At 34.9% G+C, this 72,089-nt stretch overlaps 2 protein-coding genes and 1 pseudogene across 2 annotated transcripts; 2 read left to right on the plus strand and 1 right to left on the minus strand.

The window, feature by feature from the left end:
• Positions 1-15,249: 15,249 nt before the first annotated feature.
• Positions 15,250-16,275, minus strand: LOC104646127 (endoribonuclease Dicer homolog 2-like; annotated as a pseudogene).
• A 13,333-nt stretch (positions 16,276-29,608) lies between these two features.
• Positions 29,609-33,156, plus strand: LOC138340764 (uncharacterized). The gene is made up of 3 exons (XM_069292901.1): positions 29,609-30,344; positions 32,487-32,539; positions 33,064-33,156. The coding sequence occupies exons 1-3, from the start codon at positions 29,609-29,611 to the stop codon at positions 33,154-33,156; spliced, it is 882 nt and encodes a 293-aa protein (XP_069149002.1).
• A 106-nt stretch (positions 33,157-33,262) lies between these two features.
• Positions 33,263-40,784, plus strand: LOC138340765 (uncharacterized). Its single transcript, XM_069292904.1, has 12 exons — positions 33,263-33,993; positions 34,177-34,252; positions 34,301-34,693; positions 34,807-34,860; positions 35,485-35,584; positions 35,702-35,923; positions 36,253-36,735; positions 37,072-37,139; positions 37,275-37,708; positions 37,884-38,017; positions 40,006-40,058; positions 40,347-40,784. The coding sequence occupies exons 1-12, from the start codon at positions 33,263-33,265 to the stop codon at positions 40,782-40,784; spliced, it is 3,186 nt and encodes a 1,061-aa protein (XP_069149005.1).
• Positions 40,785-72,089: the final 31,305 nt, after the last annotated feature.

Raw genomic sequence — 72,089 nt, forward strand, 5'->3', positions numbered from 1 at the left:
TGTGCTGGCCAAGTATGTATTGGGATTGATTATATCCTCGTCGACAAGACGTTTGTCAATGAACTTGTACTTATTGAATTTTGATGTGATTATGTTTTATTTAGTAAAAAAAAATTCATGAGTTCTAATTTTGATAAATATATGTATTGGTTTGTCATCAAATACTAATAATTAATTCTCTTTTCAATGTTGCACTAGGTAAAGTTGATTAAACCTTGGATTCCAAAAATGCTTGGAGAAAATCCAAAAGAATCACATTCAATTTCAAGAATAGTTAAGAAAAATCAGTTTTTGAGATTAAAGAATCTCTTAGATGAGCCAATGGTAAAAAAATCAATTATATACGGAGGATCATCTGATGAAGATAATTGGTGAGTAATTTTAATTTTTATAGTTTTTATATTAAAGAATTAAAGGTTAATCGAAATTAACATTTTTATCTCTAATGTAATGATCATAACATCTGAGTGCACTTTATCTTCATCAAAATATCACTTTTATGAATATATATTGAATATATTGTTGTAGTTTTACATTTAAGTGTAGATATAAGGAAAAAAACACATTGTTCTCATAAAATGATCTTTGGGAAATGTAGTGCATTGTTTGATCAATGAAAAGTATTTTCTAAAAATATATGCTTATAAATACTATTTAATCATATAGAGCTATCAATTAGATAATGTTTAAAGTCAAATTTGGGTCATTTAAAATTTTTTAAAAATTTATTTAGTGTTTGATTTTTAATAGTTGTCTCTCAAGACAAATAGCTTTATTACACTATATATGTTTATTAATTTTATGAGTCAAAATAATAAAAATAATATTTTTAGTCAAATGTCTTTAAGAATTTCTGCAAATAATGCATTACAATATTTTAGGAATTTAATTTTTAAAAACAAAACTTAAAGACCAACTTAATTTTGCAAATAACGCATTACAATATTTCATGACTTGAATTTTTAAAAACAAAACTTCAAGACCAACTTATTCAAAGGGAAAAATTAAAGACCCATATATTTGATGAAAAATTACGCAATTACATAGTCAATTATGTATTAATATTGATAATATAAGTATTAATGAGATGAATTAATATAATGCATAATAATATACTATAAATAAGTGAGGAAAGCAATTTCTCCTCTTGTTATAAGAAAATATATTCCTTGAGAAAAGTTTCTTCAATAACCAAAATCAAACCCCACAATCAGTTTTTTTTTTTTAACTATTGTCTTCATTCAAAACAACACATATTTAGTATAAACTATTATCTTGTGTTATTTTAAAAGTTGCCAACAATATTGCATTTAATATTTTGAATGATTTATATGTGTAAATGCCGGTACATTGAGCCCACAGTATTACTGGATCCTCCTTTGCAATCTACAATCATGACTGATGAAATTTTTGGCCCATTGCTCCCTATCATAACAGTAAGATATACACTATAATATTATTTTTCGAAGGCATAAAAACATTCATAATTCAAGGTTCAAAATACTAAACGAAAAAATTGAAGAATATATTTTTAATTTCGTTTATAAATTTTCACAAATAATCCCTTTTCTAACTAAAATCATGAATTGTGAAATCGTGTTTTCTTTTTGTCTTTCCCTTGCACATCACTTCGTTTACTCTTTTTTCTAACAACTTAAACTTCTTTGTCATTTCGATTATCTTTATAATATAATTTTATTTAAGCCTTATAGTAACCTTCAATATATTGCACCTCTATTACAAGTCCAATATATATTTTTATAAGTTTATTCTGATTTGTCAAAAATAATATTGACGTTGAATTATAATGTATAATGATGGTATATCAACTTATTTTATAACATCAACTTATTAGTTGAACGATATTTTATTTATATATATATATATATATATATTTTAAAATGTAGAGGATTAGGTATTGGTCATAAAAAATTTAATAACTAGAATGTACACCACATTTTATTTTTGACAAAAAGGGCAATACTTATTGTAATTAAGGTTAATTTTGTTTGTTTTTTTGTCATTAGTTGGATAAAATTGAGGACAGTATTGAATTTATCAATGCAATGCCTAAGCCACTTACTATATATTCCTTTATCAAAAATGAAGAGTTCGAAAGAAAGATTACAAAAGGAACCTCTTCAGGAAGTTTGGTGTCTAATGATACAATCATTCAGGTAAGTTTTTCCCTTTAATTCACTTTTATTTTTTCACATTTATGAAGTAATGTGAGTTTGCTACATAGAGAGACTTAAGGTTAGTTAATGTATTGGGTTATGTACTATTTAAGTATTTATTTAGTCTCAATTTGTTTTAATTATTAGGATCTTGAACAATTTTTACCATGACTTTGTTCTTAACTATCAAACACCATTACTAACCATATTTTGTTGTCACAATCTCTATCTCCATTGTCAATAATCACCACCATCGTCTTTACCCATCACCACCAACCATTTTGCCATTGCAATTAGTCAATCACCATAACTGTCAATCACTACTATTAGTCGCTATTATATTTACCACCTTTATTATTATAGTAATATTTAGTGTCATTACCACTCTCACCATCAACCACTTCTATGACTACGGTCATTTCCAATTACTAACCACTTTTGCCTTTATAATTAGCACTATTAACTATCATCAATGTCCTTGTCAATCATCACACATTCTTCAATCAAGGCCAATACTACTATCAATATCATCATCAATCACAACACATTCTTCAGCCATTGCAACTACTAAAATTGATCAACTTCACCATCATTGTAACTGGCACAACCAACTACCACTATTGCGACGTCACTACAACCAAACACCTCCACCATCGCAACTATAATGACCATAATTGTTAAATGCCACTAGCACCAACCATCACCACAACACATCATCTCTATCATCGCTTACAAACACAAATAGTTTTTATAATTAAATAATAATTTTGTATATTAATTTTATATTTTTTGTAAGATTCAACTTCAATAATATATTTATTATATGTAAACGTAAATAAACTATGCATATTTTGATGTTGAAAAAAACAATATTGATCATGAAATATTAAAATCTAAAGACAACACTTTAAAGATTCAAATATGTATTCAGAGTCAAATATTAGTTTTTTATTTTTTTTATCACATAAAAGTCCTCCAACTTTTAAGTTTATTACACAAAAGTCATCTTTCCATTTTTGTCACGTATATAAGAGGTCATCCAACTTTAACCAAATTAGCTAAAAAGTAAATTATTTCAATTTTATAATTTTAATCAAATATATAACATGACACTCAAAAATAAGTAAATTACATTAAGAATATGTAATTCTAGAACCCCCTCTCAATAATATTGCTCTTTATAACACCAATTTTCATTATGATTTAATGATCAAACTAATCATCAAAATGACTTGCTACACATACAAATGCAGTATGCAGCTGATACACTTCCATTTGGAGGAGTAGGACAAAGTGGCTTTGGAAGATACCATGGAAAATTTTCGTTTGATACATTTAGCCATGAAAAAGCAATAGCAAGAAGGAGCTTTCTTACAGACATTTGGTTTAGATATTCTCCTTGGAGTGATCATACACTACAACTCTTTAGATCTGCTTTTATATTTGATTATCTTAGTGTAGTTCTTATTACACTAGGACTAAAATGGGCTTGATGTTTACAAATTATATTTGCAATTATTTTTATTTGTAATTTAATTATTTGTTTGGTATGTAATTTACAATTGAAGTGTGGATGTTCATTTCCATTCAAAACTTATTGAGGAATAAATGTTTTTATTGTGATTTTCCATTACTCTTACAACTCTTCTTTGTCATAATCTGTAACGACTTGTTAGTCGTTTCGAGTAGTAGAATCATTTGTGATAAAACTGACTGGGTCGACGGATCACGCGACGAACCGTCATGGACTCCGTCATCCCACACTTGTTTAATTTTCCTGTGGGTTATGGTATCAACTCCCTGAACATCGCGACGGAATTGCACCACGAACCGTCTTAGATACGACGGACCGTCACAAAACTCTTTAATGAATTCGACTCTCTGAACTTTGTAACGGACCTGCAGGACGGGCCGTCGCAGGTACGACGGGCCATCACAAGTGGCGTAACCTCGACTGGGTCAGATTTCTGCTAAGAAGTTTTAAGGGGTGTTTTCGACTATTCATGACAAAGTGTATGAAATTAATGGGGTAAGTTTAATAATTTAATTACTTGGGGGTTAAAGGAGGTAACGTTTAAAATGAATAATGGGTTACTTTTATCATCTTTGATACTTGATTATATGATAATTAGGGTAAAAGAAAAAGAATCTGTAAAAGAAAAATAAAAAGAACAAAAAGAGGGGAGAACGAGCGAGAGAAGAGAGAAACGAAGAGGAAAAGCAAAAAGGCTTTGGGAAGTAGCTTGCTTGATCACAATTCTTCGGTGGAGCTAGGTTATGGTTTATGCTATGTCATAGTAAACTCCAAATAGCGATTGATATGTATTGGGTAGTATTGTATAGTCTTCTATATGCTTGATTGTGTGTTTGTATGTTGTGATTGTGGAATCCTAAATCTTATCCCTCTCTATTAAGATGATGTATTGACATATAACAGGCTTGATGAACTAAAGTAATGAGATTAGTGGATCGGATTGTCACGTTCCGATACATACAAATAGGGGATCGGGTGTCACGTTCCGACACATAGAAATAGGAGATCGGGTGTCACGTTCCGACACATAGAAATAGGGGATCGGGTGTCACGTTCCGACACGTAGTATTAGGGGATCGGAGTATCACGTTCAGACACGATAATAATAAAGAGAATGAATCTTGAATCATGTTAATATACTCAATTCGAAGAACCTTTTTCCCAAATGAGTATGGTATGGAGTCTTGAGTCCTCATGGGTGTGTTTGGTGTTGTTGCCAATGATTCTTGTACTTGTTGTTGTCACCAGTTAAGAGTGGTAGTTGATTTTATATTATTATTCGATATATACTGCTTTCTATTTTGAGTTGGCCAATGATACCTACTCAGTACGTGTTCCTTGTACTGACCCCTACTTGTATTTTCATCTTTGTTATTTTGTGGAGTGCAGCAACTACGCCATCGACTTCGACTCGCCCTCAACTCTAGCCAGTCTCCAGCATATCAGAATTCAGGGTGAGCTACTGTTCCTAGCTCGTGCTGGATTCTCTCCTTCACGTCTTGATGTCTTGAAGTTCGAACATGGACCATCTGCTTACTTATTTTAATTTTCTTAAATACTCGTAGAATTAGAAACTTGAGAATAGATATTCTTGGTGTGATGACTTCCAGATTTTGGGAATGATAGTTGATAAACTTTAGAAGCTTATTTACTGGCTATATTAATAAGATTTTTAGTCTTCCGCATTATATTTTGTTCATTATGGTTGAATTGTTGGTGAATGTTGGGGTTTAGATTTGTTGGTTCGCTCATATAGGAGGATAAGTGTTGGTGCCACTGGCTATATTAATAAAATTCTATTCTTTCTTCCTTTCGTGCTATTACTTGGATCCAATTGGTATCTAGGTGATACAAATTGGTATCTGACATCCTTACTTTATTTCGCAGATGACTAGAACTAGAGCAACAACTGTGCCATCACCAACACCGGCAAGACAGGGTGCATGTGAGCCAGCCACAGAGGCTGCAGCTCGAGGAAGAACAGTGGCAAGAGGCCGTGGTAGAAGTCGCGGAAGGACGTCCTCTAGAGGTAGAGGATAAACATCTGGTCCAGCTAGTACTAGGGCGGTAACTCCTTCACCAACTGATGAAGTAGTAAGAGAGGGTGAGGAAGGGGAAAATGAGCAATTGCAAGATGAGGAACTACCAGCCAAACCTACCCCACAGATGATTAACCAGGTTCTTGCTTATCTTAGCGGTTTATCTGATCAAGGCCAGACACCTCCATTGTTTTCTGCACCAGCACCTCAGGTTCCGGGAGTACAACATGCAGCTGCTGTGGCTCCCCGCATGGATACCTCATTGGGAGTAGGCACGTTTCCTCGATTGACTACAGGGCCTATAATGACGAGTGATCAATATGAACTTTTCACTAAGTTCTTGAAATTGAAACCTCCAGTCTTTAAGGGTGCTGAATCTGAGGATGCCTATGATTTTCTGGTTGATTGTCATGAACTGCAACATAAGATGGACATAGTGGAACGATTCGGTGTTTAGTTTGTGACCTATCAGTTTCAGGGAAATGCAAAAATGTGGTGGCGGTCGTATGTTAAGTGTCAACCTACACAGGCACCACCTATGATGAGGGCATCATTCTCTAGACTATTTATGGAGAAGTATATACCCCAGACTTTGAGGGATAGGAGGAGAGATGAGTTCCTAAGCCTAGGGCAAGACAGGATGTCGGTTACTGCTTATGAGGCTAAGTTTCGTGCACTATCCAGCTATGCCGCCCAGCTTTGCTTCAGTTCACAAGAGCGGATTCGCCGATTTGTGAAAGGATTGAGGTCAGATTTGCAGATCCTAGCCTTACAGGTAGCTGCTGCAGCAAAATCCTTTCAGGAACTGGTAGATTTTGTGATAGAGGTGGAGGGAGTGAAGCCAGACGACTTCACCATGGCATCGACATCTAAGAAGTTTCGTAAAGGAGGTGAATTTAGTGGTTCTTACTCCTGAGGGAAGAGTTTAGGAGGTTACCCAGCCCGACCTATTCAGTCTTCACTGCAGGCTGTAGCCGGGGGTCCACCGCAGAACGGTCAGCATTTCACTGAGTTTGGAGGTTATCCCCAGACTTCGTCGTTCTCACAGAGGCCTATGCTTGACTCCAGAGAGTGTTATGGATGTGGAGAGACTGGACATATTAGGAGGTTTTGTCCAAAATATAGTTATAAACCCCCAATAATTAGGGGTAGAGGTGGTCATGGGAGAGGCCGCCATTCTGGAGGACGCGTTGGTCAAGGTTATGGTGGTCACCAAATCAGCCGAGGTGGCGGACAAGTTGGAACCGCTGCAGCACAACATGGTAGGGGCAACGGGCAGACAAGTGATAGGGCCCATTGTTATGCTTTCCCCGGGAGGTCTGAAGCAGAGACATCTGATGCTGTTATCACAGGTAGTCTTTTGGTTTGTAATTGCATGACTTCCGTATTATTTGATCCTGCATCCACATATATGTATCTTCCTCATTTGCTACTGGTCTTGATTTACATTGTGATTTGCTTGACATGCCTATTCGTGTCTCTTCTCCTGTGGGTGAGTCTGTGATAGTTGAGAAGGTGTATAGGTCTTGTCTTGTGACTTTTATGGGGAGCAATACTCATGTAGACTTGATTATCCTAGAAATGATTGATTTCGATGTAATTCTGGGTATGACTTGGCTTTCTCCAAATTTTGCAATCTTAGATTGTAATGCTAAAACTGTTACATTGGCCAAGCCTGGGACAGATCCGCTAGTGTGGGAGGGTGACTATACTTCCACCCCAGTTCGTATCATCTCCTTTCTTTGTGCTAAGAGAATATATTTACAATGATAACTAACCTTACTCAACTCTTTCAAATATGATCACACATTCGTTTCATAAGTATATCATTTCAACCTTAATACCAGATCTAACATCAAATTAATACATGACATGCCAATGATTCACAAAAGAAACTATGCACGAGTCATCACATAAACGAGACCGAATGGAGTGAAGCGATAAGAATCAAAATGAGACCAAGTACACACAATATAGATCCAAGAAGTGAAGATATTTCCTAAAAGTCACTATATCCTCTCGAAGATAGGTATAGACGTCTCCGTACCGATCATCAGGACTCTATTTAGACTCGACTTGTACACACGTGAGACCTATGAACCTGGAGCTCTGATACCATTTTGCCACGACACAAAAATGGACGTGATGACACTCGTCTTATCCCACCAAGACAAGTCAGCCTAAAACTCAACCATTACAATAACTGCGAAAATAAAATATAAGTAACTTAATTAAAACCCCAAAACCTGGTAGTCACGTGTACAAGCCTCTAATGTATTACAATTGATTCAAAAGAAAAATCAAGTCTCAAATGAACTTGCTTCTAGAATAGAACAAGATCATAATTAAGGAGAAGAAAGTTTGCTGCGATCGAAACAACTACCTGACAAATATCCAAGAAGCCTCGGAAAAGAAAAGAATGACAAGTAGAACAAAAATCCAGACTCATAACCTACAAAAATTTGTAGAAGCAAGGGGTGAGTACCAAAGCACACAGTACTCAGCAAGTAAACGTCTAAACACAGGCTAAAGGGATGAATATGGGTAAAGAACAAAATATCAAAACGAAAAAAAAATTGTGAATGTTCAATTCATTGTCTACCTGAAAGTTGCAATATGAAATCTTCAATTCATCGCCAATATTCTTTCTAATTATTTAGGCCATTAGTACGTGATCAATAGAGTAGGTGTTGCCAAACATTATTAACCAATATTTAATAATTAAAATATTGAATTCTATTTAATAAAATATATATACGACACAATAATTTCCTGCAAACCCAATATCATATTCCATTGTTAACATCAAGACAACAGGTTTGTTTTCTCTCCTAAGCCTACAATTTTTAAATTATCAGGTTTGTACAATTCTTACCTGACAGTTGTTTTTCCTACGCCGAGCAGCTGGTGGATTTTTTCGTCCATCCTTTCTTTCTTTTCTTTTCTAGATTAACTATATGTCAAAAGTAATAAACCATAATAACTTATTTTTAGTATGGATCAAATAGTATTTAATAAACTAAATAAATATATTATTTAATATATATCTATTAATTAAATAATCTTAGTTATCGAACGATTCAAATTTGTCAAATTAATTTCACCGACTAATCAAAATTTACTCTAGGACGACAATCAAGAGGAGTAAAACAATAATAATTTTTCAAAAAAATTACCAAAATACTTATGGGTCGTCACAACTTACCTCATTAGGGTGTTCCACGTTGTCACAAATCAAAGTATATTCTAATCATAACATGGCGTTTAGGACCACGAGAGACTCTGCACACGTCACTTAGCATACATCATACAAGATAATAGAAACAAAGATTTCAAGAAAACAATTTCATATCAGATGTTTGACATAAGTTTCAATAAGCTATCTACTACATCAATAAAAGTGATTGAGAGGTAACTCATACATCACATACAAAGTCTCACTACTAAAAAAACAGTGAATATAGACCTACAAATACAGACTACTGAAAGTTTATATTCCTTGAAATACCGACTAAATATAGACTTCCCAGCTAAGGTCGGAAAAGACTGGTCACTTTTCAAAACCAACCTCTGAAAGTCGATATTTACCGACCATTAATTAGAAGTCAGTTTAAATTTTAAGTCGGAAAATTTATTATATAATATACTGACTTTTCGATGTCAGTGTCATTTAATTTAAATTGATTACCTTTTATTTATCATATATTTAATGTGATACCGACCTCATGAGGTCGATACCTTTTTTCTTTAATCTAATTACTTTTAATAAAAGCAACATTCATAAGTCAATTTTTTAATAATATTCCTATTAATCATAATTTTGCTATTGTGCATAACACTCAATTTTTATTTTACGCCTGCAATTAATTGTATTAAAAGTGTAACAACCGTGTATACTTTTATTAAAAAAAAGTTAGAATCGTGGAATAGACAAAAAACATCAATAATTCATATTTAGGGTATGAAACTATGTTGATATTAATTAGGAGATAATATATATTTGTAGAGTAATGTACAGATTCTATCCGTCCTTCATCAAATCATGAACTTAATATCTCATGCAATGATGTAGAAGTGAAGAGCCAACATATAATCAATTTGAGTATGAAATGCGAGATGATACTTGTAGAAATGTCATAACAAAATTTTATTTTCTGACATTTCGAGGTCACTTTTATTATAAATTTAAATGTTATAAAGATATTTAACTATTTAATTTAAATATTAAATTATATTATTTTATTCAAACTGTTGATCACTTTTGCACCTCTTTAGAATAATTTTTAATTAAAATATTTAATTTAATTTATTTTCTTGAAATTATTTAAAATATTATTTTTTCATTTAATATTTATTTTGGGATTCAATGAATTTTGACTATCAAAGTTGAATTATTTTTTTGTCTTTTACTTGATAAAAATATTTAATAAATAAAACTAACTAATCTAATTAATAATATTATTTAAATTGTTACACAATCTAATTAAATAGGAGTATTATTTTAATTATCACACAAATTACAACAACCTATACTCAATGTCTTGGAATTGCTAGATTTTTCATGTTTCTAAAATTGTTCTTTATTCAATATTATGATATTCGTTTCAACTTCATGAAATTATGAAACATTAATGTGATGTTCATGAATATGTCAAGCCCTTAATATAGTTTATTTCACTATATAATTATATATGTACTTATCCCATTAATTTTAGATTTGCTACTTCTTTTAATTTTCATATGTTAGAAAACTTTTCATGTACTCTATTAAGTTTTATATAATACACATAACATTTTCTAAAAAAAAAGTATAGGGTACAGTTTCAATTGATTTGCACAGTAATTTAGATAAGTGTACTACTATTGAAATTATATCATACAATTGAAAGCTTGAGATTCTTATAGCTGATTACATATTTGAGGCAACAATGTCAAAGAACCATTTTATGGTAGTTTACCTATCAGTTGATGTTGATTAATTAGTTAAAATTGTTGTGTCTTTATGTTGTTAAGTTTAATTTATCTTACACTTTAATATATGTAAGTGCATCTAAATGTTATATATGAGATTATATACTTTAGAGGTTTAATAAAAAATTTGAAGTTATTATTTAATTCAGTGTTGCAATGCATGAAAAACTTTGATTTTAATAGCTTGTCATGTTACATTCGATATATATACTATTTAACTAATTATTTATGTTAAATTTTTAAATAAATGACTCACAAGTATAAATTAGACAAAAAATAATCTTCCCTTTCAAATTCAACAACTCATATTATTTTCTTTGAAAAAATTATTTAACGTGAAATAAATGTGCGTTGCACGTATTCGAGAACTAGTATATTATGATAAGTAGGAAGCTTCTAAGTGCAAAATCTAATTATCATTTTGTCCCTATGTTAAATCAAAATGTCATAAAATATTTAATTTGTTATACAATATTAAATATTATGTTAAATTTGTTAGTGATTTTTTAAATCCAAATTAGATGTTTTGAAAATTTATTTTGATTCAACGTGAAGTACAATGTATGAGGCATCCTTTGGTCCCATTTACATCACAACAAAAACGTTGATGTTGGAGGGATGAAGAGACAAAACTAACCTTCATCTACATAAGTTAAAAGGAGTATTTATTTTACTTTATTTTTTCTTTTATTTGATATTATTATTATGTGGGTATTGCACGAAGCACTAGTTACTTGGTGAAAGTGAACAATACATATTACAAATTTTTTCTTTATATATTTCTAAAAGTCTAGCATATCACTAGCTTTAAGGTTGACAAATATTCTTTATATATTATGCATTCACTTAGAGGTGATGGAATTGGAGTATATTGACAAAGTAACAACCTCCGCACATTTTTTTTAAAAAAAAATCAAATCAAATTATTTAATATTTTTTTTAAAGAAATAATATACTCATTAATATAACAGATTACAGACACGAAGCACGTACTAAGAAACTAATTTATCTATTTTATATTATCTTAAAAGTATGAACTCCTAACTTTAATGTTAAATTACTATAATATTTCTAACTTAGGTTGTGACTTTTTCGATAAGCTGTGACTTTTTCTAAAGGGTTATGCCTTTTCCAAAGAGTTGTGATTTTTTCAATAAGTTGCGACTTTTTTAAAGGTTGTGACTTTTTCGATGAGTTTTGACTTTTTCAATAAGTCGTGATTTTTTTCAAAGGGTTATGACTTTTTCAAAAATTTATGACTTTTCCAAAGGGTTGTGACTTCTCGAAAAGGTCATGACTTTTCAGATAAGACACAAAAATAACATGTTCATACTACCCTTTGTCGACTATAAATAGATGGGCTTCCCCTCATCTTTTAACTGTGATTTTTTAAAATATTTTGTAATGTTCTTAGTCTTGCATTTTATATTTTTTTTGTGTTATTTATTATTGTTCATTGAGTTCAATATTATGCAGAATATGAGGTACCACTAGCGATGAAGTAAATCGCTCTATTCTGAGAAGGTATATTCCATAACTCTGAGTACTTGAAGAAAATAGTTTTGATGATAAGTAATTATTATTTTGCTCAATATAAACATTATTATGAAATGTTCTAATGTATGAAGTTAACATGATGTAGTCTAATTTCATTTTTTTTAATAACTTTTCTTGTGAGGTAGACATATGCTTATGAATATATTTTCCTAAAATTTAGAAAATTGTCACGGTTTATATGTTGATGCTAAAGACAAAAGAATGACTTAACTTATCAGTGATAGTTATGTGATTTAGATAGTAAGGAAGTTTGCTTTAAAGTAGGTATTATTATATAAGCATTGCCCTTTTGTTTTACTTATCTACTATTTCTTAATATTTGAGTATTTTAGACGAAGAAAAATTCGTATGACTTGTAATGAGGCCAGTTGACGTTTGTATTAGATTAATTTTTATTATTTGTTTAGTATAGCTAACTTTTATTAGAAAATTAATTTCATTAATGTATATGTGTATATATATATATATATATATATATATATATATATATATATATATATATATATATATATATATATATATTAACTGCTTCTTTCCAATAACTTGACTCAGACGAAGACATAACTGCTTTAAATGTTTGATGCTCATTTTCAAGCAATAGTGCTACAAAATCTGGTCCGAAATAAGCAGATTTTTGTTGGCGAGTACTATGCCTAGGTTCCTCACTAGTTATAATATTTTTCATTGATTCTTCTCGTGGTCATGTAGGTCTTTCACTTGTTGACTCACTTTCTATTTTATACGAATAAATATTTTCAAAAAACTCTATATTATCTAATTTAATTATCGTATTAATATGAATCTCAGGATAATCAGATTTGTGAACTAAAAACCGACAGGCTTTACTGTTCACAACATACCCAATAAAGACACAATCTACTGTTTTGGGTCCAATTTTAACCCTCTTCGGTAAAGGAACCTCTACCTTGGCTAAACACCCCCACACTTTGAAATATTTTAAGTTGGGTTTCCTTCCTTTCCACAACTCATATGGATTTGATTGTGTTTTTCGATGGGGTACTCTATTGAGTATTTTATTACCTGTAAGGATGGCTTCCCCCCAAACGTTTCGCGGCGAACCATAATTGATCATTACGGCATTCATCATTTCCTTTAATGTTCTGTTCTTCCGTTCTGCCAAACCATTTGACAGTGGTGTATAAAGTGCAGTAGTTTGATGAATAATACCATATTTCAAATATATATCTGCAAAAGGATATTCATATTCTCCACCCCTATCACTCCGAGTCATTTTTATCTTTAGATCAATCGGTTTTCCACTTCATTTTTATATTGCTTAAATGCATCAATTTATTCATTCTTACTATTAAGCAAATATACATAACAAAACCAAGTGCAGTCATCAATAAAAGTTATAAAATACTTTTTCCCACCACGAGAGGGTGTTGACTTCATATCGCATATATATGTGTTAATTAAGTCTAATGTTTTAGAATTTCTTTCAACAGACTTATAAGGATGTTTAACAAACTTACTTTCCACACAAATTTCGCATTTCAATTTATCATATTTAAAATCAGGCAATACTTCTTGATTAACCAATTTTCGCAAGACTTTGTAATTTACATGTCTAAAGAGGCATGGCATAAATCATTTAACTCAATAAGTAAACAGAAGCAAAATTTTTAGTAATACTGTCAGCAACCATTATATTCAGTTTGAAAAGACCCTCATTGAGGTAGCCCTTTCCTATGAACATTTCATTCTTACTTATTACAGCTTTATCACTAACTAGGACACACTTAAATCCATTCTTAACGAGTAGTGCAGCATAAAATAAATTCTTCCTAATAGTAGGGACATGCAGAACATTGTTCAAAGTCAACACCTTGCCGGATGACATTTTCAACATTACTTTCCCAGTTCCTGCAATCCTTGTTGTTACTGTGTTTCCCATGAACAAATCTTCATCGTACTCAGCAGGAGTGTACATTGCAAAGGCTTCTTTCGCAGAGCAAATATGTCTTGTGGCACATGAGTCGAGAAACCACTCCTTGATATTTCCAACTAAGTTACACTCCGAGGTCATTGCACACAAGTCATCTGCATCTTCCATTTTCTCCATGATGTTTGCTTGACTATTGCCTTTGCCTTTAAACTCTCCTATTTTTCTTTCGACCATCGATGAGGGACAAATGCCTTTTCCTTAAATCATAAGAGGACTTTTCAAGTTTCCAACTCTTTAAGTTCTCGACTTTTCAATTTCTTCTATTTCTCTCTATTTCCCATTTTCTGGCTACATACCTAACAAAAACTACTTCCAAAATGTGTTTGGATATGTTATTGGGTTCGTTGTTTGTGCGATATTTGTTGATTCTAGATCCAAAAAGTCGATATTCATAGACATCAGATTTATCTGGGACTCTACTAGATGAGTCAAATTTCAATTAGGCCTTCTTGAAAACTACTCCTAGCTTACACTATATAAAGGGTAACATATCCCTTAGGGAGGGATCTTGAAAATTTCATAAATTCATGGAATATTTACAAAGATATCAAGATGTGGGTGGACTCTTCTTAATAACCAAATACTTAAAAAAAAGATCCATAGAAACCCGTTTACATGGATATCGAATAAAATTCATTGAAGTTGCAAATTATCAGTTAAAAGAATCAAGAGATGGATATAATTGTACCCAAACTATTATTAATTAATAAAATATGCTTGTTTCATCATATTTATTTTGTGGTCGGAGTTTATTTTCCATAAATAAGATTTAGTGCAAAAAATTTTTGTCTCCTTGAACCTAACAAATATTTATAATTTATTTTGGGGTTTGATTAGTTTGATCGGAGTTGATAAATTGGTAAAATTCGTTAGAAATTAAAAAAAAATGAATATTCATTGATCAAATCATTCATTCCATAGTATGATAGATCTTTTCTACAAATTAATTAATCAGACGAGAATAGAGATAGAGCAAGTACCTTTGGGGTCATCTCTTACCTTCTATGTAGTATTTATCTCCCCAATGCTTGGACATGCACACACAAGAAGAGGCCTTATGTTTAAAAATGTATTAAGAGTATCCGAAACCACAATTGGGAAAGTAGTTTCACTCCCCCATCCCAACGTAGACACAATATCCAATTTCTCAAAATTCTCAACTGTATAACATATCTGCCTTTGCAGATCTGGCGAGGCATGAAGAATGTGCTTATGTAGGCTAGCCTTAACTTTATATTAAGTATATCAATCATTATTTACAAAAGTAGACCAAAAACAAAGTAATTAGTCTTGTTACCAGCCTCAAATATTTGAAATAGAGATATGTTGTAACAACATAATCTAGCTTTACATCTCCAAGAAATTTCAAGTTCTAATAGCATCGTGGAATCTCATGTAGCATGGAAGATCCGTGAGTTAGCGTTTGAACAAGCAACGAAGGGTCGTGAAACTTTTAGTGTAGCAGTGATTTCTAAGTACCGTACATTGACTAGCTTCATAGCATTCACGATGAAGTGCCTTAAGATAGGTGCATCAATAAAATCAATATCCATCTCGATCCATTTGATAAATGAGAAAGCTGCTACGTTGCCCGTCCGATCTGAGGTAGGCACTTGTTAGTGCCTCAACCACATCAGCTACTATCTTGTTTATAATCTCCTATACTTTACCCTACAACACATTTCTACTGAAGGCATAAAGAAATTTTTGAGGATTATCACTAGGAATTGTCCACACTTTGAGATAGAATGGTTCATTATGGATAAATTTCATAATTTAACGAGCACATCCAAGCTTGAACAATGCAACATTGATAATCATTTTATTTTTCTTAATGTTGAGAAGACCCTCATGATAATTTTCATAAGTCTTAAACGATTGTATACAAATACCATATATGAGAAAAGAGTCGTCAAGATTCTCAAGTGATTCCAAATGAATATTCTGGAGACATTTCGTTGTTGTCATTACTTCCAAAATCTTAGCGGTTGGGATACAAAGTTTTACTTTGTGGTGATTCAAAAGCATTATTTTAAAGTTTATTTGGCATGGATGCTTTCCCTATAAGGTCTAAAGGTTCTAGAACGGTAGATAGTTATAGCTGAACGCAAGAATCTTATGAATTCTAGGTATACACATATGGTAGTGAATGTGGTTGAGGAACTAATAGGTGCCTACCTCAGCTCGTGTGGGGAATTAGCGACTTTACCATTTACGAATTGGATTGGGTTGCACATTGATTTTGTTGATTCTCAGAAGCTAGTTAATGTCTAGTACTTTGAAACCATGCTACTTACAACTTCCATGATCCGTCATGGCTTGTTGAAACTCTTACTCACGGATCATATTCCATAATGATAACAACCCTAGGAATTCTAGGAGATGCAGTGCTAGATTATGTTGGTGCAACACATATCTATTTCTAATATTCGAACTGACTCCATGCCTAATTAATGATTTGAAGTAAGCTTCTATAAACAAACAATAATATGCTCAATCTGCACTTAAGGCTTGCATGCACAAGCACCCTCTTCATGACTCGCGAAATCTGCAAAGACAGATACGTTGTCTTATTGAGGATTTTTTAGAAATTGGATCATGTGTCCAAGTTCGGACGGGAATCTGAAACGTGCTTGGAGATGTTGTTGGGTCCTCTGTTGGTGCGATACCTTAATACCTTTCTTGGAACCATTGATTACACCTCAAACAATAAACTCCAACCAATAAGAGAGTTAAGTGAACTATGTGCCCAGAAAGGTTATTAAAAAAGTAATCAGTTTCTTCATGAGATAGAGACTCGAAATTTGTAGATATCAAAATTGTGTGGGACTCTACCAGATGAGTCTAACTTCATTTATAATTCTTGAATACTAATCCTAATTCTTGAAGACTAATCCTAACTCACACTATATAAAGGGTACTATATCCCTTAGAGAGGGATCTAAAAAATATCATAAATTCATGGAAAATTTACAAAGAGGGCGGATTCTTTTTGACCAAAAAAACTTCATGAAAGTCCACAAATCCTCTTTACATAAGATCAAACAAAATCCATTTTAGGTGCAAATTAAACTGTTAATTAGTAAAATATTGTTCTTTCTTCATATTTATTTCTTAGTTGGAGTTTATTTTCAATACATAAAATTTGTTTCAAAGAAATTGTCTCCTAGAACCCTAACTAAAATTTATAATTTATTTGGGGTTTTATTAGTTTGATCCGAGTTGAAGAATTGGTTAGAATCCATTCAACATTGTAGAAAGAACTGAATGTTCATTGATCAAATCCTTTAAAAAGAACTGAATGTTCATTGATCAAATCCTTTAATGAATAGTCAAATAGATCGTTTGACGAAATTAATTAACAAGAAGAGAGTAAAGATAGATCAAGTGTCTTTAGGGTCATCTCATACCTTCTAAGTAGTATTTATCGCCAAATAGATAGATATACACACACAAGATTTACTAAAGTTTAACTTTAAATTGTTTCTTGTGAGTTGTCATGAGATGTTACAAAATGTGGAGTTGGTGGAGTCCGACAGAGTGGATTACACTACTTTTCACATGTGGGGCCTATCTAGGAAGTGGTGGCAGTCGATACTAGAACGATATGTTCATTCACTGTAACTCCGTTTAATAACTTGAATAAATGGTATTTCAGATCGATTTTTGGAAAGATTTCATGCCTTGTCTCACCATGCTTTGGTGATTTTACCAGATGAGACTAAGAATTTTTCAATTCATGAGAAGTTGGACTTATTATATCCGTTGAAGAAGCTTATCAAACAACATTTTCTGGAGCTTCTTCTCAAAGAGCAATCAAGGTGGTCATGCAGCTTATGCGCCACATGGAATTTAGGGATTTGGCAAAGAAGAAGTCTTGCATTTGTTGTTACTTTAGTAGTACCTCATCTGGAGGGGGATCTTTAAGGAGGGGTATTCATCCTTGGTTCAGTATACATGTTCATGCAGTTATGTAAGTGACTGAGGGAGGTAATATTGGACAAAGTTTCTACAACTTGGGTCAAGGCTTATCAGGGTTGCTATTAAAGGTTTTTCAGGTTACGGTGACCATTCAATGTTTTTGGATTTTTGTTAGTACATGGTGGTTCATAGTCCTACTATAAGTGTGGTGAGTCAGGAAAAATCAATAGATATTCCTCCAAACTTGGAGCAGGAGGCCGACATCAATAATGTTTCAATAATCTTTTGTAACGTTGTTGATTCATTTCTGTTTTTATAAAATAAAGTTTGGAAAGTTCTGTCTTTAAAACTGAGTAAAATATTCAAATTCAACTTGGAAAAAATGTATAATTTCATTGCAAAACAGTAATATTATAAAAAGAAATGTTATTTAAAGAATGTGAATATAACTTATATACCATGACTTTTATGAGAAAATAACAATGAACAAGAAAATACATATTTCTTTTTACCTCATTCGCCTTAAATGGTCTTGATTCATTCAATTCATATTTGATCAAATTAATATTTTATGAATCTAACAACTACTCATTAATGCACGGTAAGAAAAAAATTTGATCATAATTTACCAAGTGATTTAGATCCTCTAAAATAACACTCAAAACATCTCTTTAAAAATGGATATAGTTGAAGAAGATATGGTGTTGGCATGTTCAGCGTGACGTCATGGATTAGAAAATCAGAAATGATAGCTGCAGAATTCTCACATTCCATTACCAATTGACGTTAATGTATTCTAAAATTTTCGTAAGTAGAATGTCAGGTTTAAGTATGAAAAATTAAAAGGGCGTTGTAAGTGTCTAGATAAGACAAATTTTACTGATGAAGAAGATGATGAGAGTGCATTCATAAAGTTGTGACATATAAACTTACAAAGACTTATAGAGATTATTGGACAAACTAAGGGATACTCCATATTTTTCATTGTCACGACCCAAATCCGGGCCGCGACTGGCACCCACACTTACCCTCCTATGTGAGCGAACCAACCAATCTAACCTTAACATTTCAATGTAATAACAACGGAAAGTAATGTGGAAGACTTAAGCTCATAAGTAAAATCAATAATCAACTTCTATAACTCAAAAAAAAAACTTATCATTATCCCCAGAATCTGGAAGTCATCACCACAAGAACATCTACAATCAATGACTAAACTAAGAGTATTCTAAGAAGCTAAAATACATAAGAAGATAGTCCATGCCGGAAGTTCAAGGCATCAAGACATGAAGGAGAAGATCCAGTCCAAGCTAGAAGCGTTAGCTCACCCTGAAGATCCGGTGTGACGAAGACTGGCTTGAGTTACTGTTGAGTCGAAGATGACGGCACGTTTGCTGCACTCCACAAATAATCAAGAAGAAAACATAAAAGTAGGGATCAGTACAAAACATGGGTACTGAGTAGATATCATCGGCCAACTCAAAATAGGGAACAGTATATATCAAGTATTATCGTAAATGAACTATAAAACTCAACATGTAACAACAAGTACTATAATCATCAATAAGTACCATCAAGTTCATCCAAGAGGACTCAAGCCCCAATACCATACTCATTTGGGAATCATGTTCGTTAGATTGAGTATATTAACATCTTTCAAGATTCATTATCTTTATTTCTCTTGTGTCGGTACGTGACACTCCGCTCCCTCATATTCATTATTCCCCTTGTGTCGGTACGTGACACTCCGATCCCTCATATTCATTATTCCTCTTATGTCGGTACGTGACACTCCGATCCCCTAAATCAACGTGTTGGTTCGTGACACCCGATCCCCTAAATCTACGTGTCGGTTTGTGACACCCGATCCCCTAATTCTACGTGTCGGTTCGTGACACCCGATCCTCTAATTCTACGTGTCGGTTCGTGACACCCGATCCTCTAAATCTACGTGTCGGTTCGTGACACCCGATCCCCTAATTCTACGTGTCGGTTCGTGATACCCGATCCCCTAATTCTACGTGTCGGTTCGTGACACCCTATCCCCTAATTCTACGTGTTGGTTCGTGACACCCGATCCCCTACATGTGTCGGTACGTGACACTCCGATCCACTAATATCATTCTGTAAATCATCAAGCCTTCTCTATACCAAGGCATCTTCAATCCCATTACTTTAATTCATCAAGCCTTCTTCTATACCAAGGCATCATCAATCCCATTACTTTAATTCATCAAGCCTTCTTCTATACCAAGGCATCATCATTAATAATGTATATTAAAGTTTCTTTTCAAGATTTGGGATTCAATATTTTCATCATGCTTATCTTATCACAATCACATAATCATATTCATGCAAACATACAATTAAGCATATAGTAGGGTTTACAATACTACCAATACATATCATTCTCTATTAAGAGTTTACTATGAAAGCATGAAAACCATAACCTACCTCCACCGAAGATTAGAAATCAAGCGAGCAAGTTCCCAAAGCTTTGTTCTTCTTCTCGTTTCTCCTCTTTCTCGTTCGTTTCTCTTTCTTTTTCTGTCTCTCTTTGTTCTTTCTATTTTTCTTATTCAACCCTCTTTCTTTTACCCTAATTAGTATATAATTAAGAATAAAAGGTGGCAATAATACTCCACTAATTAACTTAGGGTTACCTCTTTTAACCCCCAAGAATTTGAGTTATTAATAAAAACTCACGAAATCTATAATTAAGGAAAGAATAGTCCAAAAACGTCCCATAAAACTTCACCAGAAATCCGACTCTGCCTGGGATTTGCGCAACCTGTGATAGGCCGTCGTGTCTGCGACGGTCCGTCCTGCATGTCGTCGCAGAGTTCAGAGACCCAAATTTCCATCAAGGGTCTGTGACAGTCCGTCACACCTGTGACGGTCCGTCCTTCCATTTCATCACAAAGTTCAGAGAGTTGATTTTCCGTACCCAATTTCAGATTTTCTAAGTGTTTTGAAACGTTGGATCACGACGGTCCGTCACATCTGTGACGGTCCGTCCTGCCATTCCGTCACAAAGTTTAGAGAGTTGATTTTCCGTACCCAATTTCAGATTTTCTAAGTGTTTTGGGACGAGAAACCCTCGACGGTCCGTCGTGCCCATGACGTTCCGTCGTGGGGTCCGTCGCTTCTGCCAGTTTTTCCGGAATTGAAGTCTGTTGCTCAAAACGACTAAACGGGTCGTTACATTAGATACCAATTTACCCATCGTTCATCCCCGAACGATCAAAAGAAGGAAAACAAGGGCGAAAAAGGAGTACCTGAATCTCTAAACAGATGTGGGTATTTTTCTCGCGTATCCGCCTCCTTCTCCCAAGTGGCTTCTTCAACCGGTCGATTCTTCCATTGCACCTTGATGGATGCAATCTCTCTTGACCTCAACTTGCGAACTTCTCTATCTAAAATAGCAACAGGCTCCTCCTCATAAGACAAGTTCTCATCAAGCAAAACTGAATCCCAACGGATAATGTAATTTCCATCCCCAAGATATCTTTTCAACATCGACACATGGAATACCGGATGTACTCCGGACAGCCCTGGGGGCAAGGCTAACTCATAAGCCACCTCCCCTACTCGCTTGAGTACTTCAAATGGTCCAATGTACCTTGGGCTTAGTTTACCCCTTTTTCCAAACCGCATCACCCCTTTCATTGGTGAAACTTTCAACAAGACTTGTTCCCTCCATGAACTCTAAGTCTCTAACCTTTCGATCTGCATATTCTTTTTTTCTACTTTGCGCCGCTAGAAGCTTTTCTTGAATAGACTTCACTTTCTCTATCGAATCCCTCAAAAGGTCAGTACCCCAAGGCCTAACCTCAAATGCATCAAACCAACCAATGGGAGACCTACATCTCCCACCATACAATGCTTCAAATGGGGCCATATCAATACTTGAGTGATAGCTATTATTGTATGAAAACTCCGCTAAGGGTAAGAAGCTATCCCAATGGCCACCAAATTCTATCACACACGCACGAAGCATATCCTCCAGCACTTGAATCGTCCTTTCAGACTGACCATCGGTCTGAGGATGGAATGCAGTACTAAGGTCCAACCTAGTACCCAATTCCGCATGCAATGTTTTCCAAAACTTAGAAGTAAACTGCGTACCTCTATCTGATATGATGGATAGTGGAACCCCATGCAATCGCACCACTTCCGAGATGTAAAGTTTGGCTAACTTTTCTGCATTGTAAGTCACCTTGACCGGAATGAAATGAGCAGATTTAGTTAACCTATCAACAATCACCCAAATGGAGTAATACTTACCCATTGTCTTCGGAAGACCAACCACAAAATCCATTGCAATTCTTTCCCACTTCCATTCCGGAATGGGAATTCTCTGAAGTGTTCCTCCGGGCCTTTGGTGTTCATACTTTACTTGTTGACAGTTTGGACATTTGGCAATAAAATCCACAATGTCCCGCTTCATTCTACTCCACTAAGAGTGTTGTTTTAGGTCACGATACATCTTGGTTGCACCCGGATGTATAGAATACCTTGAACTATGAGCCTCTGTCAGAATTGTGTTGATCAAATCATCGACGCAGGGTACACATACCCTTCCCTTGATTCTCAAAACACCTTCCTCATCGATTTGTGCGCTTAGCCTCTCCTCACAATACTTTATCTTGAATTCTTCTTAGTTTTTCATCATCAAAATGTTTTCCCTTAATTTTGTCAAGAAAAGAAAATCTTGACTCCATACAAGCCAACAATCCTCCCTTCTCATTTACTTCTAATCTCATCAAGTCGTTAGCTAGAGTCTGAACCTCTCTAGCTAATGGGCGTCTAGAGGCTTGCAAGTGAGCTAGACTTCCCATGCTTCCCGCTTTTCTACTTAAAGCATCCGCCACAACATTCGCCTTTCTCGGATGATACAAGATAGTGATATCGTAGTCCTTTAGTAGCTCCATCCATCTCCTCTGTCTCAAGTTCAAATCTTTCTGAGTAAAGACATACTGAAGGCTACGATGATCCGTGTAGACCTCACACTTAACCCCATATAAATAGTGTCTCCATTGCTTTAATGCAAACACTACCGCAGCCAATTCCAAATCGTGGGTTGGATAGTTACGTTTGTGCACTTTTAATTGCCTCGAAGCATAAGAAATCACACTCTTCTCTTGCATTAGTACTGCACCCAAACCCGAATAGGATGCATCACAATACACAATGAAGTTCTTACCCTCTACTGGCAAGGTAAGGATAGGTGCGGTAGTCAACAAAGTTTTGAGCTTCTGAAAGCTTTCCTCACATTCGTCCGACCATACAAATGGAACATTCTGCTTAGTCAAGTTCGTCAATTGGGAAGCAATAGAAGAGAATCCCTTGACAAATCGGCGGTAGTAGCTAGCTAACCCAAAAAAGCTCCTTATTTCTGACACATTAATAGGTCTTACCCAATTCTTCACTGTCTCAATCTTAGAAGGATCCACCATCACTCCATTCTTAGAAACCACGTGCCCCAAGAAGGACACTGCATCTAGCCAAAACTTACACTTAGAGAACTTGGCATAAAGCTTTTTCTCCCTCAACATTTCCAATACCATTCTCAAATGCTCTTCACGTTCCTTCTTGCTCTTTGAGTATACTAGTATATCATCAATAAACACGATCACGAAGAGGTCCAAATATGGTTTAAAAATCCCGTTCATCAAGCTCATGAACGCAGCAGGGGCATTCGTTAGACCAAAAGACATCACTACAAATTCGTAATGCCCACACCTCGTTCGAAAAGCAGTCTTTGGCACATCCGTTGCCCGTATTTTCAATTGATGATAACCGGATCGCAAATCAATCTTAGAGAAGACACAAGCACCTTGTAACTGATCGAAAAAGTCATCAATGCGGGGAAGAGGGTACTTGTTCTTAATAGTTACTTTATTCAGTTGTCTGTAGTCTATGCACATCCGAAAACTCCCATCCTTCTTCTATACAAACAAAACCGGAGCACCTCAAGGAGATGCACTTGGTCTAATGAAGCCTTTGTTCAATAACTCTTGAAGTTGTGCTTTTAACTCTCTTAACTCCGTGGGAGCCATTCTATAAGGGGGTTTAGAAATGGGGCGAGTACCGGGTTCAAGATCAATACAGAAGTCAATATCCCTATCCGGTGGCATACCAGGAAGATCTTCAGGGAACACATCTAAAAACTCACGAACCACCGAAACCGACTCAATCGAAGGTACCTGGGTAGTGTCATCCTTGAGATGTGCCAAGAAAGCTAAACACCCTTTACTAATCATTTTCTTAGCACGAAGAAAGGAGACGATGCGGACCGGATTGGAAGTGTAGTCACCCTCCCACACTAACGGGTCTGTCCCAGGCTTGGCTAACGTCACCGTTTTAGCATTACAATCCAAGATTGCAAATTGCGGAGAAAGCCAAGTCATACCCAGAATTACATCAAAATCATCCATTTCTCAGATAACCAAATCTACATAAGTGTTGCTCCCCACAAAGTTCACCAAACAAGACATATACACCTTTTCAACTACCACAGACTCACCCACCGGAGTAGAAACACGAATAGGCATATCAAGTAATTCACAATGTAAATTTAGACCATTAGCAAATGAGGAAGATACATAAGAAAATGTGGATCCAGGATCAAACAATACAGAAGCCATGTAATCACAAACCAGAAGATTACCTGTGATGACAGCATCAGATGCCTCCGCTTCAGACCGCCCAGGGAAAGCGTAACAATGGGCCCTATCGTTTGTCTGTCCGTTGACCCTACCATGTTGTGATGTAGTGGCTCCAGTTTGCCCATCACCTCGGCCGTTTTGGTGACCACCATTACCTCGACCACCACGGCCTCCAGAATGACGGCCTCTACCATGAACACCTCTACCTCTAGCCATTGGGGGTCTATAACTCTGTTTTGGACAATTTCTCCTAATATGTCCAGTCTCCCCACATCCATAACATTCTCTGGAGTCACTAATAGGCCCCTCGGAGAAGTGTTGACCGGTCTGAGGTGGACCCCCAACTACAGTCTGTACTGAAGACTGAATGGGTCGAACTGAGTAACCTCCGGAACCTTGTCCTCTAGAGTAAGAACCCTTAAACTCACCTCCCTTTCGAAACCTCTTTGATGTCGATGTCGTGGTGAAGTCGTCTGGCTTCAGTCCTTCCACTTCTATCACAAAGTGTACCACTTCTTGGAAGGATTTAGCCGTTGCCGCTACCTGTAAGGCCGAAATCCGCAATTCTGACCTCAACCCCTTCACAAAGCGGCGAATCCTCTCTTGAGAACTGAAACAGAGTTGAGTGGCATATCTGGATAGTGCACGGAACTTAGCCTCATAAGCATTAACCGACATCCTACCTTGCTCTAGGCTCAAGAACTCATCCCTTTTCCTATCCCTCAAGGTTCGAGGGATATACTTCTCCATAAACAAGCTAGAGAATGAGGCCCAAGTCATAGGTGGTGCCTCTATTGGTTGACACTCAATATGTGACCGCCACCACATTTTGGCGTTCCCTTGAAACTGATAACTCACGAACTCAACACCAAACCGTTCGACTATACCCATCTTGTGTAGTAGCTCATGACAGTCAACCAGAAAATCGTAAGCATCCTCAGATTCCGCACCCTTGAAGACGTGAGGTTTCAATTTCAAGAACTTACTGAAAAGTTCATGCTGATCACTTGTCATTATAGGCCCAGTAGTCAGACGTGGAAACGTGCCTATTTCCAATGGAACATCCATGTGGGGAGCCATAGTAGCCGCATGTTGTACCTCCGGAGCCTGAGGTGCTGGTGCAGCGAACACTGGGGGTTTCTGGCCCTGATCAGATAACCCGCTAATATAAGCCAAAACCTGATTGGTCATCTCTGGAGTAGGTTGGGGTGGTAATTCCTCAGTTTGCACTTGTTCAGTTTCTCCATCCTCCCCTTCTCTCATTACTTCCTCAGTCGGTGGAGGAGTCACTGCCCTAGTATCAGATGGGCTAGGTGCTCGTCCTCTTTCCCTAGAGGACGTCCTCCCACGACCTCTACCACGGCCTCTTGCCGTTGTTCTTCCTCGAGCCACAGCCCCAGTGGCTGGCTCAATAGTTTCTTGTCTGGCCGGTGTTGTTGTTGGCGTAGTCGTTGCTCTAGTTCTAACCATCTACGAAAGAGAGTGAAAATGGTCAGATACCAATTTGTATCGCCTAGATACCAATTGGACTCAAGTAGTAGCACGAAAGAAGGAATGAAAGAGTGAAATTTTCTTAAAGTCTTATAGCCTCTCAAGGAAAATTAAAGGCGTCCCCCTACCGTTCCTTAAGACCCTACTAGACCTATTCTTGTGTGATGAGACCAACGAACCTAATGCTCTGATACCAAGTTTGTCACGACCCAAATCCGGGCCGCGACTGGCACCTACACTTACCCTTCTATGTGAGCGAACCAACCAATCTAACCTTAACATTTCAATGTAATAACAACGGAAAGTAATGCGGAAGACTTAAGCTCATAAGTAAAATCAATAATCAACTTCTATAACTCAAAAAAAACTTATCATTATCCCCAGAATCTGGAAGTCATCACCACAAGAACATCTACAATCAAATGACTAAACTAAGAGTATTCTAAGAAGCTAAAATACATAAGAAGCTAGTCCATGTCAGAAGTTCAAGGCATCAAGACATGAAGGAGAAGATCCAGTCCAAGCTAGAAGCGTTAGCTCACCCTGAAGATCCGGTGTGACGAAGACTTGCTTGAGTTACTGTTGAGTCGAAGATGACGGCACGTTTGCTGCACTCCACAAATAATCAAGAAGAAAACATAAAAGTAGGGGTCAGTACAAAACATGGGTACTGAGTAGATATCATCGGCCAACTCAAAATAGGGAACAATATATATCAAGTATTATCGTAAATGAACTATAAAACTCAACATGTAACAACAACAAGTACTATAATCATCAATAAGTACCATCAAGTTCATCCAAGAGGACTCAAGCCCCAATACCATACTCATTTGGGAATCATGTTCGTTACATTGAGTATATTAACATCTTTCAAGATTCATTATCTTTATTTCTCCTGTGTCGGTACGTGACACTCCGCTCCCTCATATTCATTATTCCCCTTGTGTCGGTACGTGACACTCCGATCCCTCATATTCATTATTCCTCTTGTGTCGGTACGTGACACTCCGATCCCCTAAATCTACGTGTTGGTTCGTGACACCCGATCCCCTAAATCTACGTGTCGGTTCGTGACACCCGATCCCCTAATTCTACGTGTCGGTTCGTGACACCCGATACCCTAATTCTACATGTCGGTTCGTGACACCCGATCTCCTAAATCTACGTGTCGGTTCGTGACACCCGATCCCCTAATTCTACGTGTCGGTTCGTGACACCCGATCCCCTAATTCTACGTGTCGGTTCGTGACACCTGATCCCCTAATTCTACGTGTCGGTTCGTGACACCCGATCCCCTACATGTGTCGGTACGTGACACTCCGATCCACTAATATCATTCTGTAAATCATCAAGCCTTCTCTATACTAAAGCATCCTCAATCCCATTACTTTAATTCATCAAGCCTTCTTCTATACCAAGGCATCATCAATCCCATTACTTTAATTCATCAAGCCTTCTTCTATACCAAGGCATCATCATTAATAATGTATATTAAAGTTTCTTTTCAAAATTTGGGATTCAATATTTTCATCATGCTTATCTTATCACAATCACATAATCATATTCATGCAAACAAACAATTAAGCATATAGTAGGGTTTACAATACTACCAATACATATCATTCTCTATTAAGAGTTACTATGAAAGCATGAAAACCATAACCTACCTCCACCGAAGATTAGAAATAAAGCGAGCAAGTTCCCAAAGCTTTGTTCTTCTTCTCGTTTCTCCTCTTTCTCGTTCGTTTCTCTTTCTTTTTCTGTCTCTCTTTGTTCTTTCTATTTTTCTTATTCAACCCTCTTTCTTTTACCCTAATTAGTATATAATTAAGAATAAAAGGTGGCAATAATACTCCACTAATTAACTTAGGGTTACCTCTTTTAACCCCCAAGAATTTGAGTTATTAATAAAAACTCACGAAATCTATAATTAAGGAAAGAATAGTCCAAAAACGTCCCATAAAACTTCACCAGAAATCCGACTCTGCCTGGGATTTGCGCAACCTGTGACAGGCCGTCGTGCCTGCGACGGTCCGTCCTGCATGTCGTCGTAGAGTTCAGAGACCCAAATTTCCATCAAGGGTCTGTGACAGTCCGTCACACCTGTGACGGTCCGTCCTGCCATTTCGTCACAAAGTTCAGAGAGTTGATTTTCCGTACCCAATTTCAGATTTTCTAAGTGTTTTGAAACGTTGGATCACGACGGTCCATCCTGCCATTCCGTCACAAAGTTTAGAGAGTTGATTTTCCGTACCCAATTTCAGATTTTCTAAGTGTTTTGGGACAAGAAACCCTCGACGGTTCGTCGTGCCCATGACGTTCCGTCGTGGGGTCCGTCGCTTCTGCCAGTTTTTCCGGAATTGAAGTCTGTTGCTCAAAACGACTAAACGGGTCGTTACATTCATAAATCTCTCTTTATTTCTTTTTAAATATTTTTTTACTTATGATGTTTTAAGAAATATGAATTTTCACTAATGTTTTGTTTGATCCACATTTATGATGGTTTTTACAAAATCAAAATTATCTACGAGATACAAAATATATTCAAAAATGTATTTCTTGAGTTAATACTATAGTTGAGTTAATTCTAACTATGTTAATTAAGTCTAATGCAAAGATATAACAACAATACGTTTCAAAAGTGAATACATATCCATTCCAATAAACAAACAAGAGGTTTCTGTAAAAGTGAAGTAATGGTTTTTAATGCCATTAATCTTGACATTCCGTTTCTTAAAATGAAAAAGAAAAATTAACTCTTTTATTTAAAACTCCTCTTGAAATATCTATATAAGAATGACATTTGTAAGCATAAAAAATACAACGGCAACCACAAAGAAAAACAAAAAAGAATTCCCCTCCTTTCATCATATTCTTTGGATATTTTTGGGCATTTGGTTTTGGGAAACCTCCAAACTCTTAGCCACGAGTGCACGTGTTTGAGAGCAATTGTGGAACCTTTGGGAGCAACCGGCTATAACGAGTTGCATAAGAGTCAAGCCGAAATCACTTTCGAACTACCAGTATTTGTGATAAGTTCTTTACTACTTTATAATTCCAATCTAATATCAATATTGTAGTATTTTTCCTCACAATTTGAAAATGATTTGACTAACATATAATATTGATAAATAGCTATTTCTTTAAACGAAACTTTTAATGATTTGTCAAAACATGAGCCTTTGGATGGAAATAATTTTAAACAATGGTCACAAAAACTTTAAGTATTCTTTGAACAATTAGAAGTTGATTATGTTTTATTTAAAGAACCTTCTATGAATGGTTCTAATATTAATACTGATCCTAGCAATGCTATAACTGTTGACGATGTTGTTAAAAAGAAGTTTGAAAAGGATAACAAAATTCTTAGAGGAAATTTGCTAAATCATATGGCTAACCCTTTGTTTGATTTATTTTTAAACTATAAATATGCCAAAGAAATATGGGATAGTTTGGAAAAGAAATATGATGTTGATGATGCAGGAAAGAAAAAATATGTTGTCTGTCAGTGGATTAAATTCCAAATGGTTGATAATAAGCCAATAATGGAACAAGTTCCCGAATATGAGAACTTGACTGGTGATGTTGTCAACGAGGACATGAAGATATGTGAGATATTTCAGGCTAATGTTCTTCTTGAAAAATTTGCACCATCTTGTAGTGATTATAGAAATCAATTAAAACATAAGAAAAAGAATTTAACCCTTCGAGAACTTATCAGTCACATGAGGACTGAAGAGGCGAACCGTCTCAAAGATAAGATGGAAGAACTTTCTATTAATTCTTCTAAATCTAATCTTGTTGAATCTTATGTTACTGTTGTGAAAGACAGGTTAAAAGGCAAACAGAAGGAAGTCTCGAAAAAGGAACTTATGAAGAAGAAAAATCAATTAAACAAGCTGGAGAGTCAAATTCAAAAATTTGAGGGATCTTGTTTTGTTTGTGGAAAAATTGGTCACAGAGATGCAAGGTGCTATCAAAGAAAAGGGAAAGACTGTAACGACCCGCTAGGTCGTTTTGAGAACTAGGACTAGTTCAACTCCTTTTGGAAAATTTAAAGGGGTATTTTAAAACTATTTGAAGACTAAGAGTATTTAGTTGATAAAATTTTTAGTGAAGAGTTTTAAAAAGTAATATAGATAATAGATTAGTGGGGTTTCATGGTTAATAAACTCTTGTTTAGAAAATAAAAAGGGGTGGAGGCAGAAACTTACCGTAAGTGACGAACGAGAGGAGAAACAATAACTTCTACTAACGAAAACAAGAAACTTCTCATCCCTTTTCAATTCTACCAAGGTATGTTGTTAGAGTAATTTGGTTTGTTGTTATTATTATATTATTACATGGATAGTTAATATCAAAGTGGGAAGAACAATGGTATCAATTATAAATAAAAGAAAAAAATGGCAGATCCTTCTAAAAATTTCCTCGTTGTTTAGTATCAACCCATGATGTATTTAGTTCCATTAATGACCGGCTTTCTGATGGTGTACATTGATTTAAGGGTTTATTTTTATCTTATTTTATCATTTTATTTCTTGTTATTATTATTCTAATTGATGGAAAAAAATAAAAAAAATAAAAAATAAAGGGATTTGGAATTGAAAAGTTTAGATGGCAGCACGTATGGAGTTTTGAGTCATTATATTGGCAGGAGACAAAAGTGACTGTCAATCATGAGCCAATCATTTGCAATCCTTCCAATCATTGACAATCATTGGAAATCATGTGTCAATAATTGGCCTTGGCATAATATTCTTTAACATTGGCATGTTAAAAAATAAATGACCTCATGATGGTCATGTTGCACTGCTTCTGTTTGTCTGCAGTCATTATTTTGTGACCTGCTTAAGCTAAATATCAAATTTAGATTTAAATTTAATATATTGAGATTGGGAATTAATTATTAGATGTTATTTTATATGATCTAACATTGAATTTTAGTCCATTTGAAGAGGTTAAAGTTAAGTTCTTCGCTTGAAATTTAGCAAGTATGAAAAATTTGGCATACCTATATATATCAAGATTTGGCGTTTGGTTTAAAATATGAGTGAGTTTTAGCGTCTATGATAGACATATATTAATTTGAATGTCTACAAAAATTGCTTACTTACGAATATTACAAAATTGATAGATTGGGAACGTTCGGAAACCTTGCAAAAAGGAAAGGAAAAATCTTAAACGATTCGTGGCACAAGTTCGGCATCTAAGATATGTTGACACTTTTTAGACTTGTTGAAGGACGTTTTCCTAATTAAAGACTAAAAATGAAAATAGATTAAGGGGTAAGGGTAAAAGATGGGGGTCTTGTATCAATGGTGTAACGGGCATTAGTACGAGTACTGGTGTTATTAAACGGAAAGTTACTACTATAGAATGTGGATTGTAATTTGAGAATTTGCCAAAGCATATGGGCATGGGATGATATATTATTGACTTGAAATTTTTGTTTGATTGTGTTTTATTATTTTTTTTACACCCGTATAGTTTTGATAATGGAGGTGGTTGTATATTATGTCGATATTGATTGAGTGAGATGCATAATCATCCCCTTATTTTGAAATAATATTCTATACATGTATTGACATGAGATTGAGTATAAGATGGGCACGTGGAGATCGTCCGTGCTGGGGATGGTAAGATGTTAAGATTTTAATTTGGGCACGTGTAGACCGTCCGTAAGGAAATTGTTGGATATTATGATGGTGCGTTGAGATCGTCCGCACAGACACGTGGAGATCGTCCGTGTTGGTATATGGACCTCTCGAGTACCCCATGGGTCATGAACTCTCGATGTATTTCCGAGGAGTATCATGTATATACGGTTGAGTGAGTACTGGTTATTCTGAGATATATCATTATATGGTATCATATTGCATTGCATTTCATCCCATCATTCATTCTTGATGATTATATGTTTCGTTTAGTGTTTGGAAAATACATAATGTTGATTTCCTTTATTGATGAAACTTATATTGTAAGTGTAATACATATATATATATATATACATGTATAATCTAAGAATTTATTTTCTTATATAACTCCCGTCACTACTTCTTCATTGTCAGTTTATGATACATACTGGGTACATGTGGTTTCGTACTCATACTACACTTGTTGCACTCTTTGTGGTGCAGATTTGATTCCGAGTAGGAGCACATCTCGTAGAGCAAATTGAGTCCGAGCTTGGAGTTCTTGGAATTGTGGTGAGCTGCTTGGCTGTTCCGTGGCCCACACCTCCCTCTATCTTTTATTCATTCTGTTATTAGTGTTCAGAAAGTATATTCCTTATGTAAGATTTGTCATCTAGTTTCAGGCTTGCATCGAATTTTAGAAGCTCTTGTACTTAAGACACCAATTCTTGAGGTGATATGTTTTAGCTTCCGCATTTCGTACTTTTAAAAAACTCAATGTTGGAGATTCATGCTAAGTGTTAGTCTTTTACTCATTTGTTGGTTTAGTTGGGTTAGCTTACCTATTGGTTGGGAACATAGGTTCCATCACGACTTGCAAATTTGGGTCGTGACAAATTTTGTATCACAACCCTAGGTTCATCGGTCGCAATAGTGCAAGAGAAATGTCTAGTAGAGTCTTGCGGATCGGTATGAAGACGTCCATACCTATCTTCGAGAGGGTATAGGACATTTAGGAAATATTTTGTTCTGTTATTCACTATCGTGCACACTTGACATTGTAGAAATTCTAATCTTGATATCTCATTCTCTCTCAGATGGAAAGGAATCGTACATCATCAAGTGGTGGTCAGGATCCTATTCCTGCGCCTGCTTCTGGGAACACTATCCGAGGTAGAGGTAGGGGATGAGCTCGAGGTCGGGGTAAGGGCCGTGTTGCAACACCTATGGATTGTCAAGTACTAGTAGCTACCCAGGGTCGTGATAGGACCGTACCTCCTGATGCAGAGGTTATTCATGGATATGTGCAAGATCGTGTCAAGGGGGATGGGCCAGCTCAAGCTCTACCCAATACTATTGTCCCGCCAAGTCTTTCAAGATACCTTGGCTCGTATGTTAGAAATCCTTGAGGGGATGGACCAGGCAGGAGCTTTGTCCGTAACTTCTGATGGCTCACAGACCCGTGTTGGAGGTCAAACTCAAGATTTGATAGTTGCTCCAGAGTCTCAGACTCCTAGGACTCAGCCAGCTGCCGTTGTAGCTACTCGTTTCGATATCATGGAGTTTCCTGATATGACATCACATTTGGTGAACAGGCCTTCTATGACTATTGATGAGCAAAAGATGTTTGGGAGGTTCAGAATAATGAATCCTCCTACTTATACTGGTGACTTAGGTGAGGATGCATATGAAGTTATAGTTAGTTGTTATGACAGGTTGCATAATCTTGGATTCTTGGAGTCCCATGGAGTTGACTACACAACGTTTCAGATGACTGGCTCTGCTAAGCAGTGGTGGAGGGATTATATTAGTAGTAGGCCAGCTGGATCCCATCCATTATCCTGGACTGAGTTTACTCAGGTATTTCTATCCAAGTTTGTTCTACGAAGTGAGAGGGAGCGCAAGAGGGCTGGGTTTGAGGGTTTGCAGCAAAATGGTATGTCAATTATAGAGTATGAGGGTAAATTTCATGCCTTGGCTAGGCATGCTTCGATGATACTTCCCACAGAGGCTGAGAGGGTGAGAAGGTTTGTTAAAGGGCAGATTATTCTGATCTGCCTAGGAGTTTCTCAAGTTGCCGCTTCTGGTGTTCCATTCTAGAAAGTGGTAGATGCTGCAAAGGAGTTGGAGATGATTCGGCGTGAGGGATTTGAGCAGCGAGAGGGCAAGAGGACTCGTTATTCAGGTGATTATGGTGGTGCTCCGCCCAGGAGTCGGGGTTACTTGGGTAGAGGTTATCACCCTCAGTCTAGCAGACCCATTCATGCTGCTATACCAGCATCTGAGGCTGGTTACGCTGAGCATAACTCTTCGAGCTCGGTACATACTTCGTAGGGTTCATCTGCTAGACCTGTAGTTTGTGGAGGGCATTCTAGTCATTCAGGTTCCTCTCATCAGCCTGCGTCTCGTAGGGGCTATTTTGAGTGTGGTGATATGGGACACTTTGTGAGAGACTGCCCTAGGACAAGACGTGGTGGCTTACCTCAGGGTTCTCAGGGTTCGACTTCCAGGGCTGCACAACCTCCAGCTAGGTGTTGTGCAAAGAATGGTAGAGGTGGTTCTCATTCAGGTAGAGGTGGTTCTCCTTTTGGTCGAGGTGGTGTTCGTGGAGGTTCACAATCTGATGGAGGTCGTTCTCACTGCTATGCTTTTCCAGGTAGGCAAGAGGTTGAGGCTTCAGATTCTGTTATAACAGGTATTATTCCGGTTTGTCATCGATCAGCTACTGTACTATTCGATCCAGGCTCTACTTATTCTTATGTGTCCACATATTTTTCTCCTAGTCTAGATATATTATGTGAGTCTCTTGATTTGTCGATACGTGTCTCTACTCCTGTCAGGGATTCTGTGGTTGTAGATCGGGTGTATCGATTATGTACTGTTACCTTGATGTGGTATGACACTCATGCACATTTAAAAGTCTTATATATGATAGATTTTGATGTGATTCTCAGTATGGATTGGTTATATTATTACCACGCAATTTTAAATTGTCATGCCAAGACCATTACTTTAGCTATGCCTGGAATTCCTTTAGTAGAATGGAGAGGTTCACTTAGTCACCCTTCTAAGGGTGTGATATCATTCCTTAAGGCTCATCAGTTAGTACAGAGAGGATGTTTGGCTTACTTGGCCCACATTCGAGATACTAGTATTTAGACTCCTATGCTTGAGTCTATTCGAGTAGTGAGTGAATTTTCAGAAGTATTTCCGAACGATTTGCCAGGTCTTCCACTAGATCGTGATATTGATTTTTGTATTGATGTGGAGCCAGGCACTCGGCCTATTTCCATTCCTCCTTATCGTATGGCACCGACTGAATTGAAAGAGTTGAAGGAGTAATTACAGGATTTGTTGAGCAAAGGTTTTATTAGGCCGAGTGTATCTCCTTGGGGTGCTCCAATGTTATTTGTGAACAAAAAAGATGGATCTACGCGTATGTGTATTGAGTATCGGCAGTTGAACAAGGTAACCATCAGAAATAAGTATCTGATACCTCGTATTGAGATCAGTTACAGGGTGCTTCACTTTTCTCCAAAATTGACTTGAGATCTGGCTATCATCAGCTGAAGGTTCAGGTGGAGGATATCCCTAAGACCGCTTTTCGAACACGTTATGGTCACTACGAGTTTTTGGTGATGTCTTTCGGATTGACAAATGCCCCAGCAGCTTTTATGGACTTGATGACTGGAGTGTTCAGACCGTATTTAGATTCCTTTGTTATTGTCTTCATAGATGATATATTGATATACTCACTCACTAAGGAGGAACACGAGCATCATTTGAGGATTGTTCTTGGGATTCTAAAGGAGAAGAAGCTTTATGCAAAGTTTTCAAAGTGTGAGTTTTGGCGTAGTTCAGTAGCATTCTTTGCACATCCTATGAAGATTGAGGCGGTTAGAGATTCGGTCAGACCTGCTTCAGTTACTGAGATTCGGAGTTTCTTGGGCCTTGCAGGTTATTATCAACGGCTTGTTGAGGGTTTCTTATCCATTGCATCTCTATTAACTAGATTGACATAGAAGGAGGTGACTTTTCAGTGGTCTGACGAATGTGAGGTTAGATTTCAAAAGCTCAAGACTTTATTAACTACTGCTCCGATTTTTACCCAACCCGTGGAGGGAGAGGGTTTTGTTGTATATTGTGATGCTTCTCGGATTGGTCTTGGTTGTATGTTGATGCAAAAGGGAAGGGTGATATCTTATTCTTCGAGTAAGTTAAAGGTTCATGAGAAGAACTACCCTATTCATGATTTAGAGTTGGCGGCTGTTGTGTTTGCATTAAAGATTTGGAGGCATTATCTTTATGGCATGCTTATGAGGTGTTCAGGGATCATCGTAGCCTCCAATATATATTCAATCAGAGAGATCTGAATTTGAGGCAGCGGAGATGGCTGGAGTTGCTCAAGGACTACAACATGACTATTCTTTATCATCCAGGCAAGGCAAATGTTGTAGCAGATGCCTTGAGTCGAAAGGCGGTAAGTATAGGTAGTCTATCCATGTTACAGGTCGACGAGCGTTCTTTATCTAGGGATGTCCAATCCTTGGCCAATAGCTTTGTGAGACTTGATATTTCAGAATCTGTTAAGGTGTTGGCTTATATGGAGGCTAGGTCATCCTTGTTGGAGCAGATTCGGGCTCAACAGTTTGATGATGGTGATTTATGTAAGATTAGGGATAAGGTGTTAAAAGGAGAATCCAAGGCTGAAATTCTTGATAGTGAAGGAGTTTTGAGGATTAAAGGTCGTATATGTGTTCCTCGTACAGGTGATTTGACTAGATTAATCATGGAGGAGGCTCATAGTTCGAGGTACTCTATTCATCCGGTGGCTACTAAGATGTATCATGACTTGAAGCAACATTATTGGTGGTGTCGTATGAAGAGGGACATAGTAGATTTTGTATCGCAGTGTCTAAATTGTTAGCAAGTCAAGTATGAACACCAAAAGCCTGGAGGTGTGGCACAAAGGATGCCTATACCTGAGTGGAAGTGGGAGCGTATTTCCATGGAATTTGTGGTAGGATTGCCACGCACCTTGTGTAAGTTCGACGCTATATGGGTCATTGTGGATCAACTAACTATGTCTGCACACTTTGTACCAGTTCAGACTACCTATAACTCAGATAGGTTAGCCAAGATTTTTATTCGAGAGATAGTTCGGTTGCATGGGGTTCCTATATCTAATATTTCAGATCGTGGCACCCAATTTACATCTCATTTCTTGTAGTCTATGCAGAAAGAGTTTGGCACTCGGGTGGATCTTAGTACAACCTTTCACCCTCAGACTGATGGTTAGTCTGAGCAGACTATTCAGGTTCTAAAGGACATGTTGCGGGCGTGTGTGATTGACTTTGGTGGTCAGTGGGATCAGTTCTTGCCTTTATCGGAGTTTGCTTACAATAATAGTTATCATTCCAGCATTGGGATGACACCATTTGAGGCTCTGTATGGTAGGAGATGTCGATCTCCAATTGGCTGGTTTGATGCATTTGAGGTTAGACCATGGGGTACAGATTTGTTGAGAGAGTCTTTGGACAAGGTCAAGTTGATCCAAGATAGACTTCTCATGGCTCAAAGCAGGCAAAAAAGTTACGCTTATAGGAAGGTTCGTGATTTAGAGTTTATGGTTGGAGAGACGGTTCTTCTTAAGGTTTCACCCATGAAGGGTGTGATGAGATTTGGTAGGAAGGGCAAGTTGAGTCCAAGGAACATTGGTCCTTTTGAGATTGTGGAGTATTGGTGAGGTGGCATATCAGTTGGCTTTGCCACCTGGGTTGTCAGGTGTCCATCCTGTATTTCATATTTCAATGCTTAAGAAGTATCATCAGGGTGGTGATCATGTGATTCAATGGGATTCAGTGTTACTTGATAAAAATTTGACTTTTGAGGAAGAGCCGATCAACATTTTGGATAGGCAAATTCGGAAGCTGAGGTCCAAGGAGATTGCTTCAGTAAAGGTTCAGTGCAAGCATCGTCCAGTAGAGGAGGCTACATGGGAGACAGAGTCAGACATGAGGAGTAAATATCCTCATCTTTGTGAGCGTTCAGGTTAGCTCTTTTCTGTCCCGTTCAGAAACATAACGTAAGTTACAAACGAGAGGAGAAACAATAACTTCTGCTAACGAAAACAAGAAACTTTTCATTTCTTTTCAATTCTACCAAGGTATGTTGTTAAAGTAATTTGGTTTGTTGTTATTATTATATTATTACATGGATAGTTAATATCAAAGTGGGAAGAACAATTGGTATCAATTATAAATAAAAGAAAAAAATGGCAGATCCTTCTAAAAAATTCCTCGTTGTTTAGTATCAACCCATGTTGTATTTAATTCCATTAATGACCGGCTTTCTGATGGTGTACATTGATTTATGGGTTGATTTTTATCTTATTTTATCATTTTATTTCTTGTTATTATCATTCTAATTGATGGAAAAAAATAAAAATAAAATAAAATAAAGGGATTTGGAATTGAAAAGTTTGGATGGCAGCAGGTATGGAGTTTTGAGTCATTATATTGGCAGGAGACAAAAGTGACTGTCAATTATGAGCCAATCATTGGCAATCCTGCCAATCATTGACACTCATTGGAAATCATGTGACAATGATTGGCCTTGGCATTAAATTCTTTAACATTGGCATGTAAAAGAATAAATGACCTGCAGATGGTCATGTTGTAGTGCTTCTGTTTGTCTGCAGTCGTTATTTCGTGACCTGCTTAAGCTAATTATAAAATTTAGATAAATTTAATATATTGAGATTGGTAATTAATTATTAGGTGTTATTTTATATGAACTAACATTGAATTTTAGTCCATTTGAAGAGGTTAAAGTTAAGTTCTTGGCTAGAAATTTAGCAAGTATGAAAAATTTGGCATACCATTATATATCAAGATTTGGAGTTTTGTTGAAAATATGAGTGAGTTTTAGTTTCTACGATAGACATATAATATTTTGAATGTCTACAAAAATTGCTTACTTACGAATATTGCAAAATGGGTAGATTGGGAACGTTCCAAAAACATGCGAAAACGAAAGGAAAAATCTTAAAAGATTCGTGGCACAAGTTCGTCTTCAAAGGTAGGTTAAGACTTTTTAGACTTGTTGAAGGACGTTTTCCTAATTAAAGATTTAAAATGAAATAGACAAAGGGGTAAGGGTGAAAGACGGGGGTCTTGTATCAATGGTGTGACGGGCATTGGTGCGAGTATTGGTGTTATAACACGGAAAGTTACTACTATAGAATGTAGATTGTAATATGAGAATTTGCCAAAGCTTATGGGCATGGGATGATATATTATTGACTTGAAATTTTTGTGTGATTGTGTTTTATTATTTTTTTTACACCCGCATAGTTGTGATAATGGAGGTGGTTGTGTATTATGTCGATATTGATTGAGTGAGATGCATCATCATCCCCGTATTTTGAAATAATACTCTATACATGTATTGACATGAGATTGAGTATAAGATGGGCACGTGGACATCGTCCGTGCTGGGGATGGTAAGATGTTAAGATTGTAATTTGGGCACATGGAGATCGTCCGTGCAGAAATTGTTGAATATTATGATGGTGCGTTGAGATCGTCCGCACAGACACGTGGAGATCGTCCGTGTCGGTATATGGACCTCGCGAGTCCCCCATGGGTCATGAACTCTCGATGTATTTCTGAGGAGTATCATGTATATACGGTTGAGTGAGTACTGGGTATTATGTGACATATCATTACATGGTATAATATTGCATTGGATTTCATCCCATCATTCATTATTGATGATTATATGTCTCATTTGGTGTTTTAAAAATACTTAATGTTGATTTCCTTTATTGATGAAACTTAAATAGTAAGTGTAATAAATACACACACACACACACACACACACACACATATATATACATGTATAATCTAAATATTTTCTTATATAACTCCCGTCACTACTTCTTCATTGTCTGTCAATGAGACATACTTGGTACACGTGGTTTCGTACTCATACTACACTTGTTGCACTCTTTGTGGTGCAGATTAGATTCTAAGTAGGATCACATCTCGTGGAGCAAATTGAGTCCGAGCTTGGAGTTCTTGGAGTTGTGGTGAGCTGCTTGGCTGTTCCGTGGCCCACACTTCCCTCTATCTTTTATTTATTCTGTTATTAGTGTTCAGACAGGATATTCCTTATGTTAGATTTGTCATCTAGTTTCATGCTTGCATCGAATTTTAGAAGCTCTTGTACTTAAGACACCAATTCTTGGGGTGATATGTTTTAGCTTCCGCATTTCTTACTTATAAGGAACTCAATGTTGGATATTCTTGCTTAGTGTTAGTCTTTTACTCATTTGTTGGTTTAGTTGGGTTGGCTTACCTATTGGTTTGGAACATAGGTGCCATCACGACTTGCAAATTTGGTTCTTGACAAAGACTCAAAGAAGGACGGAGAAAGTGATGTCCATGCCAATCTTGCTGAAGGTAATGAAGTGATTGTTGTTGTAGTCGTTGAGGCAAATCTGTTGGCAAATAAAATAGGCTGGCTGCTAGACACAGGCGCCTCAAGGCATTTCTGTGCCAATAAAGAGTTATTACATGAATTTGAGGAGTCTACTGATAGAGTGTGTGTATATATGGGTAACTCCACTACTGCTGTAGTAATGGGTAAAGGAAAAGTTTTGCTTAAATTAACATCTGGAAAGACATTATCCTTGAACAATGTTTTGTATGTTCCCTCCCTCCGTAGAAACTTAGTTTCCAGAGCACTTCTCAACAAAGTAGGCCTTAAACTTGTGTTTGAAGCTGATAAAATAATTATTTCTCGTGGAGGTTAATTTGTTGGGAAGGGATATCTTTGTGGAGGATTATTTGTATTAAACATTGTTCAAGAGATTATCAATAATGCAAGCATTTCATATTCTGCTTATATTGTTGAGTCTATTAATTTGTGGCATCGTAGACTAGGTCATGTTAATATTGCTTTTATTTAAATGCTCAGAAAAATGGAATTAATTCCTATGATAAAAACTGATGATTTTTCCAAATGTCATATTTGTGTAGAAGCAAAGCATGCCAAGAAACCTTTCAAATTTGTTTTTAGTAGAGAGACTGAATAACTTGAACTAATACATTCAAATTTTGCCGAGGTAGAAAAAGGTATTACATTACTTTTGTTGATAACTTTTCTAGATACACTAAGGTATATCTTCTTAAGTCTAAACATAAAGCTGAAAGCATGTTTTGAAATTTAGATCAGAAGTGAAAAATCAATTAGATAGGAAAATCAAGAAGTTTAGATCTGATAGGGGTGGTGAATATAGTACTAAAACTCTAGAAAAAATTTGTAAGAAAAAGGGTACTATAGATGAAGTTAGTGCTCCATATACTCCCCAACAAAAGGGTTTAGCCGAACGAAAAAATAGAGCTCTTAAAGAAATGATGAACTCTATGCTTTTAAGCTCTGGTCTATCTAACAATATATGGGGAGAAGCAGTCTTGTATGAATGCTATATTCTTATTAGTGTCCCACATAAGAAGTTAGACGAGACCTCATATGAGTTGTAGAAAGGGTTTACTCTTAACTTGAAATTTCTGAAAGTGTGTGGGTGTTTTGCTAAGGTCGGTCTACCTGATTTTAATTGAGTAAATGTTGGTTCTAAGACTTCTAATAATATCTTTATTGTTTATGCTCAAAATAGTGCTGCATATAGATTTATGTCTCTATATGATCATTCTATTCGTGAATCTAGAGATGCGGAATTTTCTGAGTATATTTTTCCTTTGAAAAATAATGTTGTGAGGGATGCGCAAAATAATGCTTCTATGTATATTTCTATTAATTCGCATGTTGTACCTTCTTCTAGAGTTATTTCATATGAGCATGAAAATGAATTTAGAAGGAGTAAGAGTGATAGAATTGAGACAAGTTTTTATCCTGATTTTATCACTAATTTCTTAACTGAAAATTTTGATATTAATATTTTAAAGAACGAATTAGTATCTATTTATTTAAAAGAAGGAGACTCGAAGACTTATGATTAAGCAATGATATAAATAGATGTTATATTTTGGAAAGAGGCTATTAAAAGAGAATTAGACTCCATAGTTTCTAATCACACTTGGGGTTTGTATGGTTTACCTAAAGGTTGTAAGGCCATAAGTCGCAAGTGAATATTTAAGAAGAAATTGAGAAATGATTGTACAATTGATAAATATAAAGCTAGACTTGTGATTAAGGGTTTTAACAAAAAGAAAGGTGTTGATTACTTTGATAGTTATTCTCCTATGACTAAAACAACGACCATTAGAACTAGTATTTCTTTGGCTGCTATTCACGACTTAGTGGTACATCAAATGGATGTCAAAACGTAATTTCTAAATGGTTTTTTAAAGGAAGAGATCTATATGACTCAACCTGAGGGTTTTGTGGTTCCAGGACAAGAGGATAAAGTCTGCAAACTGAGAAAGTCCTTGTATGGACAAAAACAAGCACTTACGCAATAGTATGGAAAATTTAATATCACATTATTGGACAATGACTTTGTTGTAAATTCATCTGATACATGTGTTTATTCTAAGATGATAGGTTGAGATTGTGTTATTATACGTTTATATGTAGATTACATGTTAATCTTTGGTCCTAATGTGAATGTTATTAATAAGACTAAGAATTTTTTGTCTTCTAAATTGGAAAGAAAAGACCTTGGTGAAGCAATGTGATTTTGGGAGTTAAAATCAAAAGAACTCTTAATGGTTTCTCTTCATGTTAGTCTCATTACAATGAAAAGATGTTGAAAAATTTTGATTGTTTTAATGTAGTTCCAGTGAAAACTCCTTATTTTCCTAGAATACACTTGAAAAAAAATTAAAGAATTTAGTGTTTCTCAAACTAAATACGCTAAAATAAACGGGAGTGTAATGTTTCTCATGAACTACACGCGTCCTGATATAGCTTATATTGTTAGTAGATTGATTAGATATACTCATAATCCTAGTAGTGAACACTGGAATTCTCTTCATCGGTTGCTAAGGTATTTGAGAGGTACTATGAATTGATGTTTGCATTTTCACAAATTTTCTGCTGTTTTAGAATGTTTTTGTGATGCAGACTTATAGTTGACAATGATGTAGTTAGCTCCACCAGTGGCTATGTGTTTACATTGGGTGTAGGCGCTATTTTGTGAATGTCTTCTAAACAGACTTGTATAACACATTCTACCATGGAATAAGAATTCATTGCTTTCGAGTTGGCAGGGCAAGAAGCTGAATGACTGAGAAATCTTTTGGCAGATATGACTTTGTGGGGAAGACAAGCTTCACCAGTTTTTCTTCATTGTGACTCACAACCAGTAATTGGAATTGTCGAATATAGCGTGTATAATAAAAAAAAGACATATTCACATCACACATGGTGCATTTAAACAGTTGTTGAAACTGGGTGTTATTTCCTTGGAATATGCAAGGTCCGAAAGAAATTTGGCGGATCCTATGACCGAGGGCTTGAAACTAAAATAATCCTTGAAAGATCGAGGGGGATAGGTCTAAATCCCATTGATTGAGGTAATGTGGTGGACCAGTTAGGGCTCAATATATACCACATTTCTATCCCTATGACGTGAGGCAGTGTTTTATAAAGTTGAGCTTATTTTTCTCTTAATGATTCTATAGCCGAAAGGTGGTCTATTTGAGATAGACTTGATAGAGTCACCTACGTGAGTGTAAAGGTATAGTCTCCTTTTATGAAAGACATGGGTCGTCTTTCTAGAGAACTCATAAGACCCAAGGTGTGTGTCCATGACCATAAAAGATCTTTGCTTGTATCTCGGAGGTTGCTTAAAATTTATGGATATAGTATGTGTTATGGAGGTCTAAATTTATTTCCGTTTAGCTCAAGATTTTTTCACTTTGTGGATATTGAGTTGTTGTCTCATTTTCACTATGTGTTAATTCAAATCAAAAGATATTGACACTTAAGTACATGTTCCTTCCTTTTGTCCAAAAGTTAGTTCTTACTCTTTATCTTTGCATTGGTGGGGGATGGTTGAGTTAATACTATAGTTGAGTTAATTCTAAGTATGTTACATAAGTCTAATACAAAGATATAACAACAATACGTTTCAAAAGAGAAAACATATCCGTTCGAATAAACAAACAAGAGGTTTCTATGAAATTGAAATAATGGCCTTTAATGCCATTAAGCTTGACAATTCGTTTCTTAATATGAAAAAGAATAATTATCTCTTCTATTTTAAACTCATCCTCTTGAAATATCTATATAAAAATGACAATTTGTGTGCATAGAAAATACAACATCAACCATAAAGGAAAAGAAAAAAGAATTTCCCTCCTTTCATCATATTCTTTGAATATTTTTGGGCATTTGGTTTTGCGCAACCTCCAAACTCTTAGCCAGGAGTGCACGTGTTTGAGAATAACTATGAAACCTTAGGGAGCAATCGGCTATAATGATTTGCATCGAAGTCAAGTCGAAATCGCTTTCAAGGCAGTGACTTTGCACGACACAGTATTTGTGATAAGTTCTTTACTACTTTATAATTCCAATCTAATATCAATATTGTAGGATTTTTCCTAACAGTATTTTCTTTTCTAAACCTTAAGTGTTGGAGGACAAATAAATTATCACAAACTGGTACAATCTACACTAAATTTTATTTTCCAATAAAATGTTTTTGATTTCATTTTATGTAATGACCCGCTAGGTCGTTTTGAGAACTAGGACCATTTTGACTCGTTCCATTATGTTTAAATCGAAGATTTGAAATAATTCGGTAACTACACTTAGTTAATTATCTGATTTTTTTAATATAATTAATTTAGTAAGAAAGTAATGGGCCGAACCTGAGATCCATTCCATAACCATGGCCCATATAATAAGTACAGGAAGTTAGTGGGATTTAGTTATTTGAGATCAAAATTATTTTATTTGTTTGGAAAAGAAAGAACGGAGGCAGTAGTGCGGCACCGCCACATTAAGAACCAAGAAGGTACAGTTCGTATACCCATTTTATATATGTGGAATAGCGGACATCATTTAATTAATATGTATGGACTATAGATGATGTAAAGGCTTGCATTATTTTAATTATGTTGGAAGAAAGAAAGTGGAATACTTTATTGTGAGAGTAATATATAATTAGAGTGGATGATGGATGTAAATTGAGGCAGTAGGGTGCTTGTGTGGTTAGCCAATGATAATTAGATTGTGACTTAAAGGGTTTAAAAAAAATGAAAAAATAGAAGAAAGGGCATTAACGTTTTGGATTTCTTCTTGTTGTTGCACCAGTAAGTTTTCTCTTGGGATAGGAGACAGTTTTGTTGACTTATTATGTTAATGTGATAATGTTAGGTTTATTAATTTATCTTTGCAAGAGTTGGCTGGAAAAATAAATAATATAAATAAAATTTAAGGAACTAAAGTATAGTAGTTGTGGAAGTTTAGAGTTTTGTTAATTTTCATTTAAATTTTTGTTGCTATTCTTGTCACTCACTATGAATTAGTAAGCCTATTTATATGAACACTATTAGGATATGATATTTAATGGAATTAAGATTCAACTCTAAACGTAAAATTTAGGAATATGGGACTTGACATACTAGAGGACACTAAAATTTATGAATTTAATTATTTCTCATGGATGTTAGTTTTGGTATCATTAGGTTAAATGAGTTTTGAAGTTCAAAATAGAGGTATAACTCTATGGATGTCTATAGATTTATTTGCTTATGAATATTGCATAATTGGTAAATTGAGAGCGTTTGGAAACTTTGCGAAAAGGAAAGGAAATATCGTGAGGATTGGTGGCACGTGTTCGACATTCAAGGTATGTTAAGACTTTTTAGACTTGTTGAAGGACGTTTTCCTAATTAAATATTAAAAATGAAAATAGACAAAGGGGTAAGGGCGAAGGATGGGGGTCTCGTATAAATGGTGTGACGGGCATTGGTACGAGTACCGGTGTTATGAAACGGAAAGTTACTACTATAGAATGTGGATTGTAATATGAGAATTTGCCAAAGCATATGGGCATTAGATGATATATCATTCACTTGATGTTTTTGTGTGATTTTGTTTTGTTTTTTACACCCGTATAGTTGTGATAATTGAGGTGGTTGTGTATTATGTCGATATTGATTGAGTGAGATGCATCATCATCCCCTTATTTTGAAATAATATTGTATACATGCATTGACATGAGATTGAGTATAAGATGGGCACGTGGAGGTCGTCCATGCTGGGGATGGTAAGATGTTAAGATTGTAAGTTGGGCACGTGGAGACCGTCCGTGCGGAAACTGTTTGATATTATGATGGTGTGTTGAGATCGTCCGCACAGACACGTGGAGATCGTCTGTGTCGGTATATGGACCTCGCGAGTCCCCCATTGGTCATGAGCTCTCGATGTATTTCCGAGGAGTATTATGTATATACGGTTGAGTGAGTACTGGTATTCTGAGACATATCATTATATGGTATCTTATTGCATTGCATTTCATCACATCATTCATTCTTGATGATTATATGTTTTGTTTTGTGTTTGAAAGGTACTTTATGTTGATTTTCCTTTATTGGTAAAACTAAAATAGTAGGTGTATATATATATACTTGTATAATTTAAGAATTTATTTTTTTATATAAACTCCCATCACTACTTCTTCGTTGTCGGTAAATGAGACATACTGGGTACACATGGTTTCGTGCTCATACTACACTTGTTGCACTCTTTGTGGTGCAGATTTGATTTCGAGTAGGAGCACATCTCGAGGAGCAGTTTGAGTCCGAGTTTGGAGTGTCTTGGAGTTTTGGTAAGCTGCTTGGCTGTTCCGTGGCCCACACCTCCCTCTATCTTTTACATTCTGTTATTCAGTATTCAGACAGGATATCCCTTTTGTTAGATTTGTAATTTTAGTTTTAGACTTACATCGTATTCTAGAAGCTCTTGTACTTATGACACCAATTCTATGGTCAGATTTTTTTAAGTTTTCCGCATTCGTACTTATAAGGAACTCAATGTTGGAGATCTGACAAATTATTGTCTTTTCACTCATTAGTTACTTAAGTTTGTTAAAATATGTTCGTTGGCTTACCTATTAGTGGGGAACGTAGGTGCCATCACGACTCGTGATTTTTTGGGTCGTGACATTTTATCAATACAAAAAAATATTCCCACTATCACTAAACATCAAAACTTCATTGTTAAAATATATAGGGAAAAATTCTCAAATAATACTATTAGCTATATACATTTTAATAAATAATTTCCTAGCTAATTCATGTTTTTATTATAAAAATTACTAATTGATTGTTAGATTTTTTAATCAGCTCCAAATAATTCTTCAATAGTTGTTTCTACTTTCATTGTCCAAATCTATTTTGCATATTTATTTTCTTTGTACACTAAAATAAATCTCAAAAGGAAAAAATAAATTCTGACAAGTCAAATTGCGTAAATATTCCAAGAGAAAGAACATTATATTATTGTTGGTGTCTTTCCAAACTAGAAATTCTTCTTTATTATAAAAAATAAAATCAAATCAAATTAGGGTTAGAGAAAGAGAAAATGTAGGAGGGATTACAAAGTAGGAGTCGAACCCTCACCAATAAATTGAATTTTCTGCTAGTCAATAAACATAACTACTAAGATTCTCCAATTAACAATTCTTTGTATGTAATGATCATTATTTCTCAATGCGTCTGTAAGATTATTTACAATCTCTCTTCAAATGCATAAAATATTCTTCATTTATATCGAGTGTTTATAATTTTCATTAATAGCAATATGAGGGTGAAATTATATATAAATATATATATGTAACATATGTATATATACATATATATATGTATATACACCTGTGCTTCGCACGGGATAGAACGATTTTATAAGGCTTACATATTATCATGAGGTAATATTTATATTTTCGATACATAATTGGCAAAAACATTTTATCCTAAGGTAAAACGTTTCTCTGAACTCTGAAAGTGCTATTTTTTTTAAAAAAAAATCATCATACAAAAATTATGAGTCATAAATAAATTTTAAGTATTATTAAGAAGTCGAAGAAAATATTCCTTGAAATAGTTGGTAAGATGTATTGAAAAATAATAAATTCTAATAAGTCATAAAGAACAACATTAATATTTAAAAACAATACTTCCAAGTAAAGTGGAACATTACCTCCATACAAGATCATAATTAATTAAATTCAAATTGACGAACTTGGGCTCCTTTTTTATGAACCTAAATCAATCTCTTTTTTATTATTGTATGCATATCAAGTATATGGTAAAAATGACCCTAAAATTGTTATTATCATAAATGTGTTTTGGCAATGTCTCAAAATAGTCATTACTATTTTTAAGGTTTCATATCACCGGCCCCAACTTATTTGAATTAAGATATAGTTATTTTTATAGTTATAGTATGTAGTTACAAAAAATTAATGCAATTATAAACGATGTAGTAGGTGAATCTAAATGTTCTCGATGGGATATACTAAACAAAAATTTTGACACATAACATATTAAAATCTCACAACATAATTTTTGAGCACTTGAACGCACAAGTATCGAAGAATAATAATAAAGACGACCTCACTTTTCTAACAAATAAGAAAATAAATGCATGTGCTTAATATATATTTCAAAAATATAGTCTTTCGGGTAGTATCCAAGTTTACAGTTTACAAATTTAATTGAAAGAAGTCAGAATGAGTTATTACTTAATCAAAAATTAAAAAAAGTTATCAAAAGAAAGAGTTATAACTACAAAAATAATCTTTAATTATAATTAATAGCTTAATTATCATTAAATATGTATTTTCACATGCAATTGGTACTCTATATAAATGTCCCTAAAGTCTATAACAACATTGAATTCAATGACAATTAATTAATGTCGTTAAAGGTTGTAGCATTTTTTGTGAATGTGCATACTTATTGCAAGTAAAAAATATTTTTATTGTAGTGTATGTTGACATTTGTTAATTTCACGAAAACTTAATCTCTTATTATGGTGAAAATAGAAGAGAAAAAGAAGTTGGACTAATTAGTTAGTTAAGTTGCAATAAAATATGTGGACAAATTTTCTCTATACAAATATTCTAGCAATAATGCAATGACATACAAAATGTTTGTACCTAAGAAAAAATAATTATAATAATATACTAATTGTGGCAAGCAAGAGAGCAATAATTTTGGTTCTTTTAACAAACTTCATCATTTGTTCCGTATTAGTTATCAAATATTTATTGTTATGTGCTATCAAATATAGCACAACCCACAAACAATTTTCTCAAAAGTACATGAAGAAACTCTGTAAAAGAAGAAAAAAGAGAAGATGAATTTTCAATCTTCCTCATTGAAATTTTTAAGATAATTAAACAAAGTCACCAAAATATCAAAAAACAAATTGTAATAAATACATGAATCACTATGATTTTTATACTAAAAAATTCAGCTTCACGAAATAGGAGGAATGAAACTTTGACAAATAAAACACTTTATACGAAGCATAATTAATGTGTTTGAATTCAAAAAAAAAATACAAATAATAATGAAAGATATAAAAGATTTGTTTACTTAAGAACAAAATGTATGAATTCAATCATCAATCATTTCAACAGCGTTAAGAGTTGTACACTAAGAGGTCCAAAAATCATAATGTTGCATTGCAATTGAAATCAATTTCCTTTGTTTATATGAGCGGACACTTTAACATATTTAAAAAAAGGTCACCAAAATAGGAAAATAAATTACCATAATTTGATGAATAACTATGACATATAATAAAGATTAAGCTTCATGAAAAATTTCAAAAATGAAATAAACTTCATAATAACTCAATTACTGTATTTAACTTTGACTACCCTATAGTGGGAAAATCCCCCTACAAATTATAGTGGCACAAAATTCCTCTATTTATATTGACAACATAGAGTAGTGTGAAGAAATATTTATTGTGTCTTTTCAGAAAGAGCACAACTCTTTGGAAAACTTACAACCCTTAAGAAAGGTTACTACCTTTCATAAAATTCATGTTTTTTTTCATAAAATTCGCAATTTCATAATAGTCACAATGCTTCAAAAAGTTACAATTTTTCGTAAAGTCACAACTTTTCATAAAAGTCATAACTTTTTTATTAAAATCACAACTATTCATGAAGGTCAGAACTTTTCATGAAAAGGGAAGGCTAGTTTTCGAAATAGAAAAATTTAGAAGGGAATTCTTGTTTCTTGTGGCGCCACATAGGCGGGCCTAAATTCATGCTATGTTTATGTAGAACATGGTTTTGAATTTTTTCAAACAATAGTTGAACAAAGAATAAAGTTAAATGAAGAAAAAGTGATTATAATTCTTATGAAAAAATGGAGAACGTTTATCAAGATTTGATAAAATCTTTGATGTGATGAGATCTCACAAGCATTGTTGTCTTTTAGAATCTCGACTTCCCAAGAAAGGTAAATACATTGGTAATCTACATGTTATAGTTTCTTATACTTATATTTGTACTTTATTATAAACTAAAACTTTTACAATTAAATAGAATACTTGATTTCTTCTATTTCATGTGACACTCTTTCCTCTTTAATCTACTATAAAAAAAAAATATTTTCTTAATTGAAACATGATGAACTTTGAACTTCATATCTTTTTATCTTTGAAGGCACACTTATTTTGACTCTACATGAAACAAAAAAATTCTAAAACTTGTGGCCTTAAATACGTTGTAATATTTGTGTGACTATATAACTTCTCAATAATAGTAAAATAAAACAAATTATGACTTGATTATTTTCAAATACATACATATGTCATATATTTTTTAACAGATTGATGATAAAATGGTGTTACGTAAAATCGAAAAGGAGTATATGACATGTTAAATACCACAAGTCATTATTTTTTCTTTTAAAGTCATTGTGAGGTCTAATTTGTAGTCTAAGGATCATAAAATATGGGTTAAATATACTATATTAGTGCTAATATTTATATATATATTTTTATGAAACATCTAAATTATACTAAAAAAATTAAGCATAGTACGGATTTACAGATTATTCAAAACAAGTTAGCACAAGATGTTTTTTAGAACTTCAAAATTGCCAATTTCATTAAAGAACTCTTATTGATTTTCAACAACGCATTGTTTACTACCCATATGAAGCACTTCCAAATTCTATTGCGCTTGAACTCAAAGCCATTATTGTGAGGGGAATGGGTAAAAAGCCCTAATTAATCGCAAAATTGTGTGTTGATAAGATGAATCATGCAATACAATGTTGACAAGTCAAAAACTTGAGAAAAAGGGTATATAATGAACATAACAAAACTCAAGAAGGTGAGTCATCAATAGTAGGAGTACGAGAGTGAGAAATAAGGTTTGTGGGTTCAAGAACGATCAAAATAATGACTGCAAAGGGAAACAAAGAAGAATGACAAAAAAATACTTTGGAAACAATGAGTGAAGCTTACTAGAAGGTGGTCAAATTTATAGAAGATGTTTTGTGTAATAAATTTCTTTTATTTTGTTGTTCTGGTAAGATTTCGTAATTTATTATCAATTGGGATCAGAGACTATAATTAATCTCCTAACCCTTGTCATGTGCCTTTTTTAATATCAAGATTTTATGTTTTATTTTGAACAATAAAAGGTCACATAATTAAATTAACATAATTCAGTTGATAATGTGAACAATTTTTTGATACATGATCTGCATCAACAATCGTTTTTTATAGGAAAAACAAATATTCAATTTTTTTAATACATTTGATCATTTTAATAATAGTTATTATTTAATTGTCTCCTACCATATCATTCTCTATTGTCCACTCTTTCTAGTAGAACGTTGGAAGTAATTGTCTTTAATTTAGTGACTAAAATGATCAGTCAAGACCATAGCTTCTCACTAAAACATCATTATTTCACTCATTGTTTTATCTTTTTATGATTTGTAATTTATGTGATATCTAGGAAAGTTATCTACCCAACTTACTGTTATCACATGTATTAAGGTCAGTCAAAATTGCACAAACATAAAGAAGATGAAGTTGACAGAATTACTTATAATTTGAGTCCATTGAAACTACTGTGTCTCCTTAAGAAATTTAATCCCCTCACTGTACACGAGGATACTGATAATTTCTCCGAAGATAAAATAGATTTATCCTGTTAAAGAAGTAGTGGTACCTCAAACTTCCAGAACTTCAACGAACGTAAGAACAATAACAAGCCACACAGACTCAGTTGATTGACAGTTTGTTTATGAGAGAAAATATATTCAAAGAAGAAAAATTTCCAATTTTTGAAAAAATGAAAAATGACTTCCTTTTATAGCCATGTTCAGCATGAAACGTGTTTGTTCAGAAAAGTATGTTTAGGAAAGATGTGTCTTTAGAGAAAATTAACGACTTTTTGGAATTAGACTGTTATGACCGTTTCACGCGAATTTCAAATAAATTATGTTGCATCAAAATTAATTCTGTTATTTAAATCATTCTGAATAAATTTATAAGAGAAAAGAAATTGATTAGCAGGTCACATGATTTGTCAAATCCAAATTCAAATTCGAAGCCAAAACGGAGGTCGACCGAGAACCGACGGCGCGAGGGGGCACCTTCTTTTGAGACTTTTAAGAGGTAAAGGATGTTTTTCTAATATAAGGACAACAATTTTCCTTTTTTATAGTGATATGAGATAAATTACTTTTCATTTTCACTTTGCAAATAACTTTTCATTTTCCGTCCAAAATTGGTTCCTCATTTCATTTTTCTCTTCTGATTTCCTATTCATACTTTGCTAAAACCCAACATTTACTGCTCCTGTAATCTTCCTTTTCATCATTGGAAGGAAGAATTTCTCTCTTATATATAGTGATGGTCTTACTTTGTTAGCAGAACGTTGAGAATAATTATATTTTGTTTAGAAAATGAATGTGGTCAACCATGACCATAACTTCTCATTGAAACTTCATTATTTTATACTATATTTTTTGTAATTCATGTAGCATTTAATCCATTTATCTACTCAATTAACTATCCCGTATTCTTCCTATTCATTGTCGTTTGTTTAAGGGCTGAACGCGGTCAACCATATTGGCCATAATATCCCATTAAAATCCCATTATTTCAATCATTATACTAACTTTTTATGTCTTAGAATTCATGGAATTAACCTCTAGGCCATTTATCTACCCAATTTACTACTTCGTAATCTTCTTATTCATTGTTAAGAAAAAATTCTCCCCTATAAATAGAGATGGTCTTACTTTGTTGGCACAATATTGAGAGTAATTGCATTTTATTTAGTGGTTGAACATGGACAGTAATATTGGCCACAACTTCTCATTGAAACTCTATTATTTCACTCATTATTCTATCTTTTTATGTCCTGTCACTCATGTAACATCTACTTCATATTTGTACCCAATTTACTATCTCATTATCTTCCTATTCATTGCACGGAAGATTTTCTCTACTACAAATAGTGATGATCTTACTTTTTTTTTTGTTGTATTAGAAAATATAGAGTGCATAAAAGTGAGTTAAAAAAAGTTTTTAGTATTGAGTTCTGGATTCAACTCTTGTTCAGTATTTATTAAGTTGTACTTTATGATTCAGGTATGTTGTCTAGAGGGGACAAATTAAGAAGATTATTGCTAGATTAGTGAAAAGAATTCTTGTCATGAGCTTAAATCTCCTTAAAGAAAGAAATATATATATCCATGTCTCTTCCTGAAGATAATTTACTTTAAATTGTGATTTTAAAATTTCACCAACAAAAACTAGTTGACTTTCCCATATAAATGTATATCATCCTACAATTTTTTATTTTATTTTTTAACAAAGACTATATTTTCTAATCACTTGAAGAATATCTACGTGTAAACCTAAATTTGTTTTCTTTGTTGCTATTTTTTGTCATATTTTTTTCTTACAACCATGTTCCGAAATTTTATTTTGAATTGTGGGTCTATTAGAAAAAATATTATTATCACACAAAGATAGGAATGAAATATGTGTACATCTTAGTCTTACCCTCCTCAAATTCTCTTTTGGAATTATTATAAATGTTCACTATTAGAATAACAGACATCAAAATTGGTTTGGATAAACGCATCTTTTGAATTATGCATCTTTTTATTCCGCAAACGGGAAAGATTTGTGTACATCCTACATCTTAGACTCAACTGTACAATAATATGTTTTTAATAGTAAAAGATGATATTGAGCAAGACTTCATTAGCATAAGTGATGATGATATTTAAAAAATTTATTATAAATCCTTACAAATTGCCTTACAAAAAGTTATGGTGATCGTCAAAATTTTGTCCACAAAAATATGGATGTATCGCCAGTTCGCAACAATATTTTCTGCAACAACGATAATATCATATTGATTGATTTGTCTCTCGATATGTTTGACATATTTCTGAAGGAAGTAGAATTGATACACTCCCTACTAGTATTATTGAGCTTCATCCAGTTATACATTGTAGTTTTAGAAACATCAAATCATTCTTTTACTATTAAACTAAAAGTATGCTCTTGACAACTCAATGATATATTAATGTGTGAGTAGAACTTTTCCAGCCATTTCAATGAAATATCTCTTATTACTATCATAAATAATTTGGTTCTACGAGTTGAAATCTCTCTTTTTGAAAGGGTTGAATACGTTGAAGTTTGGCATTTTAGCTAAGCAACATTGTGATGAATTAACCAATTATGGGATAATTAGTGATGAACTTGTAGAAATGGTAGCTATGGGAAAGAAAAGTTGTGAAGAACTCTATATCAAGAATGTTATTTATCCATTAAAATTTTCTTTAATGCTCTTTCTTGAACTTTTGAGTGAAGACTCTTGTCTATTGATTATAACTTAAAAGAACTCATAACCATCATTTCAATATTCGACACTGCTAATCTAGGAATTCTTATTCTTTATCCTCAATCAATTGAATTTTTATTTCTCTAGTTATCCCAATATGTTGTCCGTAAATTTACGAGGAAGCATCTCACCTATATTTCTATACACTTTTCTATATTCATGGTTAAAAATGAAATTGTGAAATCACTTTGACCATACAAAATAGTAAATTATTTGAAATTTACTTCATCTCCATTACAGATTCACTCTCTTTACTTGCATTACAATTTTCTTACTCAAATAATCTTGCGTATAGAAAGTAAGATATGTCAATATTGAAGATGAAAGTGTAGGTAAGGTAAGAATTCACCATATTCCCTTTAGCTAATGAGGAAAGAATATGTGGATCATTTTTCTTGAGATGATAATATTGTGCTCTCCTGATTTGATGCACATAATTTATTTTCGTAGCTACAAAATAGGTGAAAAGTATATTCGATAAGTAGGAGACCTAACATCGATCTATCATCCTCATGTACTTTTACTTGTTCGCGAATTCTTCATGCAAGGCGATTCAAATTAAAGGAAAGGATTTCTACCTTTAAGCCTGTGGCATAAGTACTTGAACATGAGACGAGCTTGAATGTTTACCAAATTCCTCTATGTAGTAAATAATCCTTGGTCATTGTGCATGAAGTTCATTGAGACAATCTGTAACGACCTATTTAGTCATTTCGAGATGTAGAATCACTGTGATAAAAACTGAGTGTGTCGACGGATCACACGACGGACCGTCATGGTCACGACGGACCGTCGAGAGTCTCCGTGCCAAAACACTTAAACTCTGAAATTTGGGTATGGGGAATCAACTCTCTGAACTTCGCGACGACATGGCAGCACGGACCGTCGTAGGCACGACGTACCGTCACAAGACCCCTTACTGTTTTGACTATCTGAACTCTGTGACGACCCTGCACGACGGACCGTCGCAGGCACGACAGGCCATCACGAGTGGCGTAATTCCACCTGGGTCGGATTTCTGCTAAAGTTTTTAAGGGGCATTATGGAATATTTATGACAAACTATATGAAATTAGGGGGTAAGTTTAACAACTTATTTACTTGGGGGTTAAAGGAGATAACCTTGAAATAAAGAATGAGTTATTTTTATCATAATGAATTATATAGTAAGTAGGGTAAAACAAAGGGAATTTGAAAGAGGAGAAAATTAAAAAGAAAAGAAGAGAGAGCGAGCGAGAGAGAAAGAAGAACAAAGAGAAAGCAAAAAGCATTGGTGAAGTAGATTGCTTGATCACGATTCTTCGGTGGAGGTAGGTTATGGTTTATGCTATTTCATAGTAAACTCTAAATAGTGATTGATATGTGTTGGGTGGTATTGTAAAGTCTTCAATATGCTTAATTGTGTTGTTGCATGTTGTGATTATGTAAATGGTGATGGATTATAATGATGATACTGTGGAATCTTAAAAACCTTAAATCCACTTTATTAATGATGATGACTTGATATAAAAGAAGGCTTGATGAACTAAAAGAATGAGTTAATGGATCGGGTGTCACGAACCGACACGTAGTATTAGGGGATCGGATGTCACGAACCGACACATAGTATTAAGGGATCGGGTGTCACGAACCGACACGTAGTATTAGGGGATCCGGTGTCACGAACCGACACGTAGTATTAGGGTTCGGGTGTCATGAACCGACACGTAGTATTAAGGGATCGGGTGTCACGAACTGACACGTAGTATTAGGGGATTGGGTGTCACGAACCGACATGTAGTACTAAGGGATCGGGTGTCACGAACTGACACGTAGTATTAGGGGATCGGGTGTCACGAACTGACACGTAGGATTAGGGGATCGGGTGTCACGAACCGACACGTAGTATTAGGGGATCGGAATGTCACGTTCCGACATAAGAGTAATAAAGGGATTTAGTCTGGAATTATGTAAATGTAATTAAATTCAAAGAAACTATTTCCCAAATGAGTATGGTGTGGAAGCTTGAGTCATCATAGATGTACTTGGTGTTGTTGTCAATGGTTCTTATACTTGTTGTTGCCACCTGTTAAGTATTATAGTTGATTTTATACTATTGTTTAATATATATTGATTTCTATTTTGAGTTGGCCAATGATATCTACTCAGTACTTGTGCCTTGTCTTGACCCCTACTGGTGATTTTCTTCTTTGTTATTTGTGGGGTGCAGCAAATGTACCATCGACTTCAACCCAACCGCAACTCTAGCCAGTTTTCAGCTTATAAGATTTCAGGGTGAGCTATTGTTTCTAGCTCAGAATGGACTCTCTCCTTCACATCCTGATGTCTTGATGTTCGGACAAGGACAATCTCTTTTATTTGTTTTAGTTTCTTGAATACTCTTAGACTTAGAAATTTGAGGATAGATGTTCTTGGTGTGATGACTTCAAGATTTCGGGAATGATAAGTATGGAGTTTTAGAATTTATTTAATCGATTTTCGTTAATGAGTTTTAAGTCTTCCGCATTATATTCTGTTTATTATGGTTTAAATGTTGGGGTTTAGATTTGTTGGTTCGCTTACATAGTAGGATAAGTGTGGGTCCCACTCGTGGCTTGTTTTGGGTCGTGACAAACTTTGTATCAGAGTATTAAGTTTGGTAAGACCTACTAATGTTACAGAGGTAAGGAGCTTTGTTGGTTTAGCTAGCTACTACAATCGATTTATCAAGGGATTTTCTTCTGTTGTCTCCCAATTGACAAACTTGACTAAGCAGAGTGTTCCATTTGTATGGTCGGACGAGTGTGAATCAAGCTTTCAGAAGCTCAAGCCTTTGTTGACTACTGCACAAATTCTTACCCTGCCAGTGGAAGGTAAGAATTTCCTTGTTTATTGTGATGCATCCTATTCTTGTTAGGGTGCAGTGCTAATGCAAGAGAAGAATGTAATTACTTATGCTTCGAGGCAATTAAAGGTGCATGAATGTAATTATCCGACCCACGATTTGGAGTTGGCTGCAGTAGTGTTTGCATTAAAGCAATGGAGACATTATTTATATTGGGTTAAGTGTGAGGTCTATACGGATCATCGTAGTTTACAGTATGTCTTTACTCAGAAAGATTTGAATTTGAGATAGAGGAGGTGGATGGAACTACTGAAGGACTACGACATCACTATCTTGTATCATCCGGGAAAAGCTAATATTGTGGCAGATGCTTTAAGTAGGAAGGCAGGGAGCATGGGAGTCTAGCTCACTTGCAGGTTTTTCAGACGCCCATTGGCTAGAGAGGTTCAGACTCTGGCTAATGAGTTTATGAGGCTGGAAGTATAAGAGAAGGGAGGATTTTTTGCCTGTGTGGAGGCAAGATCTTCCTTTCTTGAGAAGATTAAAGGAAAGCAGTTTAATGATGAGAAACTGATCCGGATTCGAGATAAGGTATTGCGAGGAGAGGCTAAAGAAGCAAAAATTGATGAGGAAGGCATTTTGAGAATTAAGGAAGGGTATGTGTACTCCGCGTCGATGATTTGATTCACACTATTCTTACAGAGGCTCATAGTTCAAGGTATTCTATACATCCTGGTGCAACCAAGATGTATCGTGACCTAAAGCAACATTTTTGGTGGGGTAGGATGAAACGTGACATTGTCGATTTTGTTGCTCAATGCCCGAATTGTCAGCAGGTAAAGTATGAACACCAGAGGCCTGGAGGGACACTTCAGATAATGCCCATTCCTGAATGGAAGTGGGAGAGAAGTGCAATGGACTTCGTGGTTGGTCTTCCAAAGACAATGGGTAAGTATGACTCCATTTGGGTAATTGTTGATAGGTTAACTAAGTCTGCTCACTTCATTCCGGTTAAGGTGACTTACAATGCAGAGAAGTTAGGCAAGCTCTATATCTTAGAAGTCGTTCGGTTGCATGGAGTTACACTTTCAATCATATCAGATAGAGGTACACAATTTACTTCTACGTTTTGGAGAACATTGCATGCCGAGTTAGGTACTAGGTTGGATCTTAGTACTGCATTTCACCCTCAGACCGATTGTCAGTCTGAGCGAACGATTCAGGTTTTGGAGGATATGCTTCGTGCATGTGTGATAGAGTTTGGTGGTCATTGGGATAACTTCTTACCCATAGCAGAGTTCTCATACAACAATAGCTATCACTCAAGTATTGATATGGCCCCATTTGAGGCACTGTATGGGAGAAGATGTAGGTCTCCTATTGGGTGGTTTGATGCATTTGAGGTTAGACCTTGGGGTACTGACCTTCTGAGGGAATCGTTAGATATAGTGAAATGCATTCAAGAAAAGCTTTTAGCGGATCAAAGTAGACAGAAGGAATATGCAGATCGAAAGGTTAGAGACATGGATTTTATGGAGAGTGAACAAGTCTTGCTGAAGGTTTCACCCATGAAAGGGGTGATGCGGTTCGGTAAGCGAGGTAAGATTAGTCCGAGGTACATTGGTCCATTTGAAGTTCTGAAGCGCGTGGGGGAGGTATCTTATGAATTAGCCTTGCCCCCAGTACACTCAGGAGTGCACCGGTATTTCATGTGTCTATGCTGAAAAGATACCATGGGGATGGAAACTACATCATTCGTTGGGATTCAGTTCTTCTTGATGAGAATTTGTCTTATGGGGAGGAGCCTGTTGCCATTTTAGATAGAGAAGTCCGCAAGTTGAGATCAAGGGAGATTGCATCCATCAAGGTTCAATGGAAGAATCGGCCAGTTGAAGAGTCCACTTGGGAGAAGGAGGCTGATATGCAAGAAAGATATCCACACCTTTTCACTTATTCAGGTACTCTTTCCCGCCCTTCTTTTTCTTCTAATGATTGTTCGAGGACGAACAATGGGTAAATTGGTATCTATTGTAACGACCTGTTTAGTCATTTCGAGTAGTAGAATCACTATGATAAAAACTGACTGTGTCGACGGATCACATGACGGACCGTTGAGTGTCTCTGTGCCAAAACACTTAAACTCTGAAATTTGGATACAGGGAATCAATTCTCTGAACTTCCCGATGACATGGCAGCACGGACCGTCGTAGGCACGACGGACCGTCACAAAACCCCTTACGGTTTTGACTCTCTGAACTCTGTGACGACCCTGCAGGATGGACCGTCGCAGACAATACGGGCCGTCACGAGTGGCGTAATTCCACCTGGGTCGGATTTCTGCTAAAGTTTTTAAGGGGCGTTTTGGACTATTTATGACAAACTGTATGAAATTAGGGGGTATGTTTAACAACTTATTTACTTGGGGGTTAAAGGAGATAACCTTGAAATAAAGAATGGGTTATTTTTATCATAATGAATTATATGGTAAGTAGGGTAAAACAAAGGGAATTTGAAAGAGGAGAAAATTAAAAAGAAAAGAAGAGAGAACGAGCAAGAGAGAAAGAAGAACGAAGAGAAAGTAAAAATCATTGGAGAAGAAGATTGCTTGTTCACGATTCTTCGGTGGAGGTAGGTTATGGTTTATGTTATTTCATAGTAAACTCTAAATAGTGATTGATATGTGTTGGGTGGTATTGTAAAGTCTTCCATATGCTTAATTGTGTTGTTGCATGTTGTGATTATGTAAATGGTGATGGATTATAATGATGATATAGTGGAATCTTAAAAACCTTAAATCCACTCTATTAATGATGATGCCTTGATATAAAACAAGGCTTGATGAACTAAAAGAATGAGGTTAATGGATCGGGTGTTACGAACTGACACGTAGTATTAGGGGATCGGGTGTCACGAATCGACACGTAGTATTAGGGGATCGGGTGTTACGAACCGACACGTAGTATTAGGGGATCGGGTGTCACGAACTGACACATATTATTAAGGGATCGGGTGTCACGAAGCGACACGTAGTATTAGGGGATCGGGTGTCACGAACCGACACGTAGTATTAGGGGATCGGGTGTCACGAACCGACACGTAGTATTAAGGGATCGGGTGTCACGAACCGACACGTAGTATTAGGGGATCGGGTGTCACGAACCGACACGTAGTATTAGGGGATCGGGTGTCACGAACCGACACGTATTATTAGGGGATCCGAGTGTCATGTTCCGACACAAGAGTAATAAAGCGATTGAGTCTGGAATTATGTAAATGTAATTAAATTCAAAGAACCGATTTCCCAAATGAGTATGGTGTGGAGGCTTGAGTCCTCATAGATGTACTTGGTGTTGTTGTCAATGGTTCTTGTACTTGTTGTTGCCACCTGTTAAGTATTATAGTTGATTTTATACTACTGTTTAACATATATTGATTTCTATTTTGAGTTGGCCGATGATATCTACTTAGTACTTGTGCCTTGTACTGACCCCTACTGGTGATTTTCTTCTTTGTTATTTGTGGAGTGCAGCAAATGTACCATCGACTTCAACCCAACCGCAACTCTAGGCAGTCTTCAGCTTATCAGATTTCAGGGTGAGCTACTGTTTGTAGCTCGGACTGGACTCTCTCCTTCACGTCCTGATGTCTTGAAGTTCGGACATGGACCATCTCTTTTATTAGTTTTAGTTTTTTGAATACTCTTAGACTTAGAAATTCGAGGATAGATGTTCTTGGTGTGATGAGTTTCAGATTTTGGAATGATAAGTATGGAGTTTTAGAAGTTATTTAATCGATTTTCATTAATGAGTTTTAAGTCTTCCGCATTATATTCAGTTTATTATGGTTTAAATGTTGGGGTTTAGATTTGTTGGTTCGCTCACATAGTAGGATAAGTGTGGGTGCCACTCGCGGCTAGAAAACTCTTCAGGATTACTTCATCCTTTCTGATCAATACATTTCCCATACTATCATTATCTACAGTAGATGGAAATTCGATTAATTATACTCTCGCACAATCCTAATGTTTGTAGTTGTGAAAAGGGGACGAAGATATTTACAAAATGAGGAACTCACAAAAATCATGACAATTCAATATATATTTTAGCCATTTTGATAATATTACAAGGTTTACATTTCTTTACGATATTCAGATATTTGCTATTTTACCCTTAAAAACCTTTTTTTTTATATAAAAAAAATTATGTGGTCGTATAGGCCATTTTATTAAAAAACAAAAAATAAAAATAAAATTTAGGCCCAAGCCCAAAATAAAACAATCAAAATAATTTATTTCTAATATGATTAGGGTAAAACCCACTTTCATCCACCCTACTTATAAATGCTAATTGCATCTTACACTTGAGCTCATTTTCTTTCTTCTCAGTGTGTTGCCTCCTTGTTCACGGCTGAATGTTACTCAACTCATTTTTTTCTTGTGGGCTGTTCCATCTCTCTAATCCAACGTTCTTGTCTCTCTTCTTCTCAAACAAGAAGTGTCAATCAACCAAGGTAATGTAACTCCTATCTTTTCCTTCTCGTTTTCATCACCGTTCTAACTCTTTGTTGTTTCTACGGGTGAAAGATCTTTTTTCACTGAAAAACTTATCTAGAATTTTGAAATTTTCTTTCGAGTTTAAAAATCGGTTATAAGAGAATCAAAAGAAACTCTTCAATTTCTTACCTACAAGATGTTACTCTATTCAAAATCACACATGTACTCATTACACTTTACTAATATATATTTAGTGATTTGAGATTAAAATGGAAATTTAAACAACAGATTACTTCATTTCAAATAAGTAATAGATTAGACTTTTCTTGGTTTTAGATCAAGGGTGTTATTGTAGCTAGCTTCGGTTAGTTTATCTACTATTATAAATAGTAGAAACTAGGGTTTATTTTAGGGGTTGATTTTTGAATGAAAATTTGATGTTTATTCTTATTTGTGAGTTTGAGGAAACCCTCATATCCATTCAATTGAACCTTCTTGATAAGTCTTCACTTGTATGAGTTCAATTTCTTTTTACCCTTAGAGTTTATTCTAGTAATCAAATATCTTTTAGTTGCTAGATCATTCTTTTTTCTTCTTCTGAATCTCTCTGTCTTTCTTTCTACTTCTTGATAGTATATTTTGTTTGATTGATTGTAGTTCGCTTTATTGTTTTTGCATCTAGGATCACATCAATTGGTATTTCTTCCTCTGCTTTTCTATTTCTAAACCATAATTCTTGCTTGCTTGATTGTGGTACTAGGCAAGTGTATCCTTCAAGGCATAAACAAATTAAATCACCATGATTTTTTGTAACTGCTAGAAATTGTACTTGATGCATCATGGTTCTCAACTTACTTCCTTGACGACCAGGTAATGTTTTGATTGTATGCTAAAAAAATTATATCTCTGATGCAAAAGGAATTTTCCCCTAGTGAACAATAGAATGTATTGTCTTTTATTATGTTCCATGAACCTTCTACTCTAGGTAGGTATTAAGTGAATCTTGGTGCACCTCTAATATCTGAAGTTCTATATGTCTTCATAATCCAATTATTAGGCCAAGTAATGAATGTATGCATGTCATCTATACCTCCATTCCTCCTCGCCCTGATCCACAAATTCAAGAAAATTGACCCCAACTATCTTAGAATTGACACGTAGTTGTTGTTTATATCAATATTTTTTGACAAATGCCTTTATAACAACTTCCACATAATGCCTCATAATGTAATTTAATACTAGTATGATCAATATACGGCTAGCTTTGATATTCACTTAAATTTCGCTTAGTTTGGTATTGGATTACATAGCATTGGTTATTTAGTGGGTGTGCAGGAGTTATTATTGTCCAAATACCTAGTGTAAAGAGTCACTTGGCTTGCACCTCAATAATCCATAGCTTAGGTAAAAATAGAGGATATAAAAGAAAATAAGTAATCTTTTTTTTCTATTCTAAAGTATTTGGGCGGTCTATTAAATATTGAGACATTTAATACTAGAATTTTGGTATTTTGAATGAGTATGATTTGCGTACGTTGACTGCAATGATATTGAAATCCAATTTAAAATTTTCCTAAGCTACAAAGTGTGTTGAGCTCGTTCGGGAGGATATTCCCACTAACTGTGACTTTCACAATTGTCATACTTTTCTTATGGACGTGATTCATCTCATAGAGTTCAACCAAATTTCGGTGGCTATAAATGCCCCCCACTTCAAGGCTAGTAAGCGTGTAGACTCGATAAACTCGAATACGAGACTTGAAGTACCCTTAAAAATAGAGTTTCAGTCTTTGGAGTTAGTGGATTCAGATTTGCATTTGATTTGAGAGATAGAAGATGAAGGGTAAATTGGGTCACACTGGGTGTGCCAATTTGTTTGCAATTTTCTTTTCCCAAATACAAAAAATATATTGCAATCAAATAGTAATAAAAAGAATAATTTTATTCATAAAGATTGTGAGTACAAATATGTTTATTACTTGTTTACTCTCTCTTAAGATTTCAACGTGATTCAAGGGTTGTTAGTGTCATTCAAACTAAGGATTATGTGGACCTTCTTAGGATTTATTTGAACTCCATGAAATGATTTTATGGATCTTGTTAAAAAATTTGGTTGCCAAGAAGAGTGCACCCACATTATCATCATCACTTCACGAATATTTTATGAATATATGAAATTTTAGAAATGCCTATTCAAGGAAATATATTACACTATATATAAGTAGTATCTAAGAACATTAAATAAAATGGGACTCATATTGTAGAGTCCAACATAATTTTGATATCTTAAAAGTCGAATTCTTTAATAAATTGGACTCATCTTGCCCCGTGAAATTTTCTTGGTAGTTAACTTAAATGTCCTGTTGGATAGAGTTCTATTGTTTGATTGACTATTCTAGAAGAGGTCTTATACTTATAAGTATAGTATCTAATAGAAGCCAATATCAACAAGGATCTCACTGTAGCAAGGTACTCAATAACAACTCCAAGCTTATTTGGGAAAGTAGTTTCACTCTCCCATCCAAATGTGGACACGACACCTAATTTCTCAAATTCCTCGACGGTACAACATATCGGCCTTTGCAGTTCTAGCGTGAGGCATGAACAATATGCTTAAGCATACTAGCCTTAACTTCAGATTGAGCAGAGCATTCATTATTTACAAAAGTACACCGTAAATAAGTAATTAGTCTTGGAATCAGTCTTGATTTTTGAAATAGAGATGTGTTGTAACAACATAATCTAGCACTACATCTCCAATACATTCCAAGTGCTAATAGCATCGTGCAATCTCAGGTAGAATGGAAGATCCGTGAGTAAGTGTTTTAACAAGCAGCGAAGGGTCGTGAAACTTATAGTGTAGCAGTGATTCTAAGTACCGTACATTGACTAGCTTCTTAGCATTCATGATGAAGTGCCTTCGCATAGGTGCATGAATAAAATCAATGTTCATCCCAATCGATCTCATTAGTGATAAACCTGCTACTTTGTCCACCCTAGCCGAGGTAGGCACTGATTAGTGCCTCAAATTCTGTGGGGAAGTAGCAACTTATTATTTATGAAATAGATTGGAGTGCACATTGATTTTGTTGATGCACCTAAGCAGTGTGAATGCTAAGAAGATAGTTAATATCTTGTACTTTGAATTCCTGCTACTTACAAGTGCCATGATCCTTCACTGCTTGTTGAAGCTCTAACTCAAGGATCATACATGCTACCTGAGATTTTACGATGATATAAATACTAGGAGTTCTTTGATATACAGTGCTAGATTACGTTGTTACAACACATTTTTAGTTCAAATATTTGAACTAACTCCATGACTAATTACTGATTTGAGGTTTGCTTCTATAAACAATGACTGAGATGCTCAATCTGCAGTTAAGACTGGCATGCACAAACACTTTTTTAATACCTCTCTAAATCTGCAAAGAAAGATGTACTGTTTAGAATTTGAGACTTTGGATCTTCTGTCCACATTCGAATGGAAAGCAGAAACTACTTTTCAAAGGTGCTTGGAGATGTTGTTGGTGCGACCTTTGTTGATTCTAGCTTCGACAAAGATACTTAATACATCACTTAACATAAGACCTCTTGTAGAACCGTTGATTACAACTCAAACAATAAAACTCCGACCAATAAGAGAGTTAAGTGAACTATGTGCCAAGAAAGGTTATTAAAAAAAGAAACCAGTTTCTTCATGAGGAAGAGACTCGACATTTGTAGACATTCCAATTGTGTGGGGCTCTACCAAATGAGTCCAACTTCAGTTAGAATTCTTGAAGATTAATCCTAGATCACACTATATAAAGGGTATTATATTCCTTAGAGAGGAATCTCAAAAATTTCATAAATTCATGGAACATTTACAAAAAGATCAAGATGTGGGCGGACTATTCGTGACAACAAAATACTTCATGAAAATCCACAGAATCCTCTTTACATGGAGATTAAATAAAATTCATTTTAGATGTAAATTATCCAACATAAGAATCAAGAAAGGGACAAAATTGAACTTAAAAAAATAGTTAATTAATAAAATATTATTGTGTCTTTATACATAAAATTTATTGCAAATCAATTGTCTCCTAGAACCCTCAATAAAATTTATATTTTATTTTGGGGTTTAATAAGTTGGATCCGAGTTGAAGAATTGGTCAGAATCCATTCAACATTGTAAAAAGATTTAATATTTCACTAATTACTAAACTATTTTTATAATATGACAATTCGGTTCACTATTCGGATTCAAGAAAGTCAAAAGCAAGAGTCTATTGTAAGTCGTAATTTTACTCAGTAATTATATCGAAAATTATTTTCACAGATCAAATTCGTGATTAATGCGAGTCCACAAGACCTGATTGATAACCTTTGTATTTCCATTTGCCATTCTTTAGCCATTTTTTTCTTAGGATTCAAATTCTCCTAGTAAAAAGGATCTAAAAAAGTTGATGTTTTTCTGAATAAATCAGAAAATTTAAGGATGGAAAATAGTTTTACTGCAGAAGATCTGTCAAAATCAGAGGTATTGCTACTGTATCACTGCTTCATTCCTTCATTCCAACTCATTGGTTGCCATTTTCCATTGTGGGTCGTGTTCGAAAATGGACTCTTTCAAGAATCCTTTTCGTCTGGTAGTACTCTCCTCTTCTCTTTTAATGGTATAATGATTGTTTTGAGTACAAATCGTTGCAAAAAATGAGCTGAAAATTCGTACTGGTGTTTGATTATTTGATTGAAATTGAGTTTTTTGTTGTTGATGGAAGTGATTTATTTACCAATTAGCATGCCCCCTTTGATTAACATGCTAGTAAAGGAAGAAGAGATTGGGAAATTTTGAGAAATTGATGAATTTCGATTTTGTTGTAGGAATCAAGTGTTGTGTTGTGAGCTGAGGGTCTATTGGAAACACCTTGTTAGGGGTAACATTGCGTACACACAATCCTCTTTAGAGCCTGTTAGACTCAACTGTACATTAATATGTTTTTACTACTAAAATATGATATTGAGCAAGACTTCATTAACATAAGTGATGGTGATGTTCAAAAAATTGATCAAAAATCTTGACAAATTGCCTTACAAAAAGTTAAGGCAATCGTCAAAATTTTGTCCACAAAAATATGGATGTATAGCCAGTTCGCCACAATATTTTAAGAATCAACAAAAATATCATATTGATGGATTTGTGTCTCGATATATTTGACATATTTCTGAAGGAAGTGGAATTGATACACTCCCTACTAGTATTGTTGAGCTCCGTCCAGTTATACTTTGTAGATTTACAAAAATCAAATCATTCTTTTTCTATTAAACTAAAACTATAATCTTGACAACTCAATGATATAATTATGTGTATGTAAAACTTTTCCAGCCCATTTCAATGGAATATTTTTCTTTACTAATCATGAATTGCTTGGTTCTACAGGTTGAAATCTCTCTTTTCAAAAGGGTCGAACACGGTGAAGTTTGGCATTTTGTCTAAGCAGCTTTGTGATGAATTAACGAGTTATGGAATAACGAGTGATGAACTTGTAGAAGTGATAGCTATAAGAAAGAAATCGTGAAGGACACCAAGATAGCAATTTTGAATGCCAGTTTATCTATTAATATTTTCTTAAATTCATTTTAAAGGTTAGTTAACATTTCTTTTTCTTGACATTTTCAGTAAGGTTGTAACTTAAAGAACTCTTAATTACCATTCCTATATTCCATTATGCTAATCTAGGAATTCTTCCTTTTTGCTCCCATTCTTTGTCATCAATTAATTGAAATGTTTTTATCTTTTGAGATCCCAATACGTTGTTCATATATTTATGACGAAGATCTAAGCTATATTTCTTTGCCCTTTTCAATATTTATTGTTATAAAGATATTGTGAAATTACTATGATCATACAAAATAGTAAATTCTTTGAAATTTACTTCATGGCCATTAAAGACTCATTATCCTTAGCTTGCAATACAATTTTCTTACTTAAATAGTCTTGCTTATAGAAAATAAGATACACCAATACTGAAGATGGAAATATAGTTAAGGTAAGAATTCTTCATATTCACTTTAGCTAATGATGAAAAAGAATGTGGACCATTTTCTCAAGATGATAATTTTGTGTCCTCCTAATTTGATGCGCGTATTTCCTTTTTGTAGCTAAAAGAAGGTTGAAGGTATAGTCGATAATTTGAAGACGTGGCATCGAACTGTCGTCCGCATCTACTTTTACTGGTTTGGACATTATTAAGTTTGTGACATAAGTACTTGAACATGAGTAGGGTTTCAATAAATCCATATTCCTCTACTATATAAGTCTAATGGTTAGGGGGACATAATTTCATTAGATTTTCTTGATTACGGTGTATTAGAGTTTTATATCTAAACAGTAAATCATTGTTGGTCATTGTGCATACTGGGAGTTCATTAAGAGAATCAACAAATTCGATTCATATTGTTCTCAAATTTGTGGAGGAGATAGAAAACTCTTCAAGAATTACTTCATCTTTGGTGATCAATAAATTTTTTATCATTATATACTATAGATTAAATTTTAATTTCTTAGATTCCTTGATCATCTGCAGGTTAGTAGTTGTTAAGGGGGATGAAGGTATTGTCACGACCCAAATCCGGTCCGCGACTGGCACCCACACTTACCCTCCTATGTGAGAGAACCAACCAATCTAAACCTTAACATTTCAATGAAATATCAACATAAAGTAATGCGGAAGACTTAAACATATTAATAAAATCATAACTATTATTATTCCCAAAATCTGGAAGTCATCACCACAAGAACATCTATAATAAAATTACTAAACTAAGAGTATTCTAAGAAGCTAGTCCATGCCGGAAGTTCAAGTCATCAAGACTTGAAGAAGAAGATCCAGTCCAAGCTAGAAGCATTAGCTCACCCTGAATTTCCGATGTAGTAAGACTGGCTTGAATTACTGTTGAGTCGAAGATGACGGCACGTTTGCTGCACTCCACAAATAAACAAGAAGAAAACAATAAAAGTAGGGGTCAGTACAAAACACGGGTACTGAGTAGATATCATCGGCCAACTAAAAATAGAAAACAGTATGTATTAAGCAATATCATAAAATCAACTAATATCCTTAGCATGCAGTATTTACAGTTACCATAACCCTTGGTTACAACACCAAGCACATCAATGAGGACTCACACCTCCTCATCATACTCGTTTGGGAATTCAGTTCATTAGATTGGATATATTAACATATTTCAAGATTCATTATCTTTATTCCCCTCGTGTCGGTACGTGACCTTCGCTCCTCAATATACTATCTTGGTGTCGAAACGTGACACTCCGATCCTCATTCTATCCTGGTACCAGAACGTGGCACCCGATCCATATTCTATCCTGGTGTCGGAACGTGACACTCCGATCCTCATATACTATCCTGGTACCGGAACGTGGCACCCGATCCATATTCTATCCTGGTGTCGGAACGTGACACCCGATCCATATTCTATCCTGGTACCGGAACGTGGCACCCGATCCATATACTATCCTGGTGTCGGAATGTGACACTCCGATCCTCATATACTATCCTGGTACCGGAACGTGGCACCCGATCCCCTAATCTCACTACTTCCATTCATCAAGCCTTCTTTTATACCAAGGCATCATCATTAACAAAGTAGATTAGGGTTTCTTTTCAAGATTTGGGATTCAATAGCTTCATCATGCTTATTTATTCATAATTACATAATCACTTCATTCATGCAAGCATACAATTAAGCCTATAGAAGGGTTTATAATACTACTAACACATATCATTCACTATTAAGAGTTTACTACGAATAGCATGAAAACAATAACCTACCTCCACCGAAGAATTGAATTCAAGCAAGTTAATCCTCAAAGCTTGGTGCTTTCCTCTTCTCTCGATCGTTTCTCTCTCTCCCTTCTTGTTCTTTCTATTTTCTTATTCAAACCCTCTTTCTTTTACCCTAATTAGTATATAATTAAGAATAAAAGATGGAAATAATACCCCACTAATTAACTTAAGGTTACCTCTTTTAACCCCCAAGAATTTGAGTTATTAATATAAACCCACGAAATATATAATTATAGCAGGAATAGTCCAAAATGCCCCTTTAAAACTTAACCAGAAATCCGACTCCAACTGGGATTACGCAAGCTGTGACGGGCCATCGCGCCTGCGATGGTCCGTCCTGCTGTCCGTCGCATAGTTCAGAAACTTGATTTCTGGGTGAATGGCCTGTGAAGGTCCGTCACACCTGTGACGGTCCGTCCTGCCACTCCGTTACGAAGTTTAGAGAGTCGATTTTCAGTACCCAATTTCAGATTTTCTAAATGTTTGGAAACGAGGCCCTGCGACGGTCCGTCGTGCCCATGACGGTCCGTCGCTGGGTTCGTCGCCTCAGCCTGTTTTTCCAGAAATAAAATCTGCTGCTCAAGACGACTAAACAGGTCATTACAGGTATTTTTTATATGAGAAACTCACTAATATCTTGGCAATTTCATATTTTAACTATTTTGAAAATATTATGTTATTGACATTTCTTTACCATATTTGATATTTTTATACTTCCTAAATTACCCCGAAAACCCTTTTTTAAAGATTTTTTTTGGGACATACAGACCATTTAATTAATCATCAAAAAATGAAAGTAAAGTTTTCGGCCAAGCCCAACCTAATCTAATTAGGGTAAAGCCCACTTTTATTAACCCTAACTACAAAATCTATTCTTACTGTGTTGCCTCCTTGCTCGCGGCTGAATATTACTCTTCTCGATTCTTGTGGGTTGTACCAGCTCTCTATTCCAACGTTCTCATATCTCTTCTTCTCATACAAGATGTGTCAGTCAACCAAGGTAACAACTCCTATCTTTTCCCTTCCTTTATTCATTCCTGATGAAGTCGATTCGAAGTAATTTGGATATCTTAGATGATTAATAAAACAAGCATTGAAGTTTAAAATACACTAAAATGAAAATTAAGCAAGAGGTGACTAAATTTTAAATAATTAATAGGCTAGCCTTTTCATCGTTTTAGCTCAAGGTTATTATTGTAACTAGCTTAGCTTTGTTTATCTACTACTAGTTTCCGAAACGTGCGTTGCACGTTTGTCCCCTACAATTATTATAAAGTTGAATTATTATATCCAATGTTGAAATTAGAAATATTAATTTTACCAATTTATATTTTATTCATTAAATAAAATTCGTAATAATCGAATAGAAATTGTCTATCAAGCAAGAAATATGGAAAAATAATTATATTACTATAGCATCTAATAATATGAATATATCTATATGACTTATCCTTAATAATCTCTCATTACGCTCTATATTAGTAAATACACAAATATGTAGCTACTTAAAGAAACTATATTAGTAAGGAAAGATAAAAGTAAATAAATATTATAAAAGTACATTTAAAAACGAACCTAAATGTCATTAATTTGTAGTTTCAGTACTAATAAAAATAGACTTATAACATTCATAATTTCAGAGAAGATTATACTAAAGAAGTATAAATCGATAAAGAATACAAAAAAAATTAACCAGATAAGAATAAATACAACATTCATATCCTTCTTAAGATTTTTATTACAACAATATACATAGTAAAAAGAAATACACAAGGAGTAGAGTTTTTTTCTCCCGTAACAAAAAAAAAGACAATCTAAAATAGTAAAGATAAAATTTATGATACAAAATATCATTCTAATGAGGATCAACAAATATTAATATTTCAAAACAAAAAAAAGTACCTGAAAATTGCATAATGATTCATATCAACACAAGGCAAGTGGTAAAGAAAAATTATTTTTTCATGATACATATATATAGCTAAAGATCCATTGGATAAGATGAAAAGGTGAAGAGTTGTTTCAGTTCATTTTCAGAAGTTAAGTGATCTTAGACATGGGGTAGAG

Source organism: Solanum lycopersicum, chromosome 1 (genome assembly GCF_036512215.1).
Source record: "Solanum lycopersicum chromosome 1, SLM_r2.1".
Taxonomy (NCBI): Eukaryota; Viridiplantae; Streptophyta; class Magnoliopsida; order Solanales; family Solanaceae; genus Solanum; species Solanum lycopersicum.

Coding starts and splice junctions, on each gene's coding strand:
- LOC138340765 (XM_069292904.1), top strand. CDS start 33,263: ATGGATATGTGCAAGATCGTGTCAAGGGGGATGGGCCAGCTCAAGCTC. Junction 34,253..34,300: donor CTGCTATACCAGCATCTGAG/GCTGGTTACGCT, acceptor CATACTTCGTAG/GGTTCATCTGCTAGACCTGT. Junction 35,924..36,252: donor GAGTTTCTTGGGCCTTGCAG/GTTATTATCAAC, acceptor TTTGCATTAAAG/ATTTGGAGGCATTATCTTTA.
- LOC138340764 (XM_069292901.1), top strand. CDS start 29,609: ATGAATGGTTCTAATATTAATACTGATCCTAGCAATGCTATAACTGTT. Junction 30,345..32,486: donor AGACTGTAACGACCCGCTAG/GTCGTTTTGAGA, acceptor GATTCCGAGTAG/GAGCACATCTCGTAGAGCAA. Junction 32,540..33,063: donor TTGGAGTTCTTGGAATTGTG/GTGAGCTGCTTG, acceptor ATTCTCTCTCAG/ATGGAAAGGAATCGTACATC.